Here is a 66,644-nt window from a genome sequence, read left to right on the forward strand (position 1 = left end):
GATTTTCCTCAGAGAGAATACGAGAACATCCGCCCGGAGTCTGAAAGGATTTACCAAGACCTGCGTCTGGAGGAAATGGATCCGATCTACAGCGACCTGCACCGGCGCTGAACAGACTCCGCCCCCACGGGACGTTTGGGACGAGCCCTGGGGCCTCATTTATTATTAAAATGTGCGTCGGACAACAGCAGAGTTTAAGCCCCTGGTTTTACATCCACTTCAAAAAGGGTATTGAACTTATATAAGTAAAAATGATTAATAAATAAATTAAATAAAATTATAACCATTGTATAATTGAAGAGAAATGTCTTCTATTTGATTGATTTTACTATTATATATTCTAGTTGTATGACTATTACTATTATTATTATTAGTAGTATTTTTCTGCTCCTTTCTATACTGCCAAAACTCTCCTTCTCTTGTGTTTCCCCTATAAACATATCCAAGTCGCACTTAGCATTTCATACAGGCACGCACACACATGCACACACACGCACACACACGCACACACACACACACACACACACACACACACACACGCACACACGCACACACACACACACACACACACACACACACACACACACACACACACACACACACACACACACACACACACACACACACACACACACACACACACACGCACACACGCATACACATGTAAATAGAATTTAAGGTAGCACTTCTAACTTGTGCCTTCTTTTGTTGTTGTATAGAATTTATGGTTATTACACGTCAGTGGACTTGTCTACTGTTTTTGTATTGTTTGCACTACCTTAAATAAAAAAAATAAAAAAAAATAAAAAAAAGAAGTTAAAAAAAAAAAAAATGTGCGTCGGAAAGTAACGCAAAATTGTATACGCAAAGCTTTTTCCGAATATATATATATATATATTTTTTTTTATCTCAAGTATAAATGCTGTTACTTCAAAATACTTGTTTTGATGAAATTACTGTTAAACAAAAATGTGTTCCCAAAGTGACTTGAGTAAATGTACTTGAGTAGTTTCCGTCTCCCTCTGAATGTAGTCGGTCGGTGACGCTCGGTGGGATTTATAAAGATTCTTTTTCCTTTTGTGCCAGTATTATCTTAAAGTGAACGTCTCCTGCAGACGGGGCTTAAAAACAGTGAAAACATTCTTTTGGAAACTGAAGTTTGATCGTTTTAAATCCTGTCTCTGTAAGAATGAAATAGTCAGAATGAAACACAGGAGAAAGAGCTGGAGCTCCTCCTGCTGGCAGCTGTAGGAATAACTTCAGTTTTGATCGACGGCCTGGTTTACAGCTTCAGCTCGGCCTGAGAAACTCACTCTGAACCCACGTCATGTTGGATTATGGAATTATAAATTGACGATAACACGATTATAATCAGGAAGTGCAGAACGAAGCGCTGACGCTGTAGAAGAAGAAACAGCCACATTGAACAGCTTTGTCCGAGGATGAACTCAAAACAAAGTGAATGTAGTGAAATACTGAGGTAAAGCTCAGAACAGTGGGTTTGGCAGGATATGTTCACTTTAAAGCTTTGCGAATGTTTCCGTTTGCTTTGTGTGATGAAGAATAAATAAAAGTGTAAAACTACATCACGTCCTGTCGAGTCTGTTCCTGCTGTGGAGTCGTTTATGTCGTCAGTGACTCTGTGAGATGCTGTTGAAAGTACAGCAGTGCCATGTTTGCAAACTGTGGAAGAACATCAGGGTCTCATTTATAAAACTGTCTGTTAAACTCTGCCTATAAGAGTCCGTACGAGCAAAACCCAAACTCCACGTACGGAGAAAAAAAACGGGATTTATGAAACCTTCCGTACGTGCAGCACCGAGTAATCTCCCCTTCACTGATTTTACCTGGAGCAGAAATGTGCTCACATGACCCCTCCTCAGGACACGCCTCCATTACACCATATAAGGACACGCAAAGTAACTTATGAATGAGATTTACCTAAACATGAGGCGATAATGAGAGGGTTTTACCGAGACACTGGGGGCAGAGAGGGAGGGGCCTCAGGGCGCAGCACAGAGGGAGGGGCCTCAGGGCGCAGCACAGAGGGAGGGGCCTCAGGGCGCAGCACAGAGGGAGGGGCCTCAGGGCGCAACACAGAGGGAGGGGCATAAGGTCGCAGCACAGAGGGAGGGGCCTCAGGTCGCAACACAGAGGGAGGGGCCTCAGAGCGCAGCACAGAGGGAGGGGCCTCAGGGCGCAACTTGTGTGAAGTGAGCCCCCCCATAGTGTCCGATTCACTACAAACTAGATATTGATCATTGATTGGTAATTGACTCGGGTCTTGGTCCTGGTCTGATCTTTGTTCAGGTCTTGGTCTGGTCTTGGTTTGGTTCTTAGTCTTGATCTTTGTTCGGGTCTTTGTTCGGGTCTTGGTTTTCGTCTGGGTCTTGGTTTTAGTCTGGGTCTTGGTTTTATTCTGGGTCTTGGTTCGGGTCTTGGTTTTAGTCTGGGTCTTGGTTCGGGTCTTGGTTTTAGTCTGGGTCTTTGTTCGGGTCTTGGTTTTAGTCTGGGTCTTGGTTTTAGTCTGGGTCTTGGTTCGGGTCTTGGTTTTAGTCTGGGTCTTGCTTATAGTCTGGGTCTTGGTTTGGGTCTTGGTTTTATTCTGGGTCATCGTTCGGGTCTTGGTTTTATTCTGGGTCTTGGTTCGGGTCTTTGTTCGGGTCTTTGTTCGGGTCTTGGTTTTAGTCTGGGTCTTGGTTTTAGTCTGGGTCTTGGTTTGGGTCTTGGTTTTAGTCTGGGTCTTGGTTTGGGTCTTGGTTTTAGTCTGGATCTTGGTTTTATTCTGGGTCTTTGTTCGGGTCTTGGTTTTAGTCTGGGTCTTGGTTTTAGTCTGGGTCTTGGTTTTAGTCTGGGTCTTGGTTTGGGTCTTGGTTTTAGTCTGGGTCTTGGTTTTAGTCTGGGTCTTGGTTTTCGTCTGGGTCTTGGTTTTAGTCTGGGTCATGGTTTTAGTCTGGGTCTTGGTTTTAGTCTGGGTCTTGGTTTTAGTTTGGGTCTTGGTTTTAGTCTGGGTCTTGGTTTTAGTCTGGGTCTTGGTTTTATTCTGGGTCTTGGTTTTATTCTGGGTCTTGGTTTTATTCTGGGTCTTGGTTTTATTCTGGGTCCTGGTTCGGGTCTTGGTTTTAGTCTGGGTCTTTGTTCGGGTCTTGGTTTTAGTCTGGGTCTTTGTTCGGGTCTTGGTTTTAGTCTGGGTCTTGGTTCGGGTCTTGGTTTTAGTCTGGGTCTTGGTTTTAGTCTGGGTCTTGGTTTTAGTCTGGGTCTTGGTTTTAGTCTGGGTCTTAGTTCGGGTCTTGGTCTAGGTCTTGGTTTTACTCTGGATTTTTTGGTCATTTTTTGGTCACTTTTTGTCAATTTCTTGTCAATTTCTTGTGACATTTTTGCCACTTTTTCATCCATTTTTCGTCACTTTTTTGCCAATGTTTTCTCACATTTTTGTCACATTTCCATCATTGTTTTCGTCTCAGTTTTGTTGCTATTTTCACAGCTTTTTTCCAGAAGCTTTTGGATTGGGGTAAAGCCAAACTGGAGAAAATGTGCTCGGTTCAGGCGGGAGTTAAGGGGTTAATAAAGCTTGAAAAAGTGGACTTTACATTTGAACCCCCTTTAACATGAATAAAACTAAACTGGGAACTTTAATAAGAAGCTTCTTAATGTGAGATAAACATGTGCAGTAAATGTTTGATGTTATCGATGTAAAAAACTTTCCGACAGGTTCAACTCGAGCGTCACAGGAAACAACAGCAGATAAGACTCTGACACGACGACAGAGTCAGTTTAGACCTGGGTTAGACCTGGTTCAGACCTGGTTCAGTCCTGGTTCAGACCTGGTTCAGACCTGGTTCGGTTGGGCCTCGTCGTGGACATGGATCCTCCACTTCTGCCGTTGCTCCTTCTCTTCTGTTCAGGTAAAACTCTGTTTCTAATTCATCCAAATGTCGTTAAAGGATGTGGTTTTTGTGCAACTTTTAAAACGGAATAAAAATGAAGTCGAACAATCTCAAAGTAACTAAAAAAAAGCTGTAATTTTATGAGGGAAGAAAATTCATTTCATAAGAATCAACTTTAATTTTCATCCAAAACAGACCCTAGTTTTATGAGGATAAAGTTGAAGAAAATAATTTCCAAAACGTGCTTTGATCAGTGGAAAAACACATTTTTAATTGGAGAAAGCGGTTATTTTATGACCAATTTATCTTTTTTTTTTATCTTAGTCAAGTTTAAATGACGTGATACAACCAACAAATAAAAGTGTCACATGTGGTTAAACTGAGGCCACTCTCCGCTCTGAGAGGAAAGAATAAAAGTTTAAGTATTTGCAACACTGTGCTCTGATGGAATATGTTACTAAAGTATTCTGTCGGTAAATACAATTTCAAAGTATTCTCCCCAAAACTGGCTTCATGACATAGTACCGGCAAGTACTTTCACCCCCTGCATAAGCCTGGAGATGTGCATTTGTTTAACGTTATCAGCAGAGTTTATGGTTGTTTTTCTTTCGGTGATGAACCTGTTTTTCATTTGTTCTAATTACACAACAGTGATACACAGAAAACTGTAATGACTGAAATATGAATCCGTCAGGTTTTTTGGGGGGAAGCCGGCCACAGAGGAGTTGAAACGGGCCGACTTGACAAGCATGTAACTCTTACTAAGCAAAGTGTATTTCTCCACACATGAAGGAAATGGCCCCTCCCCTTAGTGACTACTCTGAAACCGTGCCCTCCCCCCCGAACACTCAGTCTGCTCGAGCCCGCGGAGTGGAGTTCTGTCTGAAACGGATCGCTCAGTGAGGGGAAGTGGGTGAAAAGCTCCTTAACACTGGGCTCACACCAAGCGGGAAAAAAAAAACGCTTTCCGTCGCTCAGCTTGCTCTACTTCCTTGGCCGCCCCCCCCCCTTGTGCAGGAGGCGGGTTTGAGACGCAGCTTTTGCGGGTTTGAGCCAATCACGCACAGGTGTCTGTCTGATCCAGCTCTGTGGTTGGTGGAGCCGCCGCCGGGAATGGCTCTGTATTTGCACAGCGGTGACATTTTTTTAAACGCTCGTCTCCCGCTCCGGCCGCCCGTATCTCGCCGCTCTCCTGTGGATTTCCGGAGGATTCTTTCCGGTCTAGTGCTGCGTCCGAAACGAGCAGATTGGTGAGAGCTCTTACGCCAAACCGGATGTGCGTCAGCGTCCGCCATGACAAGAAGCTTCCGAATTGGGCTGTCAGTTAGGAAGGAGTTAGGAAAAGGAGCCTCGATGCTAACTATCATAGCCACTTTAGCATAGGGACCTCTGGTGCTAACTATCATAGCCACTTTAGCATAGGGACCTCTGATGCTAACTATCATAGCCACCGTAGCATGGGGACCTCTGATGCTAACTATCATAGCCACTTTAGCATAGGGACCTCTGATGCTAACTATCATAGCCACTTTAGCATAGGGACCTCTGATGCTAACTATCATAGCACTTTAGCATCGGGACCTCTGATGCTAACTATCATAGCCACTTTAGCATAGGGACCTCTGATGCTAACTAACCAGTGATTAGGAGCCATGTGCCATCCCACAAGCCACTGCGCCAAACCCCCCCCACCCCCCTCGCCCCCACCTTCGGGTGATTTATGCGCAACCACTGTTGATAAACAGGAGCACATTTAATAATAAAAATAATAATAATAATAATAAAATAAGATTCTGTACAAGCAGAACTTTATAAAAGTGATAAATCCATGTTGTCGTCCCCACAGCTCAGTCACATGTCAGTGTTAAAGAGGAAACTCAGGAAACAGATTAAATGCTTTTGTTTTCATTTAGTAGAAACTTAACCCACATGGATCATTTGCTGCTGTAGCTTTAAGAAACAGCTGTTGAAATAAAATAAGACTAAAGGGAAATGTTTGGATCATTTGGATTTGTTTTCTCCTTAAATGTCTTTGTTTGGACGCTATGTTGTTGTTGTTGTTGTTGTTGTTGTTGTTGGACACTAGGGGGCGACATGCACTTTTGTTTGACCTGAACAGCTGTTGGTGATGTCACTTCCCCTTCCCCTGTTTAAGGACGGACGGATTGTTCAAAATAGCTCTGAAGCTCTAGTTCTGTAACTGCACAGATCTAACAGTCGACCCATGAAAGGTTTAGGAGTTAGTTGTTAGTGTTAGTGCTTAGAGGCTTTAATTTGATATTTTCGGACGCAGCCTTCGTCTGAGCCATCGACTGTAAAAAAATAATGGACGTCTTCTCCTCACTCCTCCCGTTTACCATAATGACCACGGTCATGGGGAAGTCATGGCGGATTTACAGACTCCCCCTCCCCAGCTCTGATGAAGCATGTTCCTAAAAAGGACATAAGGGCGGGGTTTTCACTGTAGACTCCGCCCTTGCGTGACGTGTAGCTCGCGCTGCTCCAATGCTAACAGTCCGACCCTCGTTAAGTACGAGATTTCAAAAATTCTTCTTACGAAAAACAGCCTGGTTTCATATATTGTGATTAACCCAGCGTTATCTCAGGAGGAAGATCCAGCCTAGTCTAGTGTTGAAAAAATTGAAACCTGGCGTTAAAGTTGTTTTTAAGGTGTCAAAACTCCAATGCTTTTCAATGGGGGCCTAGTGGCGATATGGAGTTGCTACAGCAATGGCGGAGCAATGGCGCCCCCCAGTGTCGTGGTCATGAAGCAGAGCAGCCAGCGACGTGACGAAAACATGACAACAAAGCAACGAAATAAGCAAAACGGACGAGAACACAACAAAAAGCCACAAAAAAAGTACTGAAAAAACAACAAAAAACATGCTGCAACAATGTGACAAAAGGGTACAACCATTTTTGTAGGTCCTAGCTTTCAAATGAGGCGTTATACTGTTGCTCTCCAGTGGAGAAGCTTTTAGATTTGAGTAAAACTGAACTGGAGGATATGCACTTGGTTAAGACGGGAGGTAAGAGGTTCACACACATGTCTTTGTGGAAGTGCTGCATTTACGCTATTTTGGGCCATGCTGGTCAGAGGGCCCTTTTTCAGTCCCAGTCCGCCCCTGAACTCAAGGGTGTATGGGTAATGTAGTCTCTGCTCACGGTGGGACGAAGTAGGAAGCGTGCATTGTGAAGGGCGCTCTGAAACGCAGCGGGGCAGCCAAAGGATTAAAACAGATGTGCAAATGAGCGTACCGGTACTAAAAGCATGTTCTTGGCGCCTGGAGAGGTGGCGGTACAGTATATATATATATATATATAGTTATATATATATAGTTCTATGGTACCGGCGCGTACCGGCCCACTTAAAGCACTGGTTCCACATTTATTTAGGACCTAAGTGTTCATTTGAACAACTTCATCGTCGTTTACACATTCATTGATGTAAAAAGAAAGCGATGGGATGTTGCAAATGAAACAAAGTGTCCGAGATAAATACTGGGCCAAAAACACTTTGTCACAGGTTTTTTCTTTTCTTTTCTTTTTTTTCATTAATTCGTTCATAAACCCATTATACTTATTTTATTATTTGATGTAGAGAGACACACGTTTGTTTGGTTACTTATGACTTTTTTTTTCAAGTCTTATTTCTTGCAGAATTAGTTTTCTCTCATTTCCTCTCACAGGAAGTCCTCTCTGCAGATGCCTCTTCGTGGGCACATCACACACTGACACTCTTAAATAAAGCTGTGTTTGTGTTTTTCAGGGCCCTGGGCTCAGAACAGCGGCGCTCACACAGGTAAATCCACAGGGTCCGGTTTAACTCTGGTTTGGTCTGAACAGAGGAAAACAGCTCGTGGGGCTCATTCTGCTTTCTGATTGGACAATAGGCTCAACTTTTATGTTTAATGTTTTTGTCATTTTGAATCAAATACAGAAATAGTTCAGCAAAGTCAGCGAAACCTCTGTTTGATTTGAACGCGGAAATGCTCGTGAAGCTGTCCAGATGTGCAGCACTGATTAAATGCTTCATTCTAACACAGCAGAAACAGCTTTGTGTGGAGCATGTTTGAGTGTCAGTTTCTCTGGTGAAGCACCAGGAATGTTCCACAGTGTGGCTTTAATAGTCTTATATGGAGCACAGCTCCTCTTGGTGGTCACGGCTCTTGTGTCTCTGCAGAGTGCTCTCTCAGTGAGGAGGAGCTCAGAGCCGACGTGACGCTGCTTCTCGACGGATTCAACCACATCGGTCCAGACGACTTCTCCAGAGTCAGAGACTTTCTGAAGACCCTGCTCCCCATGGTCGGTCCGGTCGGTCCTGATTTGGTGCGGGTCAGTTTGGTGAAGTGCGGCCGGGATCCTGAGGTCGAGTTTTACCTGAACACGTTTCATAATCTGTCCTCGATGGTGGACGCCGTGTCACGGGTGTCTCAGAGTCCTCGGCTCCCTGGAGGATCCTCTGACCAGGCTGTGGACTTCATCGAGAAGAATATTAAGAGAGCGGATCGAGGATACAGAAGGAAAACCCCTGACATCTTAATCCTCGTCACTGACAGGAGCTCATCAGGAATTAACACACATTTGCTGATTCAACAGAGTTTTAATGATGTGAAGCTGTTTGTGGTTAGAGTTAAAGTCACTGATGAACGGCTCAATACTAGAGGTGACGAGGCACCAGTGATCTTCACTGTAGAAGATTATAACAGCATTTCCAACATTTCTGAAGAACTGACTCGGTCCATGTGTCGTTGGCTCAAAGTGAAGCTCAGTAAGTTATAAACTCAACACCATTAATGAAAAACATGAAAGTAGAAAAGTGTCACAAACAGCACAGTGAGAGTATGGGGTTGTCAGAGAAACATGATGGAAAAACAAGTCAATGTTGAAATGCTTTATGAACATCAATATATGAATTAAATTATTGGGGAAAAATCTCTGTTACAAAAATCTTTGTTACATTAGTGACTCAAGACACTGGCAGTGGTTCAATTCCTCTTTAAAGTCAGACGACAGGTCAGAGGAGTTTCCTGAACGACTCTGATCTGGAAAAAAAAAAAGTAAAGCTTATTATTATTCATTTATTGGAAACATTTTCTCTATTATATGTGGCCCGCGACCCGCCGTGGGAGCTGAATTTCGGCCCGCGACCCAAAATGAGTTTGACACCCCTGACTTAAAGCCACTGCAAAACATTTCACCCAATAAATATGATCAAATAAACACATTTATTTTATTACAGATGTTTTACTGTTGAAAAATGCCTAAAAAGAGGAACAGAGCGGCTCAGCTCCTCAGACCTGACAGTAACTTTACAGTAACTTTACAGTAACTTTACAGTAACTTTACTGTAACGTTACTGTAACTTTACTGGGAGCTGAGTAGAAGTAATGTTACTTCAAACTGAGTTTGTTTTTTGCTGATCATAAAGTCTGTGTCCAGGTCGAGCACAGCCTGAGTCTCTGAGGTTCACAGACGTCCAGCCCAGGAGACTGCGAGCCTCGTGGGAGTTTAACAGCCAATGGGTCCAGGGTTTTATTCTGTCTGTGAATCCGGTTGATCCAGGGTCTGATGTTCAGAGGATCGGTGTCCTGGGACATGAACGCAGCGCAGAGATCCTTCACCTCCTGCCAAACACCTCCTATGAGGTTTCTGTCACTGCAGAGAATTACACTGGACCGGGGAACCGAGAGACTGGAGTTGTGACCACACCACAAGGTACAGTCCCAACACTCCTCCCTCTCCCCAGACACTTCCTCTTCCCTTTGAGTTTAATCGCTCAATGAAACTTTAGGTGAAGACAGTGCAACGAGATCTGTTTATTTGCTGTGTTTACAACAGACTCTTTGAAGGCAAAGACACATTTACTTTACAACAACAAAAAGTCAGGTACGCCGGCTTTAACTTGCACTAATAAAGATGACGGCACCAAACGGGTCATTTCAGCGCCACAACAGCCCTGCTCCAGGGCTACAGCCAGGGTTGCCAGATGAACAATAACTATCACATTTGCACGATCATTTTGACCCCTGTACGATGTACTATTATTCATTAAAAAAAAGCCATTTATGTATAATAATTTCAGAGCGCCAGATATAGTCTGGTTAAAAGTCTGGTTAAATGGAGTAAGACTTTAGCCTGGTGAGACCAGAATGATACCCCTCTATATTTATTTCATACAGAGGGATATCAGTCTGGAATCTACACCCTGTTGGAGGCATCAGAAAACTGGAAAACAAGCCCTTGCAATCAGATTAGTTTATTTGTGGACACGTGTTGTTCACGAGCAGCGTCACTCACGGGATGCGGAAGTCCCTCAATACCAAAATACAAACGATGCACGAGAGAGAGAGAGAGAGAGAGAGAGAGTGTGTCTCCAATCAGCGGTAAATGACAAAAATTACATCGACTGGTGATTCTTGATTCATAATCCTGCGCAAATATTAAAGGAACAGGCCACCGTTTTTACATACTGAGATATGTTCTTAACTGAGCTTAGACGAGTTGATGCGTAACTGTCTGGTCTTTATGTGTGTGCTCAGTCACACAAATGTTGTTAGCATTTAGCCTCTCCCAGTAAAGGTGTTGCTCCAAACTGGGGTGAAGTTAGAAGCTACAAAGCTGTTCCACGTTTCCCCTATTTAAATACAGTTGCGTGAAACGTTGCACGATCCAATTCTAGTTACACAAAATGTCGATTTTGTGTAGCTTTGTGTCGATTTTCTAAGTGGATGAAAAGGAGCACTATGTTGTGAGGTGTTCATAGATCACTTGTAGTACATCAGAGGGTATGATTTCACTAAAGGAGAATGATGATTCAGTTTCATCTAAGAGATAGGCCACATACTCAAAGCTCTTGCGTTAAAAGCCTCAGAAATTACGTTCTGAGAAAACAGTCTTTTGAGAACACAGTCAGCACTACAGTTAATGTCGTTTTTACTTGGATCTATATTTTAAAAACAAATTTAACCGCTTTTTAACCTGATAGTGGACTTATATGAACCAGGGGACTGAGGTGTTTAGTGTTTCTGTGACTGAAGTGTTAGTGTTTCTGTGACTGAGGTGTTTAGTGTTTCTGTGACTGAAGTGTTTAGTGTTTTCTGTGACTGAAGTGTTTAGTGTTTCTGTGACTGAAGTGTTTAGTGTTTCTGTGACTGAAGTGTTTAGTTTTTCTGTGACTGAAGTGTTTAGTGTTTCTGTGACTGAAGTGTTTAGTGTTTTCTGTGACTGAAGTGTTTAGTGTTTCTGTGACTGAAGTGTTTAGTGTTTTCTGTGACTGAAGTGTTTAGTGTTTCTGTGACTGAAGTGTTTAGTGTTTCTGTGACTGAAGTGTTTAGTTTTTCTGTGACTGAAGTGTTTAGTGTTTTCAGACGGGGTGCGCCTCAGTGCGGGTCCCGGACGCTGCTCTGGTTCTGTGGAGCTGCTGATGGACGGGTCTTGGAGCAGTGTGTGTGGGAGTGACTTTGGTCTGACTGAAGCTGCAGTGGTCTGTGCGGAGCTGGACTGTGGCGCTGTGTCTGAGCTCCACCAGGGGGCGCTGTTCACTGAGGGTCCAGCTGTGGGCAGGTCCTTCCACTGTGACGGAGCAGAGACTTCACTGAAGGAGTGTGAGAGCTCAGAGACTCGCTGCTCAGCGGCTGCTAACCTCACCTGCTCAGGTAACTCTCTGTTTGTCTAAGGCCCCGCCTCCACTGCAGAGAAACTCATCAACCTTTATGGTTTCACACTTTCTGTTTGTAAACTGTCCATGTTTCATCCAGATGAAGTACTGAGGCTAAATGATGGATTCAGCTGTTTTGGTTCCATGGAGCTGAGACACAATGACGAGTGGAGAAAAGTAATGACCAGTGAGGACCCGGACTTGGACTTTGGCTCAGTGCTGTGTGAGCAGATGGGCTGTGGATCTGCTCTTAAAGTGATAAATCAGAGGTTTTTCTCTGGGCCGTTCTGGAGGCTGCAGCCTGAGTGTGTGAAGCAGAGGTCTGGCCTCACAAACTGCCTGGACCTGGACTCACACATGAACGAGACCGAAGGAGGTCTGTTTCTGATCTGTTCAGGTCAGTAACACCGACAGTGAGTTAAACATGTCACCTGTTGTATCAGTCGTGTCTAGAGCGAGAATGTGTTTACAGACACTCAAGACATTTACTCTTTCTTTGTACAGTCGGGTACATAAATATTGGGACATCGACTCAAATCGTATTTTTTTGGCTCTATAAACCACCACAATCAATTTCAAATGAAACAGATGAACATAAACTGCAGACTTTCAGCTTTCATTTGAGAGTTTTTACATCCAAACTGGATTAACGGTGTAGGAATAAGAAGCGTTTTTATGTGAGGCTCCCACTTTTCAAGGCACAAGTGGCTGCTCAGCTGTTCCATGGCCCGGTGCAGTGTTCATTTTGACAACATATTTTAATGTAGTTTTAGTCTGATGGTGCGTTCATGTGGTCCTCGGGAACTCGGGTCAAAACGAGCTTCCCGACTTCAGCACCTGACGCGGAAATCAGCTGATTTGTTCTTTTATCGTCTAAAGGAAATAAAGAGAAAAACACCGCTGCGCCTCCATCTTCTCATTTCTCTGTCAAAACAGCGGCACAAACAACTCCTTTCATGGCCACAGCCCCACACGAAACAGCACAACTTTATATCACCAAAAGTCCACGACAAACACCTTTTCAAGCTACATTTCAACCACGAACAGAGTTTAGCGGCACTGACTGAGTTTGGAGACGAGCTGTTCAGCTTCACCTCGCCGCTAACGGCGGCTAGCCTTTCTCCGCTCGCCTCTCGCCGCTGTCTCCTCCGCCTCCTCCATCTCATCTCCTTTTCTTATTAAATCCACTGAAATACGTCCCGCTTCTTAGTGTTGCCGACTTTTATCTCCAATTGACAGAAGCCAAGTTGAAGGCTTCGTAGTATGTGATATTTTTTTTAAACTAACAAACTGATGTTTAGCTTTTGACACGCTAACACATTTAAATGATAAGCTAAGCTAAGCGCTAATCAGTGATAAAAAAGTTTTTATTTGATGACATCAAAATCCTCACTTTCCCACATAAAAACCACATGAACACAAACCAACGCGGGACAAGGACGTCACATCTCAGGAACACGAGTTCCCCATTCCACATGAACGCACCATTAGTCTTTTGACCAAAATGTAATTACATTTTAGTCAGTTAGCAGAGAGCCCCGGACCCCATACTCCCGGAGCACCCCCCACAGGGTACCACGAGGGACGCGGTCGAACGCCTTCTCCAAGTCCACAAAACACATGTGGACTGGTTGGGCGAACTCCCACAAACCCTCAAGCACCCGACGGAGGGTATAGAGCTGGTCCAGTGTGCCACGACCAGGACGAAAACCGCATTGTTCCTCCCGGATCCAAGGTTCGACTATCGACCGGATCCTCCTCTCCAGCACCCTGGAGTAGACCTTACCGGGGAGGCTAAGCAGGGTGATCCCTCTGTAATTGGAACACACCCTCCGATCCCCCTTCTTAAAGAGAGGGACCACCACCCTGGTCTGCCAATCCAGGGGCACTGTCCCCGACCGCCACGCGATGTTGCAGAGACGTGTCAGCCAAGACAGTCCTACAACATCCACAGACTTAAGGTACTCAGGGCGAATCTCATCCACCCCCGGAGCCACCGAGGAGCTTTCTCACCACCTCGGTGACTTCAGCCCCGGTAATGGGCGAGCCCACCTCCGAGTCCCCAGCCTCTGCTTCCTCATTGGAAGACGTGACGGCGGGATTGAGGAGGTCCTCGAAGTACTCCTTCCACCGTCCGACGACATCCCCAGTCGAGGTCAGCAGCCCCCCACCCGCACTGTACACAGTGTTGGTGAAGCACTGCTTCCCCCTCTTGAGGCGCCGGACGGTTTGACAGAATCTCTTCGAGGTCGACCGATAATCCTCCTCCATGGCTTCTCCGAACTCCCCCCAGACACAAGTTTTTGCCTCTGCGACCACCCGAGCTGCAGCACGCTTAGCCTGCCGGTACCTCTCAGCTGCCTCAGGAGTCCCACAAGCCAACAAGGCCAGGTAGGACTCCTTCTTCAGCTTGACAGCATCCCTTACTTCCGGGCGCCACCACCGGGTTCGGGGATTGCCGCCGCGACAGGCACCAGAGACCTTACGGCCACAACTGCGAGCAGCCGCATCGACAATGGAGGAGGAGAACAGAGTCCACTCGGACTCCATGTCCCCAGCCTCCTTCGGAATTTGGGTGAAGCTCTTCCGGAGGTGGGAGTTGAAGACCCCACTGACAGAGGGATCCGCCAGACGTTCCCAGCAGACCCTCACAACACGCTTGGGCCTGCCAGGTCTGACCGGCTTCCTTCCCTGCCAGCGGATCCAGCTCACCACCAGGTGGTGATCGGTTGACAGCTCAGCCCCTCTCTTCACCCGAGTGTCCGAGACACGCGGCCGGAGGTCAGACGACACAACTACAAAGTCGATCATCGACCTCCTAGGGTGTTCTGGTGCCCACGTGCACTTATGGACACCCTTGTGCTCGAACATGGTGTTCGTTATGGACAAACCGCGACTAGCACAGAAGTCCAATAACAGAACACCACTCGGGTTCAGATCGGGGAGGCCGTTCTTCCCAATCACTCCCCAATATATATAAATATATGTTTTGTTTCAAATCCATTGTGGTGGTTTATAGAGGCAAAAACGTAAGAAATCAGTCAATGTTCCAATATTTATGGACCTGACGGTAACTAACAATTATTACTTCACTTATTGATTCTTCTGAAAACTACGATGTTTCTCTGACCTTTGTGTGATTTTTAGATGTGATGTATTTGAATTTGAATAGAGAATTAATGGGGAATTATTATGCAGATTAAAGGAACAGGCCACCGTTTGACATGAGACATGTTCTTATCTGAGCTTAGACGACCTGCTCCTCAGGTGCAGGTTCTCATCAACTCGTCTAAGCTAAAGTCAGAACATTTCTCAGTTTGTAAAAACGATGTTCCTTTAACAACAGACCTTTCATCCTCCTCTGTCTCCTTCACACCACAGGAGGACGTGACCCCTGTTCTCTCTCTCCACAGGGGTGTTTCCTGTTGTCCGAGCGTCCGTCTCCTCCGAGGGGGCGTCCGTCTCCTCCGAGGGGGCGTCCGTCTCCTCCGAGGGGGCGTCCGTCTCCTCCGAGGGGGCGTCCGTCTCTTCTGAGGGGGCTTCCGTCTCCTCTGAGGGGACGTCCGTCTCCTCTGAGGGGGCGTCCGTCTCCTCTGAGGGGACGTCCCGGGTGCAGAGGGTCCTCCTGATGTCGGGGACAAACTTCAGTGTCTCCTGCTCTTTAGAGGAACCGTTTCTACAAGGACAGTTCAATCTTCTGTCTCCAACTGGAAACTACACCCTGCCATCTGTCAATCACTCCGCCCACTTCCTGATCCAGGAGTTCAGCCCCGCCCACATCGGGAACTACACCTGTGTTTACTGTGACACTGTTGTCCTTAAGACATGCGTTAAGAGCAAAACTCTTCACGTCACTCCTGGAGGTACAGTTTGGGTTCAGAGAAATCACAGTTTTATGTTTTCATACTTTGATTATGGAGCAGTTTGTTTCTAAAACTACACACATTTCATTTCAGTTGGAAAAAACAATACAATAATGCTTAAAAAATGTGACAAAACAACGCAACAACAAAAAAAGTCATGATCAGTTCTGTAGGTCTTAGCTTTCAAATGCACTGTCCTATAGGCTGTAAGCTCCAGTCGAGAAGCTTTTAGATTTGGGTAAAGTAGAGAAAATGCACTTGATTCAGGCGGGAGTTAAGAGGCTAAAAAGACCCTAACCCCGTATAAATATTATAAACCTTTAGAGCAACAAGTCGCCCAAAGCTTCACAGGTCAGAGATTAGTTCTTGGTGAGCTGCGTGTGGAGCTTCAGTTTCCACTGGGGTCGACTGACACATCTGACCATCACCAACCATTCGTCCCTATTGTACATGTTATAATCACTACTGTAATTATTATTGATATTATTTGTGATTTAGCTCGTCTGGAGAGTCGCCTGACTGATTTTTGTTTCACCTCAAGCGGCTTCCAGACACATCAGTCAATCAAAGTTTATTTATGTAGCTTCACAACAACACCAGGACCAAACAAAACGATTAAACCTGGACACGACTCAGTGTGTTCTACGTATTAAAAGCAAGTTTAAAAAGATGAGTCTTAAATCTGGATTTATAAACTCAGTGAGACAGAACGGAGCGAGACCATGAAGGGCTTTAAAAACAAACATTCCAATTCTGAAATCAAAACCCAAAACGGACAAAACAGCTGTAATGGAAAGATGAGTCTCCATTCCATTCATTTAAAAAATATATATTTTCTTCTTTAATATATAATCAGTGTCAGTTTTTTAAGATTATAAAACAAGTGTATATGATTTAGAGTCAGATTACAGATGATTTAGAGTCAGATCACTGATGATTTAGAGTCAGATTACTGATGATTTAGAGTCAGATTACTGATGATTTAGAGTCAGATTACAGATGATTTAGAGTTAGATCACAGATGATTTAGAGTCAGATTACAGATTATTTAGAGTCAGATTACTGATGATTTAGAGTCAGATTACAGATGATTTAGAGTCAGATTACTGATGATTTAGAGTCAGATTACTGATGATTTAGAGTCAGATCACTGATGATTTAGAGTCAGATTACTGATGATTTAGAGTCAGATTACTGATGATTTAGAGTTAGATCACAGATGATTTAGAGTCAGATTACAGATTATTTAGAGTCAGATTACTGATGATTTAGAGTCAGATTACAGATGATTTAGAGTCAGATTACAGATGATTTAGAGTCAGATTACTGATGATTTAGAGTCAGATTACTGATGATTTAGAGTCAGATTACTGATGATTTAGAGTCAGATTACTGATGATTTAGAGTTAGATCACAGATGATTTAGAGTCAGATTACTGATGATTTAGAGTCAGATTACAGATGATTTAGAGTCAGATCACTGATGATTTAGAGTCAGATTACTGATGATTTAGAGTCAGATTACTGATGATTTAGAGTTAGATCACAGATGATTTAGAGTCAGATTACAGATTATTTAGAGTCAGATTACTGATGATTTAGAGTCAGATTACAGATGATTTAGAGTCAGATTACAGATGATTTAGAGTCAGATTACTGATGATTTAGAGTCAGATTACTGATGATTTAGAGTCAGATTACTGATGATTTAGAGTCAGATTACAGATGATTTAGAGTCAGATTACTGATGATTTAGAGTCAGATTACTGATGATTTAGAGTCAGATTACAGATGATTTAGAGTCAGATCACTGATGATTTAGAGTCAGATCACTGATGATTTAGAGTCAGATCACTGATGATTTAGAGTCAGATTACTGATGATTTAGAGTCAGATTACTGATGATTTAGAGTCAGATTACTCATGATTTAGAGTCAGATTACTGATGATTTAGAGTCAGATTACTGATGATTTAGAGTCAGATTACTGATGATTTAGAGTCAGATTACTGATGATTTAGAGTCAGATTACTGATGATTTAGAGTCAGATTACAGATGATTTAGAGTCAGATCACTGATGATTTAGAGTCAGATCACTGGTGATTTAGAGTCAGATCACTGATGATTTAGAGTCAGATCACTGATGATTTAGAGTCAGATTACAGATGATTTAGAGTCAGATCACTGATGATTTAGAGTCAGATTACAGATGATTTAGAGTCAGATCACTGATGATTTAGAGTCAGATCACTGATGATTTAGAGTCAGATTACTGATGATTTAGAGTCAGATTACTGATGATTTAGAGTCAGATTACTGATGATTTAGAGTCAGATTACAGATGATTTAGAGTCAGATCACTGATGATTTAGAGTTAGATTACAGATGATTTAGAGTCAGATCACTGATGATTTAGAGTCAGATCACTGATGATTTAGAGTCAGATTACTGATGATTTAGAGTCAGATTACTGATGATTTAGAGTCAGATCACTGATGATTTAGAGTCAGATTACTGATGATTTAGAGTCAGATTACTGATGATTTAGAGTCAGATCACTGATGATTTAGAGTCAGATCACTGATGATTTAGAGTCAGATCACTGATGATTTAGAGTCAGATTCCTGCGTAATAAAGTCTAAAGTGTCTCCTGTGTTTGCAGCTCGACTCTCACATAAACTGATCAGAGGCACCGTCTATGTCGTCATCCTGGCACTGTGGGCCATCGCCATGACGATCTACTACAAGGTACTAGACCAGGACTAAACCAGGACTGAACCAGGACTGAACCAGGACTGAACCAGGACTGAACCAGGACTGAACCAGGTCTAAACCAGGACTGAACCAGGACTGAACCAGGACTGAACCAGGACTAAACCAGGACTGAACCAGGACTGAACCAGGACTAGACCAGGACTGAACCAGGACTGAACCAGGTCTAAACCTGGACTAAACCAGGACTGAACCAGGACTGAACCAGGACTAAACCAGGACTGAACCAGGACTGAACCAGGACTAAACCAGGTCTAAACCAGGTCTAACCTCTGGTGTGTTTAGAGACGTCGGCGTCAGAAGAATCCGATCGGACGAACTCACCGTGTGACGTTTTCAGCTGAAAACAACGAGGTCCAGATGATGGTTCTTTAAAAACCTTTACTGCCAAAGAAAGAACTGGAGTTTATAAGATGGATGGAGATAATGAGCCGTAACTATAGTGATCAGAAAACACAGTTCATTTAGATGTTTAGAGGAATGTTTATACAAATGATAAAGAAGTTTCTGTATTTTCTCATTAATAATGACGTCATATCTTTGTGTCTTTAAACTTTTATGATTCATGTTTTTTTATAATAATGTTTTTAAAAAAGTGTATTTTATTTCTGTTTTGTACAGTATTATTGTCAGGTCTGGTTGTTGTTAGGGATGCACTGATCAGATATCGGAGCCGATACTGGAAAAAGTACGATATCAGGTATCGGCTACAAATATCCGATACTGAACCGATCCCTGTTTTGGCTCTCACCGCTTTAAAAACACAACTTTCACCTCCTCGAGCACGGAGTTAGTTTAAGCTCCGCAAATGTGTTTCTGACCGAGACGCAACAGCATGCTAAAGCTAGCAACAGCATGCTAAAGCTAACATCAATAATCAAGGCAGAAACTTTATTGGATCTAATTGGACCTAAAGTAATAAATAAAATGGCCGAGTGTTTGTATTTTAGTTCATGAAATAACTGATGTCACATATTTGTAATGATCAGATCACTTTATGTGAGTCGTTTATATTAATATAATATAAATTGTGTGTCATAGACCTGAGGACATTTAGTGAAGAAAAGTCCAGTAATTTTTATCTAATGTTTTTCCATTACAGTTTATTAATAAATAAAAAAGCGTTTGAAAGCAAAGATCAGACTGCGTTGACAGTGTTTAATTTGATCCTGTTTCAGTTTTTCAGGCGAGAACTATTTAAGAGGATCCAGCGAGATTTGATCCGATATAATGGTGTTTAATGGTGTTTTGAGTAGTTTCTATTTTTGCCTTTTGTGCCAGTATTATCTTAAAGTGAACGTCTCCTGCAGATGGGGCTTAAAAACAACAGTGTTGAAAACATTATTTTCTCAAGTCACAAAAGCTCAGAACAGTGGGTTTTGCAGGATAAGTTCACTTTAAAGCTTTGTGAATGTTTCCGTTTGCTTTGTGTGACGAAGAATAAATAAAAGTAATAAAAGTTTGTAAATTTTTATCACATTTTTGTAATTATTTCGTCAATTTCTTGTGACATTTCTGTGACATTTTTGCCACTTTTTCATAAATTTTTCGTCACTGTTTTGTCAATGTGTTCTCACTTTTTTGTCTCATTTCCATCATTGTTTTTGTCTCAGTTTTGTCGCTATTTTCACAGCTTTTTTCCAGAAGCTTTTGGACTGGGATAAAGCCAATTGTGATTCTATGGTGCTCTGTGGAGCGGGTCAGACTGTTTTCAAAGCAGGCTAGCTGATACCATAGACATGCACTAGCCTTGCATTAGCCTAGCGCCACGAAACTCTTCAAATATAAGAACTGCATGAATTACAAAAAAATAATATCTCCAGAAATCAGCAACACTCTGGATAACGAGGAAATGGGTCAAAAATCCTGAAATATCCCTTTAAAATCAGCTAAACCCCATTATAGTGAATAGGACTGAAGCTCCGTTGGACCCATTGAAATCCAGACTTCAGCTCCGTTAAAGGTAAGCTCTTCTCCGTGGATAAGACGTGAAGGTCGTTCCAACTTCAGGATCAGCGGAAACACATTTTTACTCCTCTCTGTTTTTATGTTATAACATCTTTTTACAAACACTTAAAAAAAAGAAACTTTGGCCGCTCTTCGCTTTATTTTGAAAAACCCGATGCTTTGGGTTTTGACGGCAGGTTCGTAGCTCTCCCTCATCTGCAAAGCTCCGCAGTGTGGCTTCAAGTCCAGCAGTCTCCACGTCGCCTTCGCAGCTTCACATCGGCACAATACAATTCTCCCTAAAGTGCATTTACCGTGAAACACGACGACGAGACACAGGTTTTTAAGAACAGTCTGTACAGTCGGAAAGGCCACTAGGGGGCGGATGCAAAACAAGTCCTTTGTGGGGGTTTTTTGTGGTTTTTTTATTAACTGTGGTCTGGAACGGTCTCCAGCGCCTCCGCGGGGTCCCGGTCCACGTCTACGTTCTGAAAACAAGAGGAATGAGAGGAGTCAGCGGCGCAGAAGGTGAAACATCTCGAACTGCATGAGAACGTAACAGATGATTTATCACTAATTTAGTTTAATTTCAGCCTTGTATCGGTTTTTCTTTAGTATTTTGTAGGTTAAAATAATATGGAAGCCCGTTTCCGGCATGTTTAAAAAAAAAAAGGAAGTCAAAACTTCGAGATGTCATAATTCTGTGTTTAAAACACTACATTTATGTTGATGTCCAGAGGAGAAGGAGCAACAAAAACAGAGGTTAGGTAACTTTGTGTGAACGAGCAAGAAAAATAATGCTCAAGACAGAGCGAGTCCAAACAAGACTTAAAAATGCATATAAAACGGTGGTGGGACTATGTCTCCGAGCTGGCCTGGTGTCGCCTCGGGGTCCCCCCAGAACAGCTGGAGGAGGTGTGTGTGGATCGGGAAGTTTGGGCATCTCTGCTGAGACTGCTGCCCCCGCGACCCGGCCCCGGATAAAGCGGAAGAAAATGGATGGATGAATGGATCTCGTAAATTCGACTTCCCGTTGGGCTTCCATGAAAAAAAAGACATTCTGAACATGTAGTTAATTTAAATGGTCTAATATCGCTATTGTAATATTCAATACAGTCGTCGAATTTCACATTTTATTCTCATCTAACCCTGATCATTATTTGTAGCGATGGACGAGTTTCCTAAAGTCTCGCTAAAGACTCGGAGCTTCAGAGCTGCTTCAATCCATTTGAACGACTTCTCATAAACTGGAGTCTGGCGTTTTCATTATTTGCACAAACAAAAACATGTGTAGATGTTTGAAAGATCAGACCAATCAGTCATCTGTAATGTGTTGGAGCTCCAGTGGGCGGGGCCATGGATGTATTATATTAATAATCCTTACATGTATGGAGTGAACCCACCTCTGGTCTGTCTCTGTGCGTGTTCACGGCTTCTATGTTCAGATAAACAGATTCCACTTTACAGCCTGAGGAACAAAACAGAAACATTATTCAGCATAAGATCAGCCTCTCGTGGTGACGCTCAGGTTTCAGTGCAGAGGCTTCTTAAAGGGATATTTCAGGATTTTTGACATGGGGCCCCATTTCCTGGTTATCCAGAGTGTTGTTGAATTACTCTATGGACAAAGACATTTATATGGTTAGTCTGGTGTTATAAGTGATTTGCCTCAGGTGCTCTGTGGAGCGGGTCAGACTGTTTTTTACCTCTTAACTCCCGCCTGAACCGAGAGGATCTTTTTCATCACGTCATCAGATTTTTTTTCCATAATTTTTTTTGTTGGGTATTCAACGCATTTTTGTAACTTTTTCAGCATTTTTTTGGTCATTTTTTGTCACATTTTTTCGTCATTTTTTCGTCATTTTTTTTATCACATTTTCGTCACAATTTTCACAATTTTTTTGTAATTTTTTGTCAATTTTTTGTCAATTTTTTGTCAATTTTGTGTCCATTTTTTGTCCATTTTTTGTCCATTTTGTGGTTGAATATTTATCACATTTGTCATTTTTTTGTCACATTTTTTTCATTTTTTTGTCAATTTTTTATCCATCTTTTGTCTTTTTTTTTGCTACATTTTGGTCATTTTTTGTCAATTTTTTGTCAAATTTTTATCAAATTTTTTTCATTTTTTAATAATTTTCTTGTCAATTTGCTGTAACATTTTTTTGACATTTTTGACACTTTTTCATCAATTTGTCGTCACTTTTTTGTCAATGTTTTCTCACTTTTTTGTCACATTTCCATCATTGTTTTCGTCTCAGTTTTGTTGCTATTTTCACAGCTTTTTTCCAGAAGCTTTTGGACTGGGGTAAAGCCAAACTGGAGAAAATGTGCTTGGTTCAGGTGGGAGTTAAGGGGTTAATGCAGGCTAGCTGATACCATAGAAATGCGCTAGCCTTGCATTAGCCTAGCGCCACGAAACTCTCAAATATAAGAACTGCGTGAATTACAACAAAAAATATCTCCAGAAATCAGCAACACTCTGGATAACTGGGAAATGAGGCCCTATGTCAAAAATCCTGAAATATCCCTTTAAACCCTGAACATTTTGTTGTTGAGTGAGGTTTGAAGATGAGCCTGAGCTCCTTTGTTTACGTCGAATCGAGAGTCGGCTTTATTATTGTTGTGAGTAAAGAAACAAAGAGTTGAAACCTTCAGCATCCAATAACTCCTTAACCTCTTAACTCCCGCCTGAACCGAGAGGATCTTTTTCCTCACGTCATCACATTTTTTTTCCATCATTTTTTTTGTTGGGTATTCAACTCATTTTTGTAACTTTTTTGTCATTTTTTAATCACATTTTTGTCATTTTTTTGCCACATTTTTATCAAATTTTTGTCGTATTTTAGTATTTTTTTTGTCACATTTTGTCATTTTTTGTCATATTTTTATCACATTTTTTTGTCACATTTTGGTGATTTTTTAATCACATTTTTGTCACATTTTGTCACATTTTTTTGTAATTTTTTGTCACATTTTTTGTCATTTTTTCGTCAATTTTCTATCAATTTTTTGTCGTTTTTTATAAATATTTTGTCACATTTTTGTCATTTTTTCGTCAATTTTCTATCAATTTTTTGTCGTTTTTTATCAATTTGTCGTCACATTTTTGTAATTTTTTTGCCACATTTTTATCAAATTTTTGTAATTTTTTGTCACATTTTGTCACTTTTTTGTCATTTTTTAATCACATTTTTGTCACATTTTGTCACATTTTTTTGTAATTTTTTGTCACATTTTTTGTCATTTTTACGTCAATTTTCTATCAATTTTTTGTCGTTTTTTATCAATTTTTTGTCACATTTGTCATTTTTTCGTCAAATTTCTATCAATTTTTTGTCGTTTTTTACCAATTTTTTGTCACATTTGTCATTTTTTTGCCACATTTTTATCAAATTTTTGTCGTATTTTAGTATTTTTTTTGTCACATTTTGTCATATTTTTGTCATTTTTTATCACATTTTTGTCATTTTTTTGTCACATTTTGTCACTTTTTTTGTCATTTTTTAATCACATTTTTGTCACATTTTGTTGTAATTTTTTGTCACATTTTTTGTCATTTTTTCGTCAATTTTCTATCAATTTTTTGTCGTTTTTTATCAATTTTTTGTCACATTTGTGTCATTTTTTCGTCAATTTTCTATAAATTTTTTGTCGTTTTTTATCAATTTTTTTGTCACATTTAAGTCATTTTTTTGCCACATTTTTATCAATTTTTTGTCGTATTTCAGTATTTTTTTTGTCACATTTTGTCATTTTTAATCATATTTTTGTAATTTTTTTGTCACATTTTGTCACATTTTGATCTTTTTTTCGTCCTTTTTTTGTCCATCTTTTATCATTTTTTTGTGAAAGGTGAAAGGAGAAGTTGTGGACTGACCGTAGGCCACGGGGGTGAGCTTCAGGACGGTGTGCAGCGGACACTTCAGGTACGGCAGCTCACCTGGGTCAAAAACAAGCACAAGGGTTTTAGATTGAACAGCTCCAAAGGCTTCACACAGCTCTCATGTGTTACTGTGAAGAGCACACGGTCAGTTATAAAAGGCTAAAAACATCTCCTTTGTAAGACGGTCCTCACTCGCGCTCTTGTCCAGGAAGTAGGCGAGCAGACACCTCATGACGGCCTGGTGACAGATGACCAGGACGTTCTCCTGCCGCTCCAGCTCCATGATCACCGGCTCCAGGCGGTGCACCAGGTCCTCGTACGACTCGCCTTTGGGGTAACGGTATCGATACTTGTCCTGGTCCCTCAGGGCGAACTCCTCGGGGAAGTTCTCCTGGATCTCCTCGTACATCATCTCCTCACACACGCCCTGCACAACAACAGGAACAACAGGAACTTTAAACCCTTAACTCCCACCTGAACGGAGCACATTTTCTCCAGTTTGGCTTTACCCCAATCAAAAAGCTTCTTGGGACAAAAAGCACAGAAACAGCCACAAAAATGAGAAGAAAACAAGGATGTAAACGCAACAAAAATGTGACAAAAACTGAACAAATATTTGACAAAATTCAACAAAAATGTGACAAAAATGTGACAAAAACTCAACCAAAAAGTGACAAAAATTAAACAAAAAAGTGACAAAAATTCAACAAAAAAGTGACAAAAATTCAACAAAAATGTGACAAAAACTTGACCAAAAAGTGACAAAAATGTGACAAAAATTCAACAAAAATGTGACAAAAACTCAACCAAAAAGTGACAAAAATTCAACAAAAAAGTGACAAAAATTCAACAAAAATGTGACAAAAACTCAACCAAAAAGTGACAAAAATTCAACAAAAAAGTGACAAAAACTGAACAAAAATGTGACAAAAACTCAACCAAAAATGTGACAAAAAATCAACCAAAAATGTGACAAAAATGTGACAAAAATGACAAAAAAATCAACAAAAAAGTGGCGAAAATTCAACAAAAAAGTGACAAAAATTCAACAAAAAATTGACAAAAATTCAACAAAAAAGTGACAAAAATTCGACCAAAAAGTGACAAAAATTCAACAAAAAAGTGACAAAAATTCAACCAAAAAAGTGACAAAAATTCAACAAAAAAATGTCAAAAACTCAACAAAAAAGGGACAAAAACTCAACCAAAAAGTGATAAAAATTTGAAGGAAAAAAAAACAAAAACAAAAAGGTGACAAAACACAGCAACAACGCGAGGAAAAATATCAGTTTTGCGGGTCTTATCTTTCAAATGAGGCGTCACACAGGCCTATAGCCACAGAGGGCAGCATGCATTCTGTTTGGTCGGGTGGTGAGAGGTCAAAGTACTCACGGCGTCGATCTCGTTCAGGGCCTTCCACTGCTCGTACGGGACGCCCAGAGCCTCGGCCGTCTGGATGGTCCTCTTCATGTGACTGGTCCACACCTTCAGGTCTCTGATGTTCTGCCCGCTCATGTACTTCCCCAGAGCGTTGGCGAACTGCAACGCAAAACATCATTCACAAACTCTCGCGCCTCGGCCTCTCCGTCGCCCTCGCTAACGGCGTGAGCGAGTACCTTGGCCCCCCTGGCGGACAGGCCCGAGTCGCCCCCGATGCGTCCCACCAGGTTGAGCTCGCTCTCCCCGTGGCGGCTGAGGTAGATGGAGCGCGGCGTGACGTGGATGTTCATGAGGTAGTAAACGATGCGGCTCTGGATGTGGTCCTGGACCCGGTTCACCAGGTACCGGCTGCCCACGTTAAAGATCTTTATGTACGAGAGGTTCCTGAGGGAGGACACAGAGGGAGGGGGGCGGGGGGGGGGTTAGTTCGGCTTCATCATCTTTAGTCCTCTCCCGTGTTGAGGGTAACGCGCGACTTAGTTGCTATTGTTAGTGCTTAGGCTTTAATTTGATGGTTTCAGACGCAGCCTAACTCCTGAACCTTTCATGGGGTCAACAAATATTTGACAAAAAATCTACAAAAAATGGACAAAAATGTGACAAAAAATGACAAAAATTCAACAAAAATGCGACAAAAATGCGACAAAAAATGACAAAAATTCAACAAAAATGTGACAAAAAAAATCAACAAAAATTCAACAAAAATTCAACAAAAAATGACAAAAATTCAACAAAAATGTGACAAAAATGTGACAAAAATGAGACAAAAATGCGACAAAAAAATGACAAAAAATTCAACAAAAATGTGACAAGAATTCAACAAAAATGTAACAAAAATGAGACAAAAATGCGACAAAAAAATGACAAAAAATTCAACAAAAATGTGACAAAAATTCAACAAAAATGTGACAAGAATTCAACAAAAATGTGACAAAACTGTGACAAAACTGTGACAAAACTGTGACAAAAAGTGACAAAAAATGACAAAAAATCAACAAAAAATTGACAAAAACGTGACAATTATCGCCTCTAAGCACTAACACTAACAACTAACTCCTTAACCTTTCATGGGGTCGACTGTTAGATCTGTGCAGTTAGTGACAAGAGCTTCAGCAGCATTTGCCCAATCCGACCGTCCTTACCCAGGGGAAGGGGAAGTGACATCACCAACAGCTGTTTTTCTTCTTCTTTAAAGTCATTGGTGGAGTGCAGGCCAAACAAAAGTGCATGTCGCCCCCTACTGTACAGTGACTTATGGGATGGCACATAGCTCCTAATCACAGGTTAGTTAGCACCAGAGGTCCCTATGCTAAAGTGGCTATGCTAGTTAGCATTGAGGCTCCTTTTCCTAACTCCTTCCTAACTGACAGCCCAATTTGGAAGCTTCTTGGGACACAGAGACATCATAGTATCATCATTTATTGTAAAATTGCATTTTAATGCCTATTTTAAAGTTACAAATGTGTTATTCTCAGCACAAATATCCCATGTCCTGGTGCAGCCCTCCTGTTTAATGTGATGCTAATAATCATTATGCTCTACCTAAAACTAGCCATTTCAACTGGCCCAATGAAAGTAGAATATTCCACCCTAATCTAAATATCTATGTCACCACAGGATTAAAGGTTATTCAATTTCTGTAACTGAAGCCAAATCAGAGGCAATTTCAAGTCAAACATTGACTTGAAACAAACAAACAAACAAACAAACAAACAAACAAACAAACAAACAAACAAACAAACCATGAACTAGTACCCATTGGATTGGATATGTGTTTGTATATGAAGCACTTTTTTGGCCGACCCGTTTTTTCACTTAGTTAAGGTATATATTATAACGTTATAATACAAATAAATGAACTGCACTGTCAAACCACTGCTATTTGGTCAAAGAACATAGAATATGAAATGTGAATTTCATATGGGGGGGTCCACCAAGATAGTGTGTCCCCAGGGCCCAGAATTTGGTGCTACGCCGCTGCCCTTTACCCCCCCCAGTCCGACGCCCATGGTAGGAGTACTTCAGTGCTGTAGTAGTACTACTGTACAGAAGTAGTACTCACCTGTCCTTGTGGTCGTCCAGAGGGACATAGTTCATTTTGTAGCACTCGATCCTCTTCAGAAAATCTGTCACTGCCTCGTCTTGATCACAGTTCACGTAGTCAGGGCTGCTCAGCTTCACCTGCTGTTTTCACACCACAAACCACATTAAAACCACAACTAGACACAGGAACTGCCTCTATACTCCCAGGGTCTCAACTCTTCAATGCCACTTTAAAAGGGATCAATAAATACTACACTACAAAAAGTGAATATCAAGCATTGGCTTAAATGACTTGAATTGAGGAAATGTTTCTTGTTTTGAGCGGTTTTCACTCATTTAGACACTTTTCCTGATCGGACCGAGTTTACTTTGCTTGTTTGAGGACATTTCACACCAGTTCTAGGCTAAATCTCGCTTGAAATAAGAAAGTAACATTGCCAATGAGATAAGACCAATTTTCTTTCCCCATTGGCAAAGAAAATGACCTGAAATAAGGACGAAACGTATCGAAACGAGTCAGAAACATCTCAGAACAAGTGAAATAATCTAGGACAAATGCCCAAGAACTTCTTATCTAGTCAAAACAACTAAAATTTGGATTATTGTGCTCAAATTGAGATGTTTATACTTATCTAGTTAATTACTTTTTGCAGTGTATATTTTTAATGTCCCAAAGGCAAAAAACTAAAATGGACACAATGGGAAACTTTTGGGCAAAAGAGTCACAACTGCAGCTGAACCTTAGACAATAGTCTTTGTGTTTTTGACATTTAGATTTATGCCAGATTAAATCCTATTTAACATATTTTACTGACTTTTACGGTCTTCATAACTGATTTAATAATTTAATGCTTTTTAATGTCCCGCAGAAACCCAGACTGACGACCTCAAACCTCCTCCTCCACTAAAGTCAGTCAAAATTAAATCAAAAGCTCATCTTTTTTTACTGCAAGTTTGTCAATAAAATGTACGGTCTTAATCACATTCAGCTGCAAAATATCAAACAATAATAAAACAATGTCACATTTTTTGTGATTTTTTGTCACATTTTTTGTGATTTTTTGTCACATTTTTTGTCACATTTTTGTCACATTTTTGTCAATTTTTTTGTGATTTTTTTGTGATTTTTTTGTGATTTTTTTGTGATTTTTTGTGATTTTTGTTGCATTTTTTGTCACATTTTTTGTCTTTTTTTGTCTTTTTTTGTCACATTTTTTGTCATTTTTTGTCACATTTTTTGTCGGATTTTTTGTCAGATTTTTTGTCTTTTTTTGTCTTTTTTTGTCACATTTTTTGTCACATTTTTTTCCTTTTTTTTTCTTTTTTTGTCAAATTTTTTGTCATTTTTTGTGATTTTTTGTCACATTTTTGTCACATTTTTGTCAATTTTTTTGTGATTTTTTTTGTGATTTTTTTGTGATTTTTTGTCATTTTTGTCGCATTTTTTTTCTTTTTTTTTCTTTTTTTCTCACATTTTCTGTCATTTTTTGTCACATTTTTTGTCACATTTTTTGTCACATTTTTTGTCACATATTTGTCATTTTTTGTCTTTTTTAATCAAATTTTTGTCACATTTTTTGTCACATTTTTGTCATTTTTTTGTCACATTTTTGTCATTTTTTGTCAATGTCATTAAAAACTTAATGCCTGAACCCTAAACCTGGCGTCTCTCACTTTTATATTTTCTTCGATGATTTCCGGGTCGTCACAGATCGACTCCACGAAGAAAACCTGCAGCAGCAACAACAACAAACACACACAGACTTTATTATTACAAAAACACAAAAGGAACAGTTCCAGAAGAAACGAACCTTGTACCCGTTTTCTTTGGCGAAGCTGTGGATGAGTTCCCTTCGCTCCGGCGTCGTGTTCGTGGCGTCGAAAACCTAAAAAAACAGAAACTCTGGGTTTTTGCCGCCGACAGAGTGACAGTTGTTGTAGAAGAAGTGGAAGAATAAACGGTACCGACCCCGACCTGGCCCTGGTTCCTGGTGAAGTATTCGCACACGTCTTTCAGGGCGGTGACGGCGCAGGCTCTGAACACGGGAACGACAACGAGACAAGTGAGACTTTTTATACAACTTTACTGAAGCCCGGCTCAGTACGGAGGACCAGGACTGCCAAAAGAGTAAATTAATTAATAGGGCTGGGTACAGTTAACCTCTTAACTCCCGCCTGAACTGAGAGCATTTTCTCCAGGTCAGCTTTACCCAAATTCTGTAGGCCAAGCCTCATTTGAAAGCTAAGATCTACAAAAACTCATCTAAACGGATCTTTTTCCTCACGTCATTAGATTTTTTTCCATCTTTTTTGGGGGGTTTTCAACTAATTTTGTAACTTTTTGGTCAATTTTTCAAATCATTTTTAGTCTCATTTTTGTCGCATTTTTTGTCACATTTTTTGTCATTTTTGTCGCATTTTTTGTCTTTTTTTGTCACATTTTTTGTCACATTTTTTGTCACATTTTTTGTCACATTTGTCGCATTTTTTGTCTTTTTTTGTCACATTTTTTGTCACATTTTTTTGTCACATTTTTTTGTCACATTTTTTTTCTTTTTTTGTCACATTTTTTTGTCACATTTTTTTTCTTTTTTTGTCACATTTTTGTCGCATTTTTGTCACATTTTTGTCGCATTTTTTGTCACATTTTTTGTCTTTTTTTGTCACATTTTTGTCATTTTTTTGTCACATATTTGTCATTTTTTGTCAATTTCTTGTGACATTTTTGCGACTTTTTCATACATTTTTCGTCACTTTTTTGTCACATCTTCATCATTGTTTTCATCTCAATTCTGTCGCTATTTTCACACCTTTTTTCCGGAAGCTTTTGGATTGGGGTAAAGCCAAACTGGAGAAAATGTGCTCGGTTCAGGTGGGAGTTAAGGGGTTTAATGGTACCGAGCGAAAAGCTCCAGCAGGAGACGGGATTCGAATTGTTGCAGCTCGTGGTCAGAAAAGCTTCTCTGAAAGCTGATTCACCCCCTGGTTTATCCCATGGTTCACCCCCTGATTCACCCCCTGGTTTATCCCCTGGTTTAGCCCCTGATTCAGCCCCTGGTTCAGTCCCTGGTTCACCCCCTGGTTCAGCCCTGATTCAGCCCCTGATTCAGCCCCTGGTTCACCCCCTGGTTCACCCCCTGGTTCAGTCCCTGGTTCAGTCCCTGGTTCACCCCCTGGTTCAGCCCCTGGTTCAGCCCCTGGTTCAGCCCCTGGTTCAGTCCCTGGTTCAGCCCCTGGTTCAGCCTCAGCCCCTGATTCAGCCCCTGATTCAGCCCCTGGTTCACCCCCTGGTTCACCCCCTGGTTCAGTCCCTGGTTCAGTCCCTGGTTCAGCCCCTGGTTCAGTCCCTGGTTCACCCCCTGGTTCACCCCCTGGTTCAGTCCCTGGTTCACCCCCTGGTTCAGCCCCTGATTCACCCTCTGGTTCAGTCCCTGGTTCACCCCCTGATTCAGTCCCTGGTTCAGTCCCTGGTTCACCCCCTGGTTCAGTCCCTGGTTCACCCCCTGGTTCAGTCCCTGGTTTACCCCCTGGTTCACCCCCTGGTTCACCCCCTGGTTCAGCCCCTGGTTCAGCCCCTGGTTCAGTCCCTGGTTCAGTCCCTGGTTCACCCTCTGGTTCACCCTCTGGTTCACCCTCTGGTTCACCCTCTGGTTCACCCCCTGGTTCACCCCCTGGTTCACCCCCTGGTTTAGTCCCTGATTCAGTCCCTGATTCAGTCCCTGGTTCACCCCCTGGTTTAGTCCCTGATTCAGTCCCTGATTCAGTCCCTGATTCACCCCCTGATTCAGTCCCTGGTTCAGCCCCTGGTTCACCCCCTGGTTCACCCCCTGGTTTAGTCCCTGATTCAGTCCCTGATTCAGTCCCTGGTTCACCCCCTGGTTTAGTCCCTGATTCAGTCCCTGATTCACCCCCTGGTTCAGTCCCTGATTCAGTCCCTGATTCAGTCCCTGATTCAGTCCCTGATTCACCCCCTGGTTCAGTCCCTGATTCAGTCCCTGATTCAGTCCCTGGTTCAGTCCCTGATTCACCCCCTGGTTCACCCCCTGGTTCAGCCCCTGGTTCACCCCCTGGTTCACCCCCTGGTTCAGCCCCTGGTTCACCCCCTGGTTCACCCCCTGGTTCACCCCCTGGTTCACCCCCCGGTCCAGACCCCGGTCCAGACCTGCGGATCTTCATGGCCTCGGAGTTGTCGGGGCTGAAGAACTCGTAGCTGTTGTAGGTCTGGGTGGCGTCCCGTCTGTACTGCCCCACGTTAAACACTGCGGCACAAACACACGTGGATCAGTCCGATGTGTAGTGGAGGCAATTTGAGCACAGACACCAGGTCCGTGACAGGTTTGTGACGTGGCCGACCTTTGGTGGTGACCCCGATCCAGTTCAAGTAGCGCGTGAGCTTCTTGGAGATGTAGGTCTTCCCTCGAGCCGGGAGTCCCACCATCACGATCATGGTCGGGGAGTTCGTGAACTGCGGCACCGAGGCTGGAAAACACAAACATCACACGGTTTTTAACCTCTTAACCCCCACCTGAACCGAGAGCATTTTCTCCAGGTCAGCTTTACCCAAATCCTGTAGGCCAGTGTAACGCCTCATTTGAAAGCTAAGATCTACAAAACTCATCTAAATGGATCTTTTTCCTCACGTCATCATATTTTTTTTCCATCATTTTTTTGGGGGGTATTCAAGTCATTTTAGTAATTTTTTTTCTTCATTTTTTGTCATTTTTGGTCAAATTTTTGTCACATATTGTCATTTTTTCGTCAATTCTTTGTGACATTTTTGTGAAATTTTTGTCACTTTTACATAATTTTTTGTCATTTTTCCGTAAATTTTTTCGTAATTTTTTGTCATATTTTTTGTCATTTTTGGTCAAATTTTTGTCACATATTGTCATTTTTTCGTCAATTCTTTGTGACATTTTTGTGAAATTTTTGTCACTTTTACATAATTTTTTGTAATTTTTTCGTAAATTTTTTGTCATATTTTCGTCATTTTTTGGTGTGTTTTTTTTGTCATTTTTCCGTCAATTTTTTGTCGTATTTTCGCAATTTTTTGGTCATTTTTGGTCAAATCTTTATCACATTTTTGTCATATTTTCGTCATTTTTTGGTGTGTTTTTTTGTCATTTTTCCGTCAATTTTTTGTCGTATTTTCGCCATTTTTTGGTCATTTTTGGTCAAATTTTTATCACATTTTTGTCATTTTTTCGTCAATTCTATGTGAGATTTTTGTGAAATTTTTGTCACTTTTACATAATTTTTTGTCATTTTTTCGTAATTTTTTTATCATATTTTCGTCATTTTTTGTTCTGATTTTTTTGTCATTTTTCCATCATTTTTTTGTCATATTTTGGCAATTTTTTGGTCATTTTTGGTCAAATTTTTATCACATTTTTGTCATATTTTCGTCATTTTTGTGTGTGTTTTTTTTGTCATTTTTCCGTCCATTTTTTGTCATTTTTTCACATTTTTTTGGTCATTTTTGGTCAAATTTTTATCACATTTTTGTCATTTTTTCGTCAATTCTTTGTGACATTTTTGTGAAATTTTTGGCACTTTTTCATAATTTTGTGTCATTTTTTAGTACAATTTTTGTGACATTTTTTTTTGTCACAATTGTCACTTTTCGTAAATTTTTTGTCACTTTTTTTGTCAAAGTTTTCTCACTTTTTCGTCACATTTTCATCATTGTTTTCGTCTCAGTTCTGTCGCAATTTTCACATCTATTTTCCAGAAGCTTTTGGATTGGGGTAAAGCCAAACTGGAGAAAATGTGCTCGGTTCAGGTGGGAGTTAAGGGGTTAATCTTTAAAAAAAAAAAAAAATAGATTTTTCTTCATGTATGTATTTTCTCTCTTCACCTGCTGCACTCGCCTTCATAACTACGGACGATTCTACACATTTGAATTATCGCCTTTGATCATGACCTGCCCGGGTTTATTATTTTATGAGGGTTTTATTGTTCCATATCCATGTGTTACGGCTCTTTGGAAACAGTTTCTGGTCTAAATTAATCTTTCACCGACCAACACATAAACACATAAGATCTGAAGAAAACTAAACAACTAAATTAAAGCTGTAATGTATCAATATGGAAAACAAAAGCTCTGAAATGAGTCACGATGGCACTGATTTACAGTTCACGCAGTTTATACGGAGTCGTTTGAAAACCCTCTGACCGCGGATTTCGACACCGCGTGGGGTGAACGTCCGTGAGGTTCGGCGCGTCTCTGGACACGGCGTTCTGAGGTCGAAACATGTTGCAAAATCACCAGATAAAACACTTTACACTTCAAACATGACCTGGAAATGCTGGGAAAAGGCAGGATTTCTGACACAGGGCCTCATTTCCTAGTTGTTCATGCAGTTCTTATATTTGAAGAGCTTTGGTGAAGATCGGACAGGTCCTAAAAGAACTCGTCAAAGCGAAGGCAAGAACATATCTCAGTTATGTAAAAACGGTGGCCTGTTCCTTTAAGTTTGCGAAAGGAGTGAAACAGCGCCCCCAATTTGACGCTGGTGGTCAAAAGGTGTACTGCATCCACGTTTACCATTGAGAATGAATGGAGGAGAGTAAGTTAGAATTAGGGCTGGGTACCGTTAAACGATACCAGGTTTTGTCACTTTTTTATTGCACTTTTTCTGACTTTTTTGTTACTTTATTGATGCATTTTGGTCTCTTTTTGCTGGATTTTTGTCTTTTTTTGTAAATTGACAAAAAAGTGACAAAAATCCAGGAAAAAAATGACTAAAATCCAGCAAAAAAATGACAAAAACCCAACAAAAAAATGACAAAAATCCAGCAAAAAAATGACAAAAATCCAGGAAAAAAATGACAAAAATCCAGCAAAAAAGTTACAAAAATCCAGCAAAAAAGTGACAAAAATCCAGCAAAAACATGACAAAAATCCAGCAAAAACAAAACAAAAATCCAGCAAAAAATGACAAAAATCCAGCAAAAACATGACAAAAATCCAGCAAAAAAAGACAAAAATCCAGCAAAAAATGACAAAAATCCAGCAAAAAAGTTACAAAAATCCAGCAAAAAAGTGACAAAAATCCAGCAAAAAAATGACAAAAATCCAGCAAAAAAGTTACAAAAATCCAGCAAAAAAGTGACAAAAATCCAGCAAAAACATGACAAAAATCCAGCAAAAAAAAAACAAAAATCCAGCAAAAAATGACAAAAATCCAGCAAAAACATGACAAAAATCCAGCAAAAAAAGACAAAAATCCAGCAAAAAATGACAAAAATCCAGCAAAAAAAAGACAAAAATCCAACAAAAAATGACAAAAATCCAGCAAAAACATGACAAAAATCCAGCAAAAAATGACAAAAATCCAACAAAAAAATGACAAAAATCCAACAAAAAAAAGACAAAAATCCAGCAAAAAAATGACAAAAATCCAGCAAAAAAATGACAAAAATCCAGCAAAAAAGTGACAAAAATCCAGCAAAAAAAAGACAAAAATCCAACAAAAAAAAGACAAAAATCCAGCAAAAAAATGACAAAAATCCAGCAAAAAAATGACAAAAATCCAACAAAGAAATGACAAAAATCCTGCAAAAAAAAGACAAAAATCCAACAAAAAAATGACAAAAATCCAACAAAAAAATGACAAAAATCCAGCAAAAAAATGACAAAAATCCAGCAAAAAATGACAAAAATCAAGATAGAAACTGGATGTTAAAAAACTCTATCTGGAAAAAGAAGAAAATCCACAATATGGTTCAGTTTGAAGTCTGTAGGAGCCGCTAATGTGGAGATACTGATGTGAGAAAAATGCAATCTGAGAAAATGTCCCTTTAAATTACAATATCCCAAATAAATCTATGGAATCAGTGCTATAGTAAAGCATGTTCCTGTGAGGATTAGGAGGTTCACATGTTGAAGGCTCAAACTGGCCCAGATCCTGGATATTGATCCCGTTGAGCTTTGCCTGCAGTGTCTCCCTGAACACATTTGTTGATACTTGTCGTAATAATCCCAGATCCTTCCCCCCTGATCCTTCCAGTTCCTGCAGCTCGTACTCACAGCCTCTCCTCCTGCTCAGTCGGCCCTTCAGCCACGGCTCCCAGGTTTTCTCCAGAGGATTCCGAGTGAGCGGCACTTGAGCTTTCGACATGACGAGGTGAACGCCGAACGCCGACCCCCCTGCCCGGTCACAGGCTGCAGGGCATTTTCCAGGTGAGCCGCAGGTTTTGAACTCTCTCCCACGCGGGGGGAGGGGCCTCAAGGCAGGGACTCGCGCCCGATTGGCTGACGGGGAGTGAGCAGACGGGCCGGGGGGGAGGCTGTGATTGGACGGACGGTGCGTCAGTCAGAGTCCAGACTGATGTAACGTCCTGGGTTTACCCTCACAGACCAATCAGGACACGGGGGAGGGACTAACAAGTATTAAAGGACCTGGACTTAAACACTGCAAAATGTTGTATATTCACAAGTTAAAGCAACTGTGGAAGTAGAATATTTTACTAGTAGTAGAAAAGTAGATAAATCTGCCAATAGAGTGAGGATTATAGTTCTTCACACACGACAGGCAAAACTATTTACTTTTAAATGTTCAGTTTTTGAGCTAAATTCACCTCTTAACTCCCGCCTGAACCGAGAGGATCTTTTTCCTCACGTCATCAGATTTTTTTTCCATCTTTTTTATTGGGTATACAACTCATTTTTGTAACTTTTTTGTCATTTTTTTGGCATTTTTTGTCAATTTTTTTGTCGTATTTTTGTCATTTTTTTGTCATTTTTTTGTTGTATTTTTGTCATTTTTTGTCAATTTTTTGTCACATTTTTTGTCACATTTTTTGTCACAATTTTATCATTTTTTTGTCGTATTTTTTTGTCATTTTTTGTCATTTTTTGTCACATTTTCATCATATTTTTGTAAATTTTTTGTCACATTTTTGTAATTTTTTGGTCAAATTTTCATCATATTTTTGTCCATTTTTTGGCAAATTTCTTGTGACATTTTTGTGACATTTTTGCCACTTTTTCATCAAGTTTTCGGCGCTTTTTTTGTCAATGTTTTCTCACTTTTTTGTCACATTTCCCTCATTGTTCCAGTTTTGTTGCTATTTTCAAAAAGGAGAAAATGTGCTCGGTTCAGGTGGGAGTTAAGGGGTTAAACATGTTATTGTGAATATTAGGTCACATTTTTTCTTTACAGGTGAAAGTTCATGTTAAAACACAATTCCGTATGTGGACTGGGGTAAAGCCAAACTGGAGAAAATCTGTCTGTGTCCATAGAGTAATTTTAACAATTTTGCATTTAAAATAACTTGTATTTGAGCAGCATCAGCTTCGTGGTTGTATAAGCTACGCAGCGGCGGAGTGATCTGCTAGAAAATAGTCCCTCAAAATGCGATCATTCATGTGATGCAGGTCAGTTATATTCCAAAAATTATTCTATGGACACAGACATTTATATGGTTCGTTTGGTGTTATAAGTGATTTTCCTCAGGTGCTCTGTGGAGCGGGTCAGACCGTTTTTAACCTCTTAACTCCCGCCTGAACCGAGAGGATCTTTTTCCTCACGTCATCATCGTTTTTTTTCCATCATTTTTTTGTTGGGTATTCAACTCATTTGTGTAACTTTTTTGTCATTTTTTGTCATTTTTTTGTCAAATTTTTATCAAATTTTTGTCACATTTATGTCATTTTTTTGTCATTTTTTTTTGTCATTTTTTGTCATTTTTTTTTTAAATTTTTCGTCAGATTTTTTGTAATTTTTTTGTAATTTTTTGTAATTTTTTTTGCCGAATATTTATCACATTTGTCTTTTTTTTTGGCACATTTTGTCACATTTTTCTTTTTTTTGTTTTTTTTTTAATCAATTTTTTTATCCATTTTTTTTTATTTTTTTGCTACATTTTTGTCAATTTCTTGTGACATTTTGGACTGGGGTAAAGCCAAACTGGAGAAAATGTGCTCAGTTCAGGTGGGAGTTAAGGGGTTAATGCAGGCTAGCTGATACCATAGACATGCGCTAGCCTAGCATTAGCCTAGCGCCACGAAACTCTTCAAACACAAGAACTGCATGAATTACCCCCAAAAAAATCTCCAGGAATCAGCAGCACTCTGGATAACAAGGAAATGAGGCCCTTTGTCAAAAATCCTGAAACATCCCTTTAACCACTGGTCTGTCAAGTCAAACAAAAGAAATCCTCGTTTTAACCGTGTCAAAGCGAAACACGAGCTTCTCCTCTGCTTTATTTACGAGTTCGCCTGGAGCTGGTTGATTTTCAGGTTTCTAAATAAAGTTTGTTTCTCGCACGTCGGGGCCGGCACTGTTTATTTAATCGATGTTACTGAGGAACGACCGCCAATACATCGTCGACCTTTGACCTCTGTGTTTATGCTGAGCTCTCTGCCTGTTGTTGTTGTTGTTGTTTACGTTTCCGAGGCACATGTGCAGGAACACGAGGTCGTTTAACCTCTTAACCCCCACCTGAACGGAGCACACGAGACAAAAACAAGGAAAGCGCAACAGCAAAAGCATGAAAACAGCGACAAAAAATTGACAAAAATACGAGGAAAAAATGACAAAAAAAGTGAGAAAAAAATGACAAAAAAGCAATGGAAAAAGTGGCAAAAATATGACAGAAATGCAACTAAAAAAGTAAAAAAAATGATAAAAACAGCAATGGAAAAAGTGGCAAAAAGTGACAAAAAAAAAAAAATGCAAAAAAATGATCAAAAAAGCAATGGAAAAAATGACAAAAAAGAGACAAAAAAGAGACAAAAATCCAGAAAAAAAGAAAAAAATCCAGCAAAATAAGACAAAAATACGAGAAAAAAATGACAAAAAAAAGTGAGAAAAAAATGACAAAAAAAGCAATGGAAAGGGGGTCAAAACTATGACAAAAATGCAAAAAAAAGCCAAAAAAAAAGATTAAAAAGCAATCGAAAAAATGACAAAAACTCAACAAAAAAGTGACAAAAATCCAGCAAAAAAGTGACAAAAATACGAGAAAAAAATAAAAAATTTGTGACAAAAAAATGGCCAAAAAAAATGAAAAAAAAACGATAAAAATTTGACAAAAAAATGACAATTTAAAAAAAATAAATGACCAAAAAAATGAAAAAAAATGTGACAAAAAAATGACAAAAACGTAACAAAAAATGACAAAAATTTGATAAAAAATTGAGCAAAAAATTTAAAAAAATTGACAAAAAAATGACAAAAAATGTGACAAAAAATGTGACAAAAAACGACAAAAATTCGATAAAAAATTGACAAAAAAATGAAGAAGAAAAAAGATAAAAATTTGACAAAAAATTGACAAAAAAATTACCAAAAAATGACAAGAAATTTGACAAAAAACGACAAAAAATTGATAAAAAATTGAGCAAAAAATGAAAAAAAATTGACAAAAAATTGATAAAAATTTGACCAAAAAAAAATACAAAAAATTGACAAAAAATGACAAAAGAAAAAGAAAAAAAATGTGACAAAAATGAGTTGAACACCCAACAAAAAAATGATGGGAAAAAAAATCTGATGACGTGAGGAAAAAGATCCTCTCGGTTCAGGCGGGAGTTAAGAGGTTAAAGTGTACAAGATTGGAAAGATATCAGGTTACATCCATTAGATAAAGTACAGTATCAAAGTATAGTATGTCCACAGAACTCCATAAAGTCCCGTCAGAATGTGTGTGTTCCGTGTGTGTTCCGTGTGTGTTCCGTGTGTGTTCCGTGTGTGTTCCGTGTGTGTTCCGTGTGTGTTCCGTGTGCGGTCGGGCCAGTCTCACCGGTGCTGTCGCAGCGTCTCCGCGGCCGCCTCACGGCTCTCGGCTTCTCCATATCTGAGCTGCCTCCACATGAGTCTCCGCCGGCTGTGAGATCCGCCCCCCCCCCCCTCTGTCCAAGCACTTCCTCACAGCGCACTCAAGCCAACGCAATCGGGACACCCAACACCTCTGAGGGGACACACGGGCAGGCACATAACCAAAACACTCACCCGGCCGACGGAGAACACGGGATTACACAACACGCTGACTTAAAGGAGCAGCTGACGGACCTGTTTCTCCACAATATCAGCATTTCATTCATTCACCGCCTGAGAAGGAAGTGGACATTAAAATTAAACCAAACACACTGCGTCAGAGCTGCACATTTAACACCAGCAGAAAATAAGACAAAAATCCAGCAAAAAAATGACAAAAATCCAGCAGAAAAAAGACAAAAATCCAGAAAAAAGTGACAAAAATCCAGCAAAAAATGACAAAAATCCAGAAAAAAATGACAAAAATCCAGAAAAAAGTGACAAAAATCCAGCAAAAAAATGACAAAAATCCAGCAAAAAAATGACAAAAATCCAGAAAAAAGTGACAAAAATACGAGAAAAAAAAGACAAAAATCCAGCAAAAAAGTGACAAAAATCCAGCAAAAAATGACAAAAATCCAGAAAAAAAAGACAAAAATCCAGCAAAAAAATGACAAAAATCCAGCAAAAAAGTGACAAAAATCCAGCAAAAAAAAGAAAAAAATCCAGCAAAAAAAAAGACAAAAATCCAGCAGAAAAAGACAAAAATCCAGCAAAAAAATGACAAAAATCCAGCAAAAAAATGACAAAAATCCAGCAAAAAAGTGACAAAAATCCAGCAAAAAAAAGACAAAAATCCAGCAAAAAAAAGACAAAAATACGAGAAAAAAATGACAAAAATCCAGCAAAAAAGTGACAAAAATACGAGAAAAAAATGACAAAAATCCAGCAAAAAAATGACAAAAATCCATCAAAAAATGACAAAAATCCAGAAAAAAAAGACAAAAATCCAGCAAAAAAATGACAAAAATACGAGAAAAAAATGACAAAAATCCAGCAAAAAAGTGACAAAAACACGAGGAAAAAAATTACAAAAAAATGAGAAAAAATTGACAAAAAAAGCATTGGAAAAAGTGGCAAAAATATGACAAAAATGCAACTACAAAAGAAAAAGAATGATAAAAACAGCAATGGAAAAAGTGACAAAAAATACAAAAGAAGCGATGGAAAGGGGGGGCAAAAATATGACAAAAATGCAAAAAAATGCAAAAAAAATGATAAAAAAGCAATAGAAAAAATGACAAAAACTTGACAAAAAAAGACAAAAATCCAGCAAAAAAAGACAAAAATCCAGCAAAAAAAAAGACAAAAATCCAGCGCTATTCGATATACGGAAGCTTGTAGTTTATTTACGGATAAAAAAAAAAAAAAGTTTATTTACAGATCCAACATGACAGCAGCAGACACGATGGTATTTTTCGATCAAGCTTTAGACCTTGTTCTAAATAGTTTATATTCAAAAGTTTACAGCGGGTACGTCATACGTCATCTCATACGATGATACGATTGGCCATGGCCACGTGCAGACGCATGAGACTTTTTTTTTTTTTTTTCGTATCGCCCAATAAACGACTCTGGACGATCGTAAACCACACCTCTCCTACGAGAAAATGAATTGGTGTCCCCAGACTAAATATCACTTGTGATTTTAGTCTGGTGTTAGCCAGGCTACCGAGGAGGAAGAATCTCCCAAAAACAACTCTGGTCATGTTTCTCTCTTCTGAAGCCTTTCTCTTCTTCTCATACACTTCGAAGACACTTTTTCTCTTGCCCCTCTGCCATTTTCAAACGACTCGTGCGTTCTGCAACAGCAATGAACGGCTAACAGCGTAACTCACACAGGCCTGAAAGTAACAAGGGGCGAGCGCGCACGACGGCCTTACGTAGGCAAATCACCAGAATGATTGACAATTAGGACCAATCTTCTTGATGATCCACCCGGAATAGAACATCCTCCGCTATACCTTTAAAAGGGCAAAAAGGCGGGAAGCCCTGACCTCGAGGAGTGGGCGGAGCCTCCACAGAGCTCCAGAGCTTGATTGACAGGCTCTGGAGCTCCATAAAGCACTGAAAATGCTTCCAAATTTCAGGCTAATAAACAAAAACCAACGTGGTTATAAATATTTCACCTCCCCCAGCGTGGGCACATGGGTCACATGGGTCACATGGGTCACATGGGTCACATGGGTCATAGCGATTTATGGAAAAAGAAAAACTCTTTGGAGCCAGGCTTTTAAGCCGTTCTTGGGACGTTTGAAGTTAGAATCAATGCCTCCGAGTGTCTCTTGGAGTCGCCCCCGGCCACCAGGGGGTGGTGTTACACCAATGTCAGCTCGCTGCCATAAGGACCATAGAGAAGAGTGTTTCTCTCGCCCATTGGTGACAACCCTACACTGAGATCTGTTGTTTACTTTTACATTTATGCACAAACTCCGAGCCTACAGTCATAACAAGGGCAAATAGAGCAATCGTTAAATACTCTATATGTCAGGCCTACTCAATAGGCGGCCCGCGGGCCAACTCCGGCCCGCCAACCAATTAAATCTGGCCCACGCCTCATTTTCCATAAGTACATCTATTTTTTGCCATTATCCGGGCTGTGTTCGCGTCGCTCCGCGGCGCATTCGCGCCGGAATCGCGCTGCTTTGCGTAGCAGTGCCTGCAGCCTCGCTGCGTCTCTCCTACAGCGCGGCTCAAACGAAAACACGGCTCTTTTAAACGGTGTAAACTGAGTGAACAGGAGCTGATCGTTGGACGGACTGACAGGTTTTCTAAACCGAAGCACAAGGACAGTGTGCAGCGTGTTTTTGGACTTTTGTTCGGATTATCCCGCGCAGAAGCAGCGCTCTTCCCCCCCCGCGGCAGATGACCACATGTTTCCCTGTCGTCTTCATCGTTACAAAGGGCTTGACCAGCGACTGTCAGGTATGAAACACCAGTCAAGTTGTGGATGTTTGAACAGCGGATGATGAAGCTGATGGTGGTGAGTTTTGGATAAGTGTCCTGCACCTGCACCTGTAACTCTCATCAGGCCTTTGGTCTGGTTTATGGGATTTAGTCCTGCCTTAGCCCTGATAGATCATGTTTTGCCCTGGTTTAATCCTGGTTTAGTTCTGAATAGTCCTAGTTTATTATTAGGCTCTTTATTATTCTACATTATTATACGGCTCTTCACAACGTAAGTAGAACGCTCCGTTGATTTGAATGGGATTTCCCAACGTTCTACCGGTCATTATTTTCTGATAAAGGACCTCTGAGAAAAATAATGACGCTGCCAATGGCAACGGAGTTCGTGCTTTCATATCACTCCGCACGTACGTAGTAGCAACACTATCTGTCCCCGTCACTGAGAGAGAAGTTGGGGGAATTGCTCGTGAAGTTAGCGTGAGTCTGACTTTCAACTTACCAAGAGATTCACCACCATTCCTCCAACTGCACCTTCAACTAAGTAGCTAGGCTAGCTGCTAGCCTTGCTGCTTCTAGCCTAGCCAAACGCTGCAGCGCAACGCGCAAACTTTTGGGAACTATTTGTCGCGGAAGTCATTAAATAAACCTTTGGACCTTCATAAAAGTGTACGAAGTTTATGTTGTGTGTGTTCAGTTGGCAAATGGCCGTATAATAAGCGGGATAATGTATAGAACGCTGGTCATTATCGGGAAAATAAGTACCTTCAGGGCGAAACAAGACCCCTCCGCTTCGCGTCGGGGTCCGGTTCGCCCTGTCGGTACTTATTTTCCCGATAATGACCAGCGTTCTATACATTATCCCTTACTTAATGTTATTGCAATTTTTCTAAAGCCTAAAATGCTGGAATATAAAACAACTATTGAGTTTAGGTCCAATTCTATTCTATTCAAGCATTGATGATGATGAAATGATCATTTATTTATCCCAATAATATGAATACGTTTGGTGGCAGTGGTGGCGTCACCGACTGACCGGCCCAGTGGCCAATGACCTCCGACAAATCTGGCCCAGTGACAAAAGTAATTGAAGAGCCCTGGCATATGTGGTAGGTGCCGATATCAGCCTATCAACAATCACGATTGATATATAGCGTGGTATCGTGTGTGTTGATAGGCTTAGGTTATATCAGCACCTTTTTCTCTCTTTACAATATTTTACGCATTACGCATGTTTGCAGCGTTTCCTGGCGCTTTAAGGCACGCGCGGCTCCGGCACCGGGATTTAACGGCGCGTAAACGAGCGCTGATGGAGCCAAAGTCTGTCTCTCTGGTTCTGTATCCCGCATGTGAAGTGTCTCTCACCGTGTGGGCGCCGCTGAAACCTGACCGTCCTCTCCGCGCCCCCCAGCGGCTGCGGCTCGCGCGCGGCTTGCGTAACAACTGCGGCTCCATTCATCCCGCGGACCGTATTTTTAGCCTCGCGCGCGCCGTTTTCTTCCTGTCCGCGGTGTCGCAGCTCGAATGGCGGGGGTTGTGGTGATGGTGATGATGGAGAGGTGAGCCGGTCCCTCGTGTCGTGCGTTTAACTCCTCGCTCCCCGCTGACTCCACGACCCTTCCCCCGCGCGCGCGCATAACAAAACCACAAAAAAACAAAACAAGGCGACGTGGAGGCGGCACGTGACTGACCCCCCAGGGTGAGAACGTGCGTAATCTCCATCCAACATCTAACAAGGAGGGAAAGGCAGATGCTGACCCGGCGTTTCAACAGTTACCGAGGCCACAGTGAAAAGCATGTCCTCCAGCTTTGGCATTACCCAAATCTAAACCAACTTAATTCACAGTACTTCATACACTAAAAATGACATGTGTTTAACCTCTTACCACCCGCCAAAACCAAATCCATTCTCTCCTCTTTGCCACTGTCGTCACTTTTTATTTCCCTCATGTGTTTTTGTCACTTTTTTATAACTTTTTTGCTGGATTTTTGTTTTAAAAAAAAATGCTGGATTTGTGTCTTTTTTTTGCTGAATTTTTATCACTTTTTTGCAGATTTTTTGTCATTTTTTTGCTGATTTTTTGTCATTTTTTTGCTGATTTTTTGTCATTTTTTTTGGCTGGATTTTTGTCATTTTTTTGCTGAAATTTTGTCACTTTTTTGCTGAAATTTTGTCACTTTTTTGCTGAAATTTTGTCACTTTTTTGCTGAAATTTTGTCACTTTTTTGCTGGATTTTTGTCTTTTTTTGCTGAATTTTTGTCTTTTTTTTTGCTGAATTTTTGACATTTTTTTTCTGAATTTTTGTCACTTTTTTTGCTGAATTTTTTTCTTTTTTTGCTGATTTTTTGCCACTTTTTTGCTGGATTTTAGTCACTTTTTTTGCTGCCCTTTTGTCACCTTTTTGTTGCGTTTTTGTCATTTTTGTCGCTTTTTTTGGTCACTTTTTAGTGCTTTTTTGTTGTGTTTACATCTTCATTTTCTTTTTCTTTTTTTTTTATCGCTGTTTTGAAGAAGCTTTTAGATTTGGAGAACTTGGAGAACAGGAGAAAACATGTTCAGGTGGGAGTTAAGAGGTTAAATAGCGTAACAATAAAATGTCAAAAACGCAAAGTAACAATAACACAATAAACAAGTGACAAAACCGCCATTAAGAAGTGATGGAAAAGCCACAAAAAAACTAGGAAAACACAAGAAAGTGATGAAAGCACAACGATAAAAAGAAAAGGAAAGTTACGAATCAGTTTGTTTCATTTAGTGGCCTCCCCTTTCATTGTTGACAATAAAAAAAAAATCTGGTATAGGGCCTTTAAAGGGACTAGATGCAGGTTCGTTAACCACCTGAACCGAGCACATTTTCTCCAGTTTGGCTTAACCCCCAGTCCAAAAGCTTCTGGAAAAAAGGTGTGAAAATAGCAACAAAACTGAGACGAAAACAATGATATAAATGTGACAAAAAAGTGATGAAAAATTGATAAAAAAGTGGCAAAAATGTCACAAGAAATTGACAAAAAATTGACAAAAAATGGACGAAAAAATGACAAAAATGTGACAAAAAAATTACAAAAATGTGACAAAAAACTGAAAAAATATAATAAAAAAATACAAAAATGTGATAAAAATTACAAAAAATGGACAAAAAATGGACAAAAAAAATTACATAAATGTGACAAAAAATGACCAAAAAAACTACAAAAATGTGACAAAAAAAACTACAAAAATGTGATAAAAATTACAAAAAATAAAAAAAATAAAAAATAAATGTAATTTTTTGTAATGATTTTTGTAATCAGAGGAGACGGGCATTTCTATGTTAATATGTGTGTACTGTGGACTTTGCCAATATACTCCACTGCTGACTTTATACGGGCTGCTACGGGTAAAGCTGGCCAGTATTTATGTAGCTTCAGTCGCTGTATTTATGTTCGCCACCAGATGGTGCAATTACTCCACGTCTTATTCTGCCTTCATTGTGAGTGCTTTTCTGTGTTATTTGGGCAGAATTTACTTAATTATTATCCTTTCAGGGTATTAGCATTTTACAGAAGATCAGATAATCACTTTTAGGTATTTAGTTATTATTTACTTTTTGTGATTGTTCTGGTCCCCTCCTAGAACCGCCACCTTAACGTGGTGGAGGGTTTGAGCACCCGAATGGTCCTGGAGCTCTGTTGTCGGGGATTCGTGCCCCTGTAGGGTCTCCCAGGGCAAACAGGTCCTATAGGTGACGGGTCAGACAGAGAGCGGTTCAGAAGCTCCTTATGAGAGACCAACAGGCCCGGTTTTAGAACCATGAGGCCGTCCTTCTGTGGCCCCACCACCTGCAGGAGGCGCCATAAGGGGCTGGTGCAATGGGATATGGGCTCATGTCTTCAGTGCAAAAGAGAAAATTATTATTGGAAAAGAAGAGGAATACCAATACACACATTATATATCAGAATCAGCGCATTCTAGTGTGGCTATGAAAAGCTATGTGACAAATAGCCCCGATCTCCCCTACCCTACTCAAGCAAGAGTAACGTTACTATTACGTAATATTACTCATAGAAATACAAAGTAGCTAATGACCCAAATAATTAGCCTTCGCAGGTCACCTAGTACAAAAAGCAGTAACTTGGAGAAAGTGTTTGGGCGTAAACATTTTGTTACGTCTCAACATGACCAGTGGGGGCGCCATACTGGATGAAAAGGCTCAAAGGAATAGGCCACCGTTTTTCCATACTGTGATATGTTCTTACCTGAGCTTAGACGAGTTGATCCGTAACTGTCTGGTCGAGGTGCGTGGCCGTGGAAGAGCTCGATCGCTTCTAACTTCACCCCGTTTGGAGCCATTTTACGTGATCAAAAACACTTTGTCTCTCTTTTCGTTGCACCGTTTGGGACCGGGAGGCCTGAGTGAATGTGGTGAGTGAGTGGATGGTGGTCGGACATGCAGATGGTGCAGACTGGTTGCCTCGCTTCCATCAGTCCACCCGTGGGTGTAGGTTTGCGTGGGGACCATGGGGACATGTCTCCACCAATATTTCAGGATGCCCAAGTTGTCTCCACCAACTTCATTCACATTGTGCGATCAGTAACACTTTTTACAGTACCCTTGATACATTGTACCTACTAAGTGTAGTACAATGCAATGTGCTCTGTAAGAATGCGTAGTAACTTGTACCTATGGCTTATGGAATAATATTGTGTTGATACAGTTAGTTTTTTGTTCATCCAGTCCTCTAGAGGGCGTTAGTTTTTGGGTACTTTAGTTTCAGCCCATAGGTGGCATCTCAGATCCCCAGCACACAAAAGTAAACAATGTCCATGCTGTTGAGTCGTGCGCCATCTGAAGCCATCTACCCATTTTTAGCCCTTTGAGTGGCATTATTAGTAAGTGTTGTTGATTAATGTGATGTTTAGAACAGGTATAGTTCATTATTGGTAAAGGTTGTTTAATTTTATTGACCATTTTAAGAGATGTGTCCTATAAGTTCCCAGAGCTACTCAGCTGACTAAAATCTTTGAATACACTTGTTCTGCTTTTTATCTTTGTGTTTAAGTCACTAATACATGTGTGTATTTGTGTCTTTTTCAGTTTCACACTTTTTTTGCAAATTAAATCCTGTCCAAAACGACACGTGCCTGTTCCTTGGAGGAGATAATGCAGGAAAGAGTTTAGCTGGCTGTGAATCCCAATATAGGACAGGAGTCACATTGGGTGCAACAGTACAAATATGTACTTGTATTTTGGAGGTACATAATGTATCAAGACATAACTCTAACCCTAAGCCCTAACCCGAGGGTCTCATGTCCTATTACATAACGCAGTGTTTTTCAACCTTTTTTGAGCCAGGGCACATTTTTTTCATTGAAATAATCACGAGGCACCACCAGCAGAAAGTGTCTTGACCAGGAACACCGTATAGTCTCGCCACGATGCCTCAATACATCACTAAATCTCTTGTCTCAGAAAAATGAACTACCTGATATGGAAGAGTATAATATCTGCCGATCACTTGACACCATGGACACTCGAAAACGGTACATTATTTGTGGATAATAATGCATTTGTTTAAAAAATAAAAAACAACTAGGTGAAATTAGACGACATCTCACGGCGCACTAGTGTGTCACGGCACAGTGGTTGAAAAACACTGACATAACGTACCTACAAAGTACTAATACAAGTTATGAAGCAGCTCATGAGGTGCGGTTTCAGAGTGGACACATTCAGGTTCAGAACAAGCTCATCCACGTCTGAACTAGAGGCTCTTCCGCCTGTAGAAGCGTGTGTTTACAACATTCATTTGCGCAGTAAAGGATTCAATGTGTAAAAAAAAAAAGCTAAAATTTTACCGAGATCCGGGCCTCGGTGACCTCAATGGTAGATACGGCCATGCTCGAGTGTTTCTTGAGAGCTGATGTAACAAAGGAATTTCTCCATTGTGAATATAATAAAGGTTCATCTTTTAACAACCTTTATTGTTCCAAATGTTTCACTGTATATTTTACTGTAATTTTAGTAACAAATTGCTCCAAAACAAAAGAAAAAAAACAAAATATAAAAAGTGTGTGAAATCTTAGCGAACCCACTGTTAACTGTACCTCCAGAAGTGACGTAAAGAGCGGTGCTGTTAATGCATTCACTGTAGGAGAAAGTGTCACAGTAAACACAGGTGTAGTTCCCGATGTGGGCGGGGCTGAAGTCCTGGATCAGGAAGTGGGCGGAGTTACTGACAGATGGCAGGGGGTAGTTTCCAGTTGGAGACAGAAGGTTGAACTGTCCCTGTAAAAAGGGTTCGTCTAAAGAGCAGGAGACATTGAAGTTTGTCCCCAGCTTCAGGAGGACCCTCTGCACCCGGGACGCCCCCTCAGAGGAGACGGACGCCCCCTCGGAGGAGACGGACGCCCCCTCAGAGGAGACGGACGCCCCCTCAGAGGAGACGGACGCTCGGACAACAGGAAAAAACTCTGTGTAGAGAGAAGAACAGGGGGTCACATCCTCCTGTGGTGAAAGGAGAACGAGGCAGATAAAATGTCTGCCTCTGTACAATAATACAATATTTTGTATTATTGTACAGATAATACAAAATATTGTATTATCTGTACAATATTTTCCTTTTACTACAAGTTACAAACATTTAAATAAGACATTTTAGAGGAAATGTCTTCAGTAAACACATTCTCGGTCTATCGGAGACACGACTGGCAGAAAAAATCGGCCCGGGACTTTTGGGTCAAGACTGGCCCTCTAACAAAAAAAACAGTCATATTCAATGCAATAGTCGAGGTGATGAGCAAAACAACGAGACCTTGGCTTGAACTAAAACAGTATAAGCTACGACTCGAGGACAATAGTTGCATTTTGTTTCTGCTGAATTCAAGCTAACCCCTCAGAGACTCAACACTTTCATCTTGTCATTTATAACTTGAAGGAACGTTTGTAAAATTACTTCAATCTTAAAATGTGCGTTCCGTTAATGAAGTTCCCCTCACGACTGCAACACAAATAAACTTCTCCAAACCAACCACATGATCCCACTGTAGATTGAAGATGAAATGGTAAAACTAAGCACAGAGTTACAGAGGTGTGGAGTGAGAATAGAAATACCAAAAAGGCCAAACATTGTAAATCCTTTCCATGCACTTCTTTGCAAACATTTGTCTAAAATGTATATAAAAAAATAGAGGTCTGAGGTTCTGTGGGTCCTGGAGGGAGTTACAATAAACTATTTCCTCTTCTATTCACAATGTGAGGGGCATGAGTGTTATGTCCCATAGACCCATCGCTCATTATATAAGATTATCTGTGAACTATGACTCAAGAAACTATGCCACCAGAGGGGTATAAAAGGCGTCACATCCCTCTGGTGGAGGAGTTGTGTAATTGCATCTATGTAAAGATAGATATTGGCTTTTCCCGCTAATTGTGGGCCGGTGAAAGGTGTAACGGGCCTTATCTCGATCTGACTGGCCCAACCGGCCCAAAAGTACGTCGGCCCATCGGGAAAACTCCCGAATCTCCCGATGGCCGGTCCAGCCGTGACAACAGGTGACATGTTTAACTCACTGTCGGTGTCACTGACCTGAGCAGAGCAGAAACAGACCTCCTTCGGTCTCGTTCATGTGGGAGTCCAGGTCCAGGCAGTTTGTGAGGCCAGACCTCTGCTTCACACACTCAGGCTGCAGCCACCAGAACTGCTCAGAGTAAAGCCTCTGATACTCCACTTTAAGAGCAGATCCACAGCCCATCTGCTCACACAGCACTGAGCCAAAATCCAAGTCCGGGTCCTCACTGGTCGTCACTTTTCTCCACTCGTCATTGTGTCTCAGCTCCATGGAACCACTACATCTGTGTCCATCTAACCTCAGCACTATATCTGGATCAAACATGGACAGTTTACAAACAGAAAGTGTGAAACCATAAAGGTTGATGAGTTTCTCTGCAGTGGAGGCGGGGCCTCAGACAAACAGAGAGTTACCTGAGCAGGTGAGGTTAGCAGCCGCTGAGCAGCGAGTCTCTGAGCTCTCACACTCCTTCAGTGAAGTCTCTGGTCCATCACAGTGGAAGGACCTGCCCACAGCTGGACCCTCAGTGAACAGCGCCCCCTGGTGGAGCTCAGACACAGCGCCACAGTCCAGCTCCGCACAGACCACTGCAGCTTCAGTCAGACCAAAGTCCCTCCCACACACACTGCTCCAAGACCCGTCCATCAGCAGCTCCACAGAACCAGAGCAGCGTCCGGGACCCGCACTGAGGCGCACCCCGTCTGAAAACACTAAACACTTCAGTCACAGAAACACTAAACACTTCAGTCACAGAAAAACTAAACACTTCAGTCACAGAAAACACTAAACACTTCAGTCACAGAAACACTAACACTTCAGTCACAGAAACACTAAACACGTCAGTCACAGAAACACTAAACACTTCAGTCACAGAAAACACTAAACACTTCAGTCACAGAAACACTAAACACTTCAGTCACAGAAACACTAAACACCTCAGTCACAGAAACACTTCAGTCACAGAAACACTTCAGTCACAGAAACATTTAACACTTCAGTCACAAAAACACTAAACACTTCAGTCACAGAAACACTAAACACTTCAGTCACAGAAAACACTAAACACTTCAGTCAACAACACATTTTGCACATCTATTTTGAGAGGAAGTATTCATTACAGCGTCTCTCTTTAGTCCTGCACTTTTACTCACGTCCGCTAGATTGCAGTGAGAGCTAGAGAAACACAGGAAAAGTTTTTGGAATTGGTGGAATTGGAAAAGCAAGAAAAGGAGTTGTGATGCTCTGGGACACTTTTAAAACTCTACAATTGAACTCACTTGCGGCTTTTACAGCAAATATAGAGAACTGACTTCACCGTTGTGTTTTGGTGCGCTATTTTTACAATGAAGCAAAGTGGATTTATTGTGGGCTGATTAATTGACATTTTATTTGAATTACACACACTAAGTGACACACAATTGTGAAGTGAAATGAAATTATACATGATTTTGAATCTTTTTGGTTTTTGGAACCTTTATGAAAGAGTGGTTAGAGGAAGCCATTTTTAAAAACAAACCACAAGAAGTCCCATTTGCTATAAGCCACATGGGGATACAGCAAACATGTGGAAGAACAGACTCTTCCCACTCTTCCATAAAGGCCAGATTTGTGCAGTGTACGAGTGGACAGTTTCCCCCACCTGAGCGGTTACTCTCTGCAGTTCATCCAGGGTCATCATCGGCTTCTTGGATACAGTTCTGGTCAATGCTCGCCTTGTGAATGGGCAAGGCTGCCCCCAAGAGTTATGATAGCTTTGCTTCACTCACTTTGATGCATTACATATGTCACGACCAAACAAGTGAAAATCAGATCCAATCGTTTCAAACTTTAAAAGGAGTTCACCCCTCCCACCTGATAACGGAGCTCAATTATGAAGATCCAGACCCTCTGTACGAAATTAGTGCGAGGCTAAGACCAGGCTAATGCATTGAATTTCACTTCACTTGTGTGTCACTTAATGTGTGTCCTTCACATCAAATTCCAATTAAATATATTTCTGTTTATGGTCTAGAGCATGGCAAAAAGGAGGGCGGATACTTTTTCAACCCTACTAGATAGATAGATAGATAGATAGATAGATAGATAGATAGATAGATAGATAGATAGATAGATAGATAGATAGATAGATAGATAGATGTAACTGTACCTTGTGGTGGTGTGGTCAGAACTCCACTCTCTCTGTAACTCAGTCCAGTGCTGTACACTGCTTGGACAGAGACTTCGTAGGTGTTGTTTGGAAGGAGGTGAGGGATCTCTGCGCTGCGTTCGTGTCCCAGGGCAATGATCGTCTGTACTGTAAAGCCATAATGATACAGAAACACATCCAGAACAAAGTGCTGAACCCGGCGGCTGTTACACTCCCACGAGGCTCGTGCTCTCCTGGGCTGGACGTCTGTGAACCTCAGCGACTCCGGCGACACTCGACCTGGACACAGATTTAGATCAGCAAAAACAACTCTCACAGTATAAAGCAACATTACTTCTATTTAGTGAAGGCAGAAGTACAAAGCCAAAGAACAGATACAGGGACAAAAAATGTCCTTTTCTGACCAACTTTACTGTAGCTTTAGGCCCGATCAGAAAACATCAAATGAGAAAGGAACTTCCTATCGAATGTGCGTTATAACTTACTGAGCTTCACTTTGAGCCAGCGACACATGGCCTGAGTCAGTTCTTCACAAATGTTGGAAATGCTGTTATAATCTTCTACAGTGAAGACCTCTGCGTCATTGTCATCGGTCTCAATGACCTGTAACTCATCAGTGACTTTAACACCGACCACAAACACTTTCACATCAGTATTCCACAGACCAAACAACAAATCTGTGTCAACTCCTGATGAGCTCCTGTCAGTGACGAGGATTAAGATGTTTGGGGTTTTCTCTCTGTGTCCTTGATCCGTTCTCTTAATATTTCTCCTGATGAAGTCCACAGCGTGGTCAGAGGATCCTCCAGTGAGCGGGGGACTCTGAGACACCCGTGACACGGCGTCCACCATCGAGGACAGATTATGAAACGTGTTCAGGTCAAACTCGACCTCAGGATCCCGGCCGTACTTCACCAAACTGACCCGCACCAAATCAGGACCGACCGGACCGACCATGGGGAGCAGGGTCTTCAGGAAGTCTCTGACTCTGGAGAAGTCGTCTGGACCGATGTGGTTGAATCCGTCGAGAAGCAGCGTCACGTCGGCTCTGAGCTCCTCCTCACTGAGAGAGCACTCTGCAGAGACACAAGAGCCGTGACCACCAAGAGGAGCTTTGTTCCATATAAGACTATTGAAGCCACGATGCCAGGTACGTTGCTCATCATGAAGGAAACTGTTGTTATCAGATAAAAGCAATTGGATGTGGACCTCATGTAGACACGGCAGGTGAAAGTATAGATGTTTCATGCAATGGTCGAAGTAGAGCTTTACAGCTAGTTTCTTCTTTAACATCTTAGTTTTCGTACGATGCTTATTTTATGATGCTTATTCCGCGAGCGAGGCAGAAAAAAGCCATCTTTCCCGCGTGCATTCATTTTTAAGATAAGATAAGATAAGATAAACCTTTATTTAAAGGTCCTATTTCATGCAAAATCAACTTTTTGGAGCTTTTGACCAGTTTGTTTTGGTCTTTCCGTATCAAAAACACCCCCAGAGTGTTTTTTTGGCTTCATTCATGCAGTTCTCAGCAATCCTCTTGAATCCTGCTCTCTGAGCAGCTGCTCCGCCCTCTGCTGGAAAACCATTGAGTTGCGACACTCATATTTATATCAGTGATGTTCAGCAAAGGTTTCAAACTGATGTCTCTATTTTAAAGGGATATTTCAGGATTTTTGATATAGGGCCTCATTTCCTAGTTATCCAGAGTGTTGCTGATACCTGGAGATATTTTTTTTGTAATTCATGCAGTTCTTATGTTTGAAGGGTTTCGTGGCGCTAGGCTAGTGCAAGGCTAGTGCATTTCTATGGTATCAGCTAGCCTGCATTAAAAACAGTGTGACCCGCTCCACAGAGCACCTGAGGCAAATCACTTATAACACCAGACTAACCAAAATGTCTGTGTCCATAGAGTATTTTTTGGAATATAACTGACCTTGCATCACATGAATGATCGCATTTTGAGGGACTATTTTCTAGCAGATCACTCCGCCGCTGCGTAGCTTATACAACCACGAAGCTGATGCTGCTCAAATATAAGTTATTTTAAATGTAAAATAGTTAAAATGATTCTATTATTCTATCTATTTTTACACAAATGGCTCAAATAAACAAACTTAAATTACTGACTGCTCTGAGAAAACTGACCAACATGAGCAGGCGAGACGTGAACGTTTACTTCAGGAGCGACAGCTGCATCAGAGGAGCCGTATTGTCAGAGTGTTTGCACATTAGCCGTGTGGCCTTCAGGTTCATTCATAAACAACAACAAAATGATGCGAAACTGCCTTCATGTAACATTGTTCTAGTGTAATATTAAACAGGGCCCTGCAGATTTACCTGTGTGAGCGCCGCTGTTCTGAGCCCAGGCCCCTGAAAAACACAAACACAGTGAAGCTTCATCTGTGGCTCTGACTTCCTGTGAGGGATCAGGAAATAAGACAAAACAGCTGCTGGAATAGTACTTTCCAATGACGTAATCCACCCGTGGGATCCATTGTCAATGACCTCTTCTTTGTCAGTGTTTCCCAATGCTGTTTTGTATTGTATTTTTGTGTCGAGCAGACGCCTATATCACCGGACAGGTCGGGCTACGTGCACGTCTTTCTCCAGAGCGCTCCGGTACAATTCCAAAAGGCCCTGGCTCGAGTCCAGAGACCACGACCACGGCGCCTCCTGACTGGGCAGCAAACTCGGGCATTTTGAAAACAGTGACAGTGAAGACGCCACAGGCTCACGCTGAGACTCACTGAGCAAAGAGAAGTTTGATAACAGTGTCACACACACATGACAGTCTGATATTAGCCTGGTTAACCCCTTAACTCCCACCTGAACCGAGCACATTCTCTCCAGTTTGGCTTTACCCCAATCAAAAAGCTTCTGGGAAAAAGGTGAGAAAATAGCGACAAAACTGAGACGAAAACAATGATGGAAATGTGACAAAAAAGTGAGAAAACATTGACAAAAAAGTGATGAAAAATGTATGAAAAAGTGGCAAAAATGTCACAAGAAATTGACAAAAAATTTATGAAAAAATGACAAAAATGTGAGAAAATGTGACAAAACAATTGCAAAAATATGACAAAAATTTGATAAAAATTGGACAAAAAATTACGAAAAATTGACCAAAATGTAACCAAAAAATGACAAAACTTTGATGAAAAATTGACGAAAAAATTAAAAATAAAAAAGTGATGAAAAATGACCCAAAAAAATATTTGCATTTTATTGTTTTTACACAAAAAACACCTCAGCAGAAAGTGTCTCCCTTTCCCGCCCTCTCACCTTTTAAAACTTCATTGTTGTCATAATAAAAAAATACATAATTAATAAATTATGTCATAATTATTGTACTCGGTAAAAGGTTTCTTTTTAAGGCCAAAAATAGATATTCACTTACTTTCTTTACAACATTTATTCAGCATTTCTTAACTTTAGAAAAGTACATGGCTGAAACAGATGATGCCAAAAAGCATGAAAGTCGATGGGATGGTCTCAGATGCTTATTTTTTTTAAATGTCATTTTGATTAGATTATATGAAATCTGTTGTTCCCTAATTCGAGTGTAAATGAAGGTGTGAGTTGCTGAGCCCGACCTGGACATGATCTGGACCGGACCTGGTTTCAAGAACCCTCTAGACCTGGTTATGCATGAATGAGTAGAGTGAACTGGTGGACGTTGGTGCTGTCGATGGACCAGCAACACACACAGTCCTGCTTTAGGGCCACGGACTTTGTTCCTTATGGACGGCAGTGTGAGTGTTGATACTGTAGGTAGCAGCCCTTTAGAGTGAATGAGAGGGAATGAGAGTGAATGAGAGTGCATGAGAGTGAATGAGAGTGAATGAGTGTGAATGAGAGTGAATGAGAGTGAATGAGGGTGAATGAGAGTGAATGAGAGTGAATGAGAGTGAATGAGAGTGAATGAGAGTGAATGAGAGTGAATGAGAGTGAATGAGAGTGAATGAGAGTGAATGAGAGTGAATGAGAGTGCATGGGGGTGGAGGGAGGGAGGGTTTTTGGGTCGGTGCAGACTTTTGTCCCACTACTTCACTCTTGTAATAAAACAATTTTCATCATAAACACTTGAAATGTTGCACAAAAACACGTCATGCATTTACTGTCATTTGGCTCGATAAAAAAAACATAATAAAAACTTTTACCTGAAGAGAAGACGACGACCAACAGCAGAACAACAGGATCCATGTGGGCGATGTCAGAAACAAACCCAGGACTGGATCAGGACTAAACCAGGACTAAACCAGGACTAAACCAGGTCTAAACCAGGTCTAAACCAGGTCTCAACTCTGTCTGTATTGAGTTTTGTGCATCTGCCGTTGCTTCATCTCAACATCCCGCTTTTCGGCTGAGGGAGAAACGCAGGGAAAACAGAAGCAACGCACGCCAGATGTTTCCTCAGAGGTGCAGATGTGGAGGAAGATCTTCATAAATCAACAAAACCGCCTCACACACTCAAAATGTCCAATACACACGCACACACAGTCCTGCTTTAGGGGCTACGGACTTTGATGTATATACCGTGGGAGCCAGAGTGTTGACACTGTCGGGGTCTTTCCGAAACCGCTCCCTCCTCCCTCACCCTCGCCCCTGACAGTGGGAGAAAAGCTCCTCCTCAGCGAGTCTGCATCGACGCCACACTTACCAGATGTGCGTTACGCTGAGAGCCGTCCCACGAGCAACACACCAAACAACTGCAGTTCCGCTTGTCTTTAGGAGCACCAAAGAGTTTATTTCAACAACTCAATGACAAAGAAAGCGACAGTGAGACTTAATGTGATTTTATTGGGAGAGGAAAAGTTCTCAGTTGTGAGTTTGAAGAAGCTAAATTATATCATGTAAATACGACATATTTGAATCTGAATGACTTTGTAAACTCATAAGAGAACCTAGGGCTGTGCAATTAATCGAAATTCGATTACGATTTCGATTACAACAGTAAACGATTACAAAATTAGCATAATCGCAAAAAATCGATTATAATATATATTTTTTTTTTCTAATTTGTAATTTTGGGATTTTTGTCACTTTTCTGATGAATCTTTGTCACTTTTTTGCTGGATTTTTGTCACTTTTTTGATGGATTTTTGTCACTTTTTTGATGGATTTTTGTCACTTTTTTGCTGGATTTTTGTCACTTTTTTGCTGGATTTTTGTCACTTTTTTGCTGGATTTTTGTCACTTTTTTGCTGGATTTTTGTCACTTTTTTGCTGGATTTTTTATCACTTTTTTGATGGATTTTTGTCACTTTTTTGCTGGATTTTTGTAATTTTTTTGATGGATTTTTGTCATTTTTTTGATGGATTTTTGTCTCTTTTTTGATGGATTTTTTTCACTTTTTTGATGGATTTTTGTCACTTTTTTGATGGATTTTTGTCATTTTTCTGATGGATTTTTGTCACTTTTTTGCTTGATTTTTGTCACTTTTTTGCTGATTTTTTGTCATTTTTTGCTGGATTTTTGTCACTTTTTTGATGGATTTTTTTAAAGGCAACAAATAATCGTTTGAATAATCGTGATTTCAATTATGACAAAAATAATCGTGATTATTATTTTTTCAATAATCGAGCAGCCCTAAGAGAACCTTTTATATATTTAAAAGTATGATCAGTCGAATTTGTGATTTTTGCCACATTATGGGCTGTGCAGTTCGTGAGGGAGAGGAAAGTCACAGCTGGAATTTCTCTGTTGAGTGAACCTCTGGAGGTGCCCTCACTGAGGCCTGAGTGGAAGGGTGTAGGGGACGGGAGGAGGGAATGGTTTCGGAAAGGCCCCAGGTCAGTGTTTTTCAACCACTGTGCCGTGAGATATTGTCTGGTGTGCCTTGGAAAATTTTCCAATTTCACCTAGTTGTTTTTTTTAAAGCAGTACTAAGTAACTCTTCCCCCTAGAGGCCATAAGCGCAACTGCAGGTGTCGTAGCAAGTTACGATTTTTTAATTTATTAATAGTCTTGGAGAGTAAATACTACGCTGACAGAAAAGGCGAGGGAGAGAGGGTTACTGTGCATCCAATTATACAATGGAAATATTTTTTTTCACTCAAACTTGGCTGTAAATACTGTTTAAAGTGACGCTAGCCCGCAGTTAGCTTTGCCCGTTAGCCTGTTAGCTTCTTCTTCGTGATTCCATTAGTGTGTATTGGTGACTCCGGACCAGTGGCAGTCAAGTTGCAAACATGGTTTTCTGTCCAGAGACACCAGGGGGAGATGAAAGACCCTCCAGTCATCCCATAAACACTTGTATCACCCCCACAGGGACTACGGAGAGGATTTATTAAGGTAAATAATACATTTCTGGTCTGGCTGATGTGGCCTGATGTGTGTGACATATTACCCGAAGGATTTGTTTCTAAGTTAAAATGTGTTTATGTAGCGGCGATTTTAGTAAAAACTCACGTTAAAGCAGTACTAAGTAACGTGTTTACCTTAATAAATCCTCCCCGTAGTCCCTGTGGGGGTAATACAAGTGTTTATGGGATGATTGGAGGGTCTTTCATCGCCCCCTGGTGTCTCTGGCCAGAAAACCATGTTTGCAACTTGACTGCCACCGGTCCGGAGTCACCAATACACACTAATGAAATCACGAAGAAGAAGCTAACATGCTAACGGGCAAAGCTAACTGCGGGCTAACGTCACTTTAAACAGTATTTACAGCCAAGTTTGAGTGAAAAAAAATATTTCTATTGTATAATTGGATGCACAGTAACCCTCTCTCCCTTCGCCTTTCCTGTCAGCGTAGTATTTACTCTCCAAGACAATTAATACGTTAAAAAATCGTAACTTGCTACGACACCTGCAGTTGCGCTTATGGCCTCTAGGGGGAAGAGTTACTTAGTACTGCTTTAAGGGAGCTTAGACACAAAAATGTGCTTGTAACTTTACAGAGCTATAACTCAATGAAGGAACAATATTTTTTTAAAAACCTTTTGTTATTTTAGATCACCAAAAAATACGCCCCCTGGGGAAGTTTTCACGCAATTGGCTTTAAAAATGTAGGAGTTACGCAAAAAATAAAATGTGCCTGGGTGTAAATACATAAATAATAGACACTCTGGGAGCCGGTGGAGGATACGTGTAGTCCATGTTTATTTGTTTATTAGTTGAAAGTCTGGTTAGTTCCATACAGTACAGCGCACAATGCAAAAAGCAAGGTTCAAAATCAGCTTCCATTTTTGCAAACAAGAGCCGTTATCAGGAACCCACGCGAGCTCCTCTCTGCTCCCGGGAGCTTTTTTTTTTTTCTGTGCGCAGTGGCCCTCGGCTCACGCGGTCCCCTGGAGAAAAAAAAAACCCGTGAACGCGAATCTTCAAAAAACACAGCAGCCGAGCGTGTTTTAGATCAGGATTTTTTTTGTATAATCTGCGACTCACGGAGGACTTTTCGAAGGGGGACCGATGACAGCGAAGGCCAGAGCGTTTTTTTTTTTTCTTCCAATGACAGCAGTTTTAACATTTCCCCCCCTTTTGTTCTGTATAAAAGACAGGCAGACAGCGTCGCAGCAGAGAGAGAGGTCCCAGAGACAAGGCAACAAGTCGAGTTTATGTACACGTTATTACATCACAGAGTGCAAGAAATGCTCCATACCGCGTTATTATTATCGGTTAGTATTGTTATTAGCGGACACATCGAGGAGGAGGTTATTCTGTAGGATGTTTGTAAGTAAAGTTAAAGCGTGGATTGGGATATTGACGACTTAGTGCAGAGTAAGGGATGCAGCGATATCAGTAAGTGACCTTTCGCAAAAGACCCGCCCCCTTCCCCCGAAATGCTAGCTAGCTCTGTCAGGAAGTGGAGATTAATATGTTGTGGGTTGGGTCAGAGCCGTGGGAAGACAAAATTTACCCCCAAAATACTTTTTCTGTGCGTGAATCCTATTTATTAACCTCTTAAGTCCCGCCTGAACCGAGAGCGTTTTGTCCAGTTCAGCTTTACCCAAATCCTGTAGGCCAGTGGAACGCCTCATTTGAAAGACCGACAAAAGTAAATTGATCTTTTTCCTCATATCAGATTTTTTTTCATCACTTTTTTTGTAGGGCAGTCGTCTCATTTTTGTCAAATTTTCGGGACTTTTTTGTGACTTTTTCGTCAAATTATTCGCATTTTTTGTCAATTTCTTATCACTTTTTCGTCCATTTTTTCTCAATTTTTCGTCAGTTTTTTCTCACTTTTTTCTCACTTTTTTGTACATTTTTTCTCACTTTTTCGTCAAATTATTCGCATTTTTTTTGTCAAATTCTTATCACTTTTTTGTCCATTTTTTCGTCCATTTTTTCTCACTTTTTTGTCAATTTTTTGTCATTTTTTGTACATTTTTTGTCACTTTTTCGTCAAATTATTCACATTTTTTTGTCAAATTCTTATCACTTTTTCGTCAATTTTTTTCTCAATTTTTCGTCCATTTTTTCTCACTTTTTGTCACTTTTTTGTCCATTTTTGTAATTTTTTGTCATTTTTTTGTCATTTTTTTGTCATTTTTTTGTCACTTTTTCGTCAAATTGAGAAAAACTTTTTCGTCAAATTTTGCTCCATTTTTTCTCACTTTTTTGTCAATTTTTTGTCATTTTTTGTCATTTTTTTGTCACTTTTCGTCAAATTATTCGCATTTTTTTGTCAAATTCTTATCACTTTTTCGTCCATTTTTTTCTCCATTTTTCGTCCATTTTTTCTCACTTTTTTGTCCATTTTTGTCATTTTTTGTCATTTTTTTGTCAAATTCTTATCACTTTTTCGTCCATTTTTTTCTCCATTTTTCGTCCATTTTTTCTCACTTTTTTGTCCATTTTTGTCATTTTTTGTCATTTTTTTGTCATTTTTTTGTCAAATTCTTATCACTTTTTCGTCAAATTGAGAAAAACATTTTTGTCAAACTGAGAAAAACTTTTTTGTCAAATTTTGCTCCATTTTTGTCATTTTTTGTAAATTTTTTGTCACTTTTTCGTCAATGTTTTCTCACTTTTTTGTCACATTTCCATCCTTGTTTTCGTCTCAGTTTTGTCGCTATTTTCACACCTTTTTTCCAGAAGCTTTTGGACTGGGGGCAAAGCTGGAGAAAATGTGCTCGGTTCAGGTGGGAGTTAAGGGGTTAGTATTGCCTGCAGTTCACAAACCATCCACCAGGGGGTGCTGCAGCGCCCACAGCACCCTGGGTTCCCACGGCCTTTGGGTTGGGTTGTAATGTAGTGGAGGAATATACTTCAAATATGAAATCGAGATATGTTCTTACCTGAGCTTAGACGAGTTGATGCGTACCTGTCTGGTCTTTGTGCGTGCGCTCAGTTACGCAAAACGACCAAAGATGTTGCTAGCATTTGGCCTCTCCCAGTGTATTCCTATAGCTCCAAACAGGGGGTGGAGTTAGAAGCGACCACGCCCTTCCACAAAGACCAGACAGGTACGGATCAACTCGTCTAAACTCAGGTAAGAACATATCACAGTGTGGGAAAATGGCCGCCTATTCCTTTAAAAATGCAATATGTTTGGATTACATATTACTGTTTCAAAGGTGCAGCAGAGTTACAGCTTGAGTTACTTTTAAGTTACTTTTGAGTTACTTTTGAGTTACTTTTGAGTTACACTTTGAGTTACTTTTACGTTACTTTTGAGTTACTTTTAAGTTACTTTTGAGTTACTTTTGAGTTACTTTTGAGTTATTTTTGAGTTACACTTTGAGTTACTTTTGAGTTACACTTGAGTTACACTTTGAGTTACTTTTGAGTTACTTTTGAGTTACTTTTGAGTTACACTTTGAGTTACTCTTGAGCTACTTTTGAGTTACTTTTGAGTTACACTTTGAGTTACTTTTGAGTTACTTTTGAGTTACTTTTGAGTTAGTCTTGGCAAAATATAAACTGAAAATAGTACTGACGCCACCGAGCAAAAGTGTCGTCACAGATTTCCTTTTCCTGCGCTCTCACCGTATATATATTTGAGTTTAGCGGCACTAGGCTAGTGCATGTCTATGGTAACTAGTAGCCTGCGTTAAAAACCTCTTCAAAAAATTATATTTAAACATTAAACAGTCGACATAGGCATTTATATGGTTAGTCTGGTGTTGTAAGTGATTTGCCTCAGGTGCTCTGTGCTCGGGTCAGGCTGTTTTTAATGCAGGCTACTAGTTACCATAGACATGCACTAGCCTAGCATTAGCCTAGCTGTTTTCCGCTTGTTTTTTTTCCGGTGTTGAAAGTTGCTCCCGTTAATTTCATTGGCAGGAGATCTGGAGAATGTCTGCTGCGATTGGACAATGACCGTTTTGGGGCGGGGTTTAGCGAAAGGTCAATTTCACCATATCAAAAGTCTTTCAGTTTTTAACACTTGGAACAAAGACCATGATCCTTCGCTTCACTTCGATGCAACACAAAGACTTTAATGGTTGTTTTTTTTTACACAAATTTGAGCAAATAACCACCGTGAATATCGCAGAAGATGAAGTATTGTCACGTCTCTGGTTCAGATGCTTTTGGAAAGACACTTTTTTTCGACTTTGGCTTCTCTTTTGATAAATGTAAAAGTCCTTCTCCTTTAACCCCTTAACTCCCAGCTGAACCGAGCACATTTTCTCCAGTTTGGTTTTACCCCAGTCCAAAAGCTTCTGGAAAAAAAAAGCTGTGAAAATAGCAACAAAACTGAGACGAAAACAATGATGGAAATGTGACAAAAAAGTGAGAAAACATTGACAAGAAATTGACAAAAAATGGATGAAAAAATGAACAAAATGTGACAAAAAAATAAAAAAAATTGACAAAAAATTGACAAAAAATTGACAAAAAATTGACAAAAATTTGACTTTTTTTTTATTTAAATGTGACCAAAAAATTACAAAATGTGATAAAAAAATGACAAAAATTGGATAAAAAATAGACAAAAAATAGACAAAAAATTGACAAAAATGTTTTAAAAATGTGACCAAAAAATGATAAAAAATGTGATTAAAAAAAATGACAAAAATTAAAAAATGGACGAAAAACTGAAAAAAATTTGACAAAAAAATAAAAAAAATTGACAGAAATGTGACAACATTTTTTTTTAAATGTGACCAAAAAATGACAAAAATGTGATAAAAAAATGACAAAAAAGTTACAAAAATCAGTTGAATACCCAACAAAAAAATCTGATATGAGGAAAAAGATCCTCTCGGTTCAGGCGGGAGTTAAGAAACAACAAACCCGCTCCTGCAAACCTGCCCTTGTTTTCAGATTGTTCCGTGTTTACAAAATGCTTCTCTCCCGGCCGGCAGAGAACTTGATCATCGCTGTCAAATCTCATTCAGCTTTGAAACAAAACAAAACCTTGCATTAGAATTCCTGCATGTTCGCTCTAGACTTTCCTAAATCCCTTGGACTACGCTGAAGGCTAAGTGTCAGACAATAGTGAGTATTATATTACAAAGGCTACAGCCGCCGCGACGCCAAATAACAACCCCGAAAACTGAGCAACACAAACATACAAAAACTTACAATTATTTGATCATCGTTGTATAAAAAAAAAAAAGCCATGGAAATCAAGAAATGACAATCTTAAGGTTGTATTTACATTCAGAGAACAATACAGCGGGTTCTCTTCGATTCCCTTCATGGTTATATTAATCCATTCGCTCTCTCTCCTCTCTTTCTGTCTCTCTTTCTAAAGGCCCGGACTGAGTTTGCTACACAGGACCCGCTCCACACTTTACGTTTGCTCATGTCTGTTCTGTATAAATGCATAGGAGAGTCTTTCCAAGCTTTCTGCTCTGTAAAAACACGTCTGCGTGAGTTCAGCTGAGCTAAAGGGCCAGTCTCACCGGCCTGGAGACTTTAGTTTCCGCTGGTCATGGAGATGTCGCCGAGACGTCCCCTGGAGAGAAGGCGAGTCTCCAGGTTGTCAAAACAGGTAGTCAGTGGAGGCATGGTTTCCGAGAGGTTTCCGAGAGATCTCCGTGGTCTCAGGCAGTTGTGTCTCAAATATTATTTGTTGTCCTCAGTGTTAATTTCGTCGACTAAAATATTTAGTCTTAATTTTAGTCAAAGTGATATTTTTGACGACTAAAATTGTACTAAAACTAAATTAAAAGTTGTTCATGAGACTAAAACTATGACTAAAATGTCCAGATATTTTAGTCGACTAAAATAAGACTAAATAAAAATGAAAAGGAGAGACTAAAATAATCCAAACTTCTATTGAGCGTCTGAAAGAGCCTCAGATCATGTAAATTCACTGTTAAAGGATCAGCTCTGAGCTTTGTTCATGTGGAGCAGCTCCATGAAGCAGAGGAACAAGATTAAATATGATTATAATGAATATTATAAAAGCAAAGTCGACTAAATTAGTCTTAAATTCAGTTGACTAAATTTACTTGCAATTTTAGTCGACTAAAACTAGACTAAAATTGAAAAGATTTTTTCGATTAAATCTCGACTAAAATGACATTACATTTTAGTCAAAAGACTAAGACTAAAACTAAAATAAAATATGTTTAAAAATGTTAAAATTAAGTATTTTCCTCCCCTTACATGTTCCTCCATGTCTGTTCACCACAACTGCCTCTAAAATCCCGCACTGTCACTCAGAAAGGTGTTACTTCGGGTCTGAAGTGCCGTCATGCACGAGCTTAATATAGAAGCTGCAGTTACACGTAAGACCTGAGGTGGCAGTAGTGAGTATAAAAATTAACAACTTGCATCTAGTCCCTTTAAGTCAGGGGTGCCCAAACTTTTTGTCTCCGAGGGCCAAAATGAAAAAATGCCTGTGTGTCGCGGACCAAACACGGCCATGTCAAAAACACATTTAACTGTAAATAAGAAAAGTTACTTATTCTCTTTTTTGGTATACATTTGCATTTAATTAAATCTATGCAATTAACCTCTTAACTCCCGTCTGAACCGAGAGGATCTTTTTCCTCACGTCATCAGATTTTTTCCCCATCATTTTTTCGTTGGGCGTTCAACTCATTTTTGTAACTTTTTTGTCATTTTTTCGCCAATTTTTCATCAATTTTTTGTCGTTTTTTGTCATATTTTTGTCATTTTTTTTTGTCCATTTCTTGTGACATTTTTGTGACATTTTGGCCACTTTTTCATCAATTTTTCGTCACTTTTTTGTCACATTTCCATCATTGTTTTCGTCTCAGTTTTGTTGCTATTTTCACAGCTTTTTTCCTGAAGCTTTTGGACTGGGGTAAAGCCAAACTGGAGAAAATGTGCTCGGTTCAGGCGGGAGTTAAGGAGTTAACCTGCTACAAAAGCCTAGTTTTAGTAGAACAAAATCAATTATCGTAGCAATATAGAGCAAAATGTAAACAACACCACCTGTACCTGCAGCACCTACAGTGACTTTAGCTCATTAATGTCTTTAAATCAAAGAAAATGCCATATTATATCATTTTGAAAGTGTCAGTTCGGCATAAAGTCTTTTATAAGTCATATACGTCAACGTCCTTTGCAAAAAAAGTTGGAAAAATGGGAAAGACACCAGAACAGTGTTTCCAAAAGGAGTGAAACAGCGCCCCCAATTTGACGCTGGTGGACAAAAAGTGCACTGCATCCTTATTTGCCATTGAGAATGAATGGGAGAGAGTTGGTATTAACCAGAGGCGGCGCAAACGTAGGCCCCACTTTGGGCACCCAGCTGCTCGAGACCGTGTAGACTCTCGGAGACCATGCGGAGCCTCTGCTGAACCTGAAGACTCTCCTTATCTCCAGTGGACGTCTCGGACACGTCTCTGTGACCAGTCACCAACTACAGCACTCTCCAACTCGTCTCTAACTCGTCTCCAGGCCGGTGACATCAGACTGTTCCACACCAGCTTTACTTTTACCCGAGTAATGAAGGTCTAAGTACTTTGATTGTGATTCCTTTTCTTCCTTCCTGGTTGATTAATCTTTCAGACGTTTCACGCAGACGTTTTTTGCAGAGTTTCCGGCCCGTGTTTTTAGTCCTGCAGATTTTCCCTTTGGAGCAAACGGTGTGAGATGTAAATGCAGTGATGGTCAGAAAGAGAGAGGACACACCGGACTCTCTTAAGGCTTTAGGTCAGTCTCACACACACATGCACAAACACACACACACACACACACACTCTCCACAGCAACAGGCAAACTGAAGCCCCATATCAGCGTTTAAACATGTTACAATGTTGTTTTCTCTTCAAGGCGAGACGCTGCGGGTGAGCTTTCAAGAACACGACCTTTGTGGAAGATTACTGATATAAATGAGGGAAATAAAATGTGTTTTCATATAAAAAATAAGGCATTTTATGTGTTAATTTCGGCCGCTGAATCTACATAATGGGGTAGGGAGGGGCTTAAATTGACAGTGTTATTTTGAGCTTCTGTTTTTCGTTTTTGCATAGACTTTTTAAGTTATAAAGATTTGCTCACTGGGCGTTTTGGATCTGAAGTTATAAGTGAAAAACAATCTGCGAATGTATTCAAATGTTGCCATGTGTTTTAGCTCAATAAAGCGGGAATCAAGGAGCAGGAATTAGATATTTAAAAAAGTAAAGCACAACACTGGAAAAATGACCATCTTACACTGGAAAAAATGAAATCTTATCTGAGACAAAAACGACTTAAAAGGGCTTGAAATAAGACTTTTAATGCTTTTGATACGGTTTTGACTCGTCTTGAAACAAGATTGCCAACGGAACTAGACAGATTTTTCTTGTCTTTGACCATTTTGTCTCATTTCAGGTTTTTTTTTTGTCTTATTTTAAGCGTTCAAGTTAATT

The 66,644-nt window shown here is 40.4% G+C and overlaps 3 protein-coding genes across 4 annotated transcripts; 1 reads left to right on the top strand and 2 right to left on the bottom strand.

Moving 5' to 3' along the window:
* The first annotated feature begins 11,673 nt into the window (after nucleotides 1-11,673).
* Nucleotides 11,674-18,657, top strand: LOC306981693 (scavenger receptor cysteine-rich type 1 protein M130-like). Its single transcript, XM_079581326.1, has 3 exons — nucleotides 11,674-11,944; nucleotides 18,073-18,158; nucleotides 18,468-18,657. Exons 1-3 carry the CDS (start codon nucleotides 11,692-11,694, stop codon nucleotides 18,555-18,557), a joined length of 429 nt encoding a protein of 142 aa, XP_079437452.1. The 5' UTR covers nucleotides 11,674-11,691; the 3' UTR covers nucleotides 18,558-18,657.
* A 1,726-nt stretch (nucleotides 18,658-20,383) lies between these two features.
* On the bottom strand, nucleotides 20,384-43,686 carry LOC306981681 (6-phosphofructo-2-kinase/fructose-2,6-bisphosphatase; the record flags this gene model as incomplete). Of its 2 annotated transcripts, none has more annotated exons than XM_079581312.1 (13): nucleotides 20,384-20,617; nucleotides 21,533-21,597; nucleotides 24,010-24,072; nucleotides 24,208-24,442; nucleotides 25,408-25,554; nucleotides 25,632-25,839; nucleotides 27,518-27,639; nucleotides 29,173-29,229; nucleotides 29,310-29,384; nucleotides 29,468-29,534; nucleotides 31,661-31,757; nucleotides 31,852-31,977; nucleotides 39,250-39,279. In XM_079581312.1, the coding sequence occupies 12 exons, from the start codon at nucleotides 31,943-31,945 to the stop codon at nucleotides 20,558-20,560; spliced, it is 1,290 nt and encodes a 429-aa protein (XP_079437438.1). In that variant the 3' UTR covers nucleotides 20,384-20,557. The 2 variants fall into 2 exon arrangements, with proteins under 2 accessions (XP_079437438.1, XP_079437437.1); XM_079581311.1 differs by lacking the exon at nucleotides 39,250-39,279 and adding an exon at nucleotides 43,593-43,686 and having other exon boundaries at nucleotides 20,385-20,617.
* A 4,541-nt stretch (nucleotides 43,687-48,227) lies between these two features.
* Nucleotides 48,228-56,156, bottom strand: LOC306981224 (collagen alpha-1(VII) chain-like; the record flags this gene model as incomplete). Its single annotated transcript, XM_079580785.1, has 7 exons — nucleotides 56,084-56,156; nucleotides 54,261-54,293; nucleotides 52,409-52,999; nucleotides 51,924-52,202; nucleotides 50,191-50,478; nucleotides 49,795-50,088; nucleotides 48,228-48,679 (listed from the first exon to the last, which is right to left on the bottom strand). Exons 1-7 carry the CDS (start codon nucleotides 56,124-56,126, stop codon nucleotides 48,228-48,230), a joined length of 1,980 nt encoding a protein of 659 aa, XP_079436911.1. The 5' UTR covers nucleotides 56,127-56,156.
* Nucleotides 56,157-66,644: the final 10,488 nt, after the last annotated feature.

The sequence above is a fragment of the Gobius niger genome, assembly GCF_951799975.1.
Source record: "Gobius niger genome assembly, chromosome: 22".
Taxonomy (NCBI): Eukaryota; Metazoa; Chordata; class Actinopteri; order Gobiiformes; family Gobiidae; genus Gobius; species Gobius niger.

Bases quoted from the DNA above. Each gene is read 5' to 3' on its own strand.
- LOC306981693 (XM_079581326.1), top strand. From the start codon at position 11,692: ATGGAGCTGAGACACAATGACGAGTGGAGAAAAGTAATGACCAGTGAG. The intron at 11,945-18,072 runs GTCAGTAACACC...CTGTGTTTGCAG, and splicing joins TCTGTTTCTGATCTGTTCAG to CTCGACTCTCACATAAACTG. The intron at 18,159-18,467 runs GTACTAGACCAG...TGGTGTGTTTAG, and splicing joins CCATGACGATCTACTACAAG to AGACGTCGGCGTCAGAAGAA.